The following is a 68,989-nucleotide window of genomic DNA, read 5'->3' on the forward strand; positions in this document are numbered from 1 at the left end:
CAATGGCCGAAAAGAAAAGAATCGTGAAGTCAACGAGAAATCAAACAAACCGAAGCATCATGCGCTATGCTTCGTTGCGGCGGGGTGATGTAATTAATGAACGACAACAACTCAACAAGAACGGATGTCTTAACCAAAATACATGTCCAATCAGATGTCGAGTAGTCTAAATACCAGTTGTTTATCAGTCGTGTCCTAGTCGCAATTATATGTCGTTATATACGTTTTTCCAGTGCATGTACATTCAGGTGTGGAAATTACAAGCTTGTTTACTATAACTGTGAGTGTGTAAGAGACTAGCCAGAGCAGCCAACCGTTTTATACAATTTATGCTACATTTATCTTCTCATGGCATGCATAAAAAATGGGAGAACGTAAATGTGATCACATTTCGTAACTTTACAAACTATAACTGGTTGAAATATTTTACCGGAACTTCGATTGGCGAAATTTAACTATATCAGGGAATGTGGATATGCTGATTTGTAACTGCTTTGGATATCTACTCCTGACCCGCCGGCAGATTGTTGGGCATAAATTCCTCCCGCTCTTTATGACATACGGATTATCATTGCATCTCTCCTGGATTTCTATCGTGAGTAGATACTTGTTTGCTGTCCTCAAGATATCTTGGAATTCGATGAGCAACATATACGTCCAGCTGCTTAACCTTGCAACGAGGCGCATTTATCCAATATAGCCTACGGTTTATCAATTCATAGGTGTTCCATGTTTTCGGCAACAATTTATCGATTAACGTTGCAATGATTGACAAATATTCGCAGGTTCCCAGCTACTAACCGTTTACTATTGTAATACTGTTATCGACTGGTGGCAGTGCTGATATCTAATTTTAAAAAATATGCCAGGTGCGAAGAAAATATTTTGATTACTGTTTATTATGCAAACTACATAAGTTATCGCCCATCCCTGGTCATTTCGTTATACTGGATATTCGCTACTGTGTGTCTGAGGGATTTTATCTACGCAGATAGTGTTACTTACAATATTTGTCACTAATGTTTATATTCAGCGCAAAAAGAATTTCCCTACTGCACTTTTATTAAATCCATCCGCTTTGGAACTTGTAGTTTTCGGACAGGACATTTTATGCAGTAAGTTTCGCAAAAAGTGGGGTAGAAAAATTTATAATAATTATAATTAAAAGAACGTGGTAGTAGAAGTAATAATTACTTATAAGTTACAAGTACGATTATACTTATAGAAGCATAAAGTATGACTGTATGACCAGCTATTATAAGCAAAGGAATGAGATGCGCTAAACCGACTGAAATTCAAAAGTTATTAGCAGTATGTCTAAATTACCACCCGCGATTAGCAGCTAGTTTCCGTCAAGGACAGCTGGTTTTAATTAAATTTAGATTATAAATATGGGGCCATTATGGGCATTAACCAGCGAGAAAATGCAGACGCACGACTGGACGATTCCATGTCTAGTGTCTACCTTGAAGGCTGACGGTTTAATGTTTTTTACTTGACACTGGACAACTGCTCATCTTGTGTCAAAATGCTTTCCTCTTAGCACGATTCTCCACTTGAGATGATTGTTTGGTTGTGTGACTTGTGTCCACTTGTTGTATGGACGTCTGCTGTTGTACGATACCAATTTGTCAACAGCACATAATTGTCACGATGAACACAAGCAACAATTACATACGGTGAGATCACACTGTCCAAGCTTGAGAACTTCGTTCTTTTTGTAGTCTACGTACTCCGCCGCAACAGTACAATCAGGAATGCGTACAGTGCGTAGTATTAGATACTGAATTTTTTCGATAACACGAAAAATTTGTTCCTTATTAAATTCTGAATGCAGTAAAATTACCTTACCACTTTGCTTAAGCCTTGGATTACCTCTTGCCGATCAATTATATCTACTGATAAAAATTTGGGACTAATTTTTTAGTAAGGTGAGTATCACAGACGCAAAGCTGATTCTGCTTAAAATCCCAATGTCTACTGAAGAATTACGAGTAGAATTTTTCGTAGTTATTTCTGCAGTCGGCTAACATTTGTTTGCAATTTTGTTAACTGATAAGCGCTGATGCTGCATTATCTTTACGGTTTCAATAGCCTATAATGGCTAATCACGTGTATTTAAATGCGTGCAGTTTCAGATATCGAACTGCGTACGAGGTCATCATAATTAAAGCAACAGTAATAACCTCGCTTTCAGCGATACCTCGTTGCAATTTTATTTTACAATTCATCTGCATGTTTTAGCTTCTTTCTGTGCAAGGTTTGGTAAACCATTTTCGTAATCCATTTTAATTAATATTTTATTAGTAAGGTTGATAATGCTAATTATTAATTAAATAGTAATAATATGAAATATTACGGTTGCGTACATGGTATGTTTCAGGCTAAATACATAACCTGGGAACTTGTATACTTGTAATGGTGTTGCAAGTCTTGATAACGCATGTGCGTGCAGAGGTGCAAAAGTGATAACAATTCGCCCGAAAAATTCTATTTCTGCTAACAATTCGTAAAAGCATCGCTATCGCGATACATTTTCGTGTGTTCGAGTTTTTTTCGGTTCATAAAACTACCCTAACACTCGTAATGTTGCGTTTCGTTCCGGTCAGTACAAATTTAAAGGCGAAAAGATTATTTGCACATCGTCGAGTTGTCTTCAAATATGACTGCATTGTAGTGCACAGTTTTTTATAACTTCTGTAAACAAATCACGAGATAGGAAATGCGTCTGTTGCGAAAAAGATTTGAAACGCATATGGGAGAGCACTTTGGTTGCTGTGCATACTGCATAGTAGCACAGTAGGCTTGCTATTGTCAAACTGCATGGCATATCATTTAGCGGGTTCTTGGGGTTTCCACAAAAGAATTCAGTTACTCTCATAGCAGTTTTAAATAATAACATTTTGGCATTTCCGTCTGTTAATATGCTCAACATATAATTGTCATCTCTTAATTATACACTGATTTGACGCGTTGCCACACTTTTCCAATATCTTCACATGAATGAATTCCAATGAAAAATGATAAGTGTCGATGTAACGTTAGCATAGAATAGCGTACGATGTGACTGTTTTATAAGATTCAGTATAGACATGATACTGTTGCTGTCGAGATCTAGTTTCTTGAACCCGGTATGCATTCTTTCTTTACGCAGAACACCACAGAAAAAACACACACTATGAGCAGTACATGCGTCTATGGAGCAGAATAACATCACCACAATGGAGAATATATTTTGATTAAACTTCGTGTATTGTCTTACTTACGCGGTTCTTTTCGCATGACTGGCGATAAATCAAAGCTACACATCAATCTTATGTGCCCACTCATCGCACCGAAAAAAAGACACGTTACGCACAGCAGACGCACCTTACTATAATGCCGCCGACGATTACCGCATCCGACCACAACAATACAACCACACACAAATGATGTAATCATATTACTATAAAAATGTTTCTTGCTGGTTACCTTTCATTGATCATGAGCTTTCACCTAAATTTAATTGTACGGAAATGATGTTGCGAAACAGCCCAGATTGTTATACTTTCGTACAGTTGTATAATTCGTTATTAATTTTCCTTTGGAAAGAATTGCTGTAACGCATATTACTAAACTGCGAGTGCCGAATTAAGATGCCGTCTAAAGCGACATCGGTGTAGCAAGAAGTGCCTATAGAACGTAGCATAGTAACCGCGTAGTCCTTATTTTTAGTATTTTTATTAAAGTCAAATATTCAAATATTTTAATTTTAAGATTGGGTTGAAATATGTGTAATACATGCTAGCTATAGGTGACACCCGCGTTTTTGTATTTGGTAGTCATGTACCATGCAGGTGTGAATATAAAATTAGCCATCCATAAATATTTCCTTTGCCGCTGCATTCGCTGACGCCTTAGTTTACTAAGTTAGCAGAACGTTTCTTAATCATAAAATATTTCCAAACAAACCGGTAAAAAACGATGACTGTGCCCGGAATCGTTGTAATGATTTATAACTCCATAACGCCTCAACGTCATGCATTGCTGACGACCGTCTGAATGTGCTGGTGTAGGTAATACGAAAGATTCTTCACCAACCGCTTCCAAAGGAATTTTGTTTCTTCCTATACGGCATTGTACGGCGGTTATTGTTTCTCCATTGATTGGCCAATCTGTCTATATTTCGGTGGAAGAAAAATGTCGTTAACCAGCACTTCATCCGCCATGTCAGCGGACGATGACGCTGTACAGCAGCCACCGGAAGTGTCAGCCGATAGTGTTGTCCGTGGCAGTCAAGGTAAACCACCTTTACCCTCGCCCCCGTCCAAAAGTGCCGATATTTTTGGAATTCAAATGGAGGTGAGTGAATATCTATTCACCGGGTGTAGTGCATGTCTGTGCCTCATGTGTTTGTGTTGATTTAAATTATTAATGCACAATACAACCATACTGGTGGATCACTAAGTCTATTCTCTCCTTGTTGAATTTGGCGCTAAGCTCCATCTGGACATATGAGATGTGTTGAACAGGTTACAACCAGCAGCAATCCAGTTGCGCACACTTTGTTATAGCGCTTTTGTAATAGCTTTTCTGTCTGCTATCAATAGAAAAATAAACTATTTTTAATAAATGGAGACATGGAGTGCCTAAAAACTTTATCCATGTTTTTATCGATGATGGAATTACTTAAAACAACAATTTTAAAAACCAAACTAGTGACGATAATTATTGTGAAGACCAACATTTGTGGTAAATTTTAAAAAATATGTGCTTATATCGATCTATGACACATTACACAGAATTATTGCATATGGCAGACTGCTAACGAAACGAGTATCGTTACATGAATTGCACGTGCTACAGAGTAGTCACTAGTCAGTATCAAGTGTTGGAGTAGTCACTATTGATTATCAAAATTATCGTCTAACACGTTCTTGATATGGTAAATACATATAAAGTAAAAATATATAATTTTTAATGGAGCTAGCGTGATCTGGTACTCTCATATACGTACGAGTATGTAGGCAGAAAAGAATTTACTAATTGGATACTATCGCACAGTGCACAACTGGATAATATCGCAGAGGAAATTCATTAACTGTGATGCACAACCAAGATCATAAAGACTGTTAAAGTGAACTGGATGGATTATTTGATACATTTTAGGTAACGAATCTGTTGCTGGAAGCGGAAAGGCGGCGGTTAAGAGCATTACAGCGGGATTTAACTGAACGCTATCCATTGCGAGACGACAACGGTTATGGTGTAAGTACCGGCACCTTCAGCTTCCGGTTCGGTTTTCACGACTTCCGACGTCTAAACAAACGTTTACAGCAAAATAAGGGAGCATCCATAAAATCTGATTTTACATTACATGATTAGGTTGTACGTATCCTATGTATGTAGAAGCCGACCGGAAGCACTTTCTTTGTCATTTTATGTGATTTTTTTATATTTTATTTCCTTTTATCAGAAGCGGGAACTCGACCGTCAGAAGTTATACATCGGGTATGTCCAACAAAATATCAGTACACAAGGCAGTTGAGAAACCATCACCAATATTTCAAAATTTATACCAGCCTTTTTTTATAGGCGGATTGAACAACAATATCAACAATTACTGCGAGAATACGAACAGGCTGCCGCGGGAATGCTTCGAAATGGTGGACAGCATCGAAAGGTAACTACTGATTATCAGTTATGTGATGTTATGTAGCATCATCTACGGTTCTTGTAAACACAAGATACATCTTCTGAATTTTGTATTCACGCTATGTCGTAGGTTTCGATTTTTTTATCGAAATGTTTAAAATTTACAGTAGTTTAAAGTGGTTTCAGCACAGCGTAGTTGAGGAAAGTCGAAGCGGACCTTGTATCAAAAGAGAAGAGGCGGCGATAATTACGTAGTTGATTACGTACTGTATTAGTACTTATTAGTACTTTGTAATACCAAAAGGCGAGATGTTCATCCAAAAAATAATTAGTTGTAAGCATTGACAAGCACTAAGAAATTTAATGTTACTATAACCTTCTGAGAAATGTTCTCAGTATGCTTACACTTTTTAATAAATAAAAAATTTTTGAGGATGAGCAATGATCAGTACCTTACTGGAAATCGTTGCAGGCAGTGCGTTATAGAGCAATGCCCCTTCGAAAATGTTTTCTATCGAGTATTGCGTACTCTTGTCAACTTCCTCCTACAGTGAACAAGTGTAATTTTTGTGGATGAATTAACTTTTACGACAAAAAAATTATCCAGTGCTTTTTAACATAAATCAAGGGCTGTGTACGAACTGCAGAAGATTCTATTCTAATCCATGTATGTATGCCGTAGTAGCCGTAGAAGTACATATTATTGTAACTTTTTTCTTTACCAATGCGCATTCGATTTGACAGTGCGAGTGCAATTTTGTCCAGATCTGCTGCACATGTTAATCGGTAGCGTCGTGGGCATGGTCCGCCGTGTACCGCCACATTAGCGTATGCATTGTTCCGAGGTAATTATTATTACTATCTAATTACCTGTTCCGCTCTTGTTGTACCTACTACATGGACCAAGGAAAATTAATACATGCAAGTAAACGGTCCACGAACGGCTTTCCAAGAAGCAGACAAATGTCTGACGGCACATAATAGGTTAGAAATGTCTGTGTGTAAACTGACCACAGATGACCGGTGCCAGTATAAGCTCAAGTACAGTATGCCAGCAGCTGCTAGAGTACCCAAAGGGGCTTTATGTTAGATCGCGCCGTTAAGAGACAAGAATATTATATATCGCGTCTAGATCGCGAGACAGATTATTATTGACTGTATCGCAGCATACACTCGGTAAACGGATATCTATAATTCCATCTTCTTGTGCGTTTTCTCTCGTTGGATGCAAGCGATCGCACGCGGTGTCTAGATCTGCACCGTCGGATGCTAAATTACAACCACTGCCTACGGGTTAAATGTTTTCTGTCCACTTTTAAAGATCCTGCGTTCGTTTCTTATTTGCAATTAGATTTTGCCTGGGAAGTGCAGCTGTCGTTTGATATCTGAAGTGTAACTTCCAATCTCAGTCCATAGTGTGAGATTTTAATCCTGCAGTTTCGAAAGCAGAGTTTTATTTCGTCCATCATGTTCTGCAGCTTCTTTATTTTTTACGGTTGTCTTCCCGCGCCGAAGATTTATTAATTTTGCAAGGCACTGTGGACATCAACAGTAGCAAGTAGGAGGTTAGTGATGTCTGTGATAATGTTGTATCGCTTGTCGGCATTTTTGCTGCTGTCTGCCGAGCTATCAATTTAATGATCCGTGCAATGTGGCAGACAGTGTCGGCGCAACGTGAGATGTTATTTTTGTAATAAGACTACTGAATTGCTTCCGAAGCAAAAATTAAGTATTTTTGTAGGTGATACAAAAGATTTTACGGTAGTGATAGCTGCGTTACAGATACCAGGGAAAATAGCAGCGGACAGTTTGAGTCCGAAGACGAGAAAAATAAAATATGTTAATAATTACATACTTTCGTGTTATTAGAATTTTATCGAATGTGAGAACGCTTGCTTGCACGTTTGCATCGTATCCGGAGATTGTAGGAGGCCACCGGTGTTACGGCGGTGTATCAAAAAGACCGAGAAATACGGAAAACTTCATATGGTAAAACAGTTCTGGCTTTGCAATGCAAAGTTTGCATTCTGATGCATTTACCGGTCGCGAATATTTGCATTTGTTACCCACATTCCTTCACTGAAAAGAATATTTGCAGCATAACTTACCGTGGGTAGCTGCTGTCTCTTAACCAAAATTACATAATTCACTTGTCAGTAAAATACAATTACTGACAAGAATACAATACCGTAGTATACTATTGAAACGGTTTCTTTAGTAGACCATGATTACATATTCGTAAATGTATAACGATATTATGAACTAATGAATACTTACTTTTAAAACCGTAATAACTGTAACTGCGCACATAGATACAACTGTATCTATATTAGAGTATCTGTATAAATTTCTTTTATTATTAGGAAAAATTTAAAGACCATTCTGCAGCCGCCTTTTTTATATCTTAATAATAAAGTTTTTCCGGGCCGAAAAATACCTTTATGCTGTGCTTTTGTTTGGCTTAACAGTTTAGCGAAATTTAATGTTGCGGTGGAAGATTTGGTCGCAGTTGTCAGTAATTCCTCGTCACGGACAATTGGAAAAGCCAAATAAACTTGCACTTTTAGAGTGCAGTACGTGGTGTCTGGAAGCAAACAGAGATGCATGCCGGTATGTCCACGATTGCATACTGCGTACAATTATGCTACAATCAGACGAATCTGTGTATTCATGAATTTTGATTTAAATTTTTCGCATTTTTTATTTTAGACATGAATGTAAATAGCTGTTGAAAACTTTTGCTTAATAAATTCTAAATATTTTATCCTTAAATTGTGATTCCTCATTGTCCTTTTTCAGTTTTTGGTTTTTCCCAGAGGTCGGCGATTTTCCATTCTGACAAGCCTTGGCATCATGTGTCAAAATTTATTGCGATAGCCACAGACTTTAAAGCTTTAATTCTCTCAATACAACTACTACAATATTAAAGTGTGAAAAGGAATGTCCAGTTCGCGAATACGAATGATGCTGACGATACTAGCGATCCGATCACATTCCAGAGATATCATAAACCGAAATACGTTTGAAATTTTTGTATTGTACTGACAAATAAAATTTATGACAGTATTAATAATGGGTATTGAGGTTGTGGTTGTACAAATTTATATTGAACCGTGTGTATACTGCGTAGTACGTTACCATGCGGCAGATAGCAATTATTATGCTTTCATTCCAATTGAACTGTGATATACGTTAATAATACGAGTACTTACAATTGTAAACCTGTACCTTGTTACCTTGCACCGCACATGCGGTTGCCGGCGGGCATTAAGGTGCAACTTGCAATTTGCCAGCTTGCATCTCTCCTGCTGCGTTTTGGTTTATGTCTGTCAGAAATCAAACATTTCTTTTGCGGCTTCCGGCTAATTAGATTTCTGTTAATAATGCTTCAAGTTCTTACCTGGTCAAAAGACTTGCACATTGGTTCGTTCTCGCTCCTGCCGGCCGCCGCTACCTTATGCGGTTATGCCGACAAAATTTTTAACAACACGCGGACTCCTATGTTGAATTACCTTTTCATAAGTGCGTTGTTGCACTCGTTTATGTTTGCAGACCACCACTGGTGTTTTCTTGTTCTGCATTGTAATTTTCACTAACAGAAGTAAAATAGAACGGCATAATTGTATGGTCCACGAGCGATTTTGCATGCTGGAATTCATCATTGGGGACTGTATTCGGTATATATCGGATATTGTTTTTTAAGTGAGTTATTTTGTTGTCGTTTGAATGCAAACGTGATTATATGCAGGCGCTTGCAATTTTGCAGCGGTGAGTTATAACGCGCAAACTTAAATATAATAATTTTGATATTGTTTGAAACCAAATTTTTATAATAAGTAACGATATAAGTATGCCATTCCAGAGTTTCTTGCGTTGATCCGAAATTTCCAAATTATCCGGCCAGTCCGTATTTTTTTTCGTGGTGACAGTCTTCGTAGCCATTACGGTTTTGGTTATTCTCAGTTTTTGTGCAGATTTATATTGTTGCGAGTTATTTCCAAGATTTTTCGCTTACACGTTAGGCCGTTCGTACGAAAAATGCCAGTTTTTAAGACGTGAATTTTTGTCAAACGCAGGCCGAACTCGGGCCGCGCAACCATTGTTGTGCAATATGCAGGCCTATTTCACTCATAACTGGTGTATTAATAGCAGCACCTGGACAGCCTTCTCTCAAAAGGTTCCTTGTTTTTTAAGCCACCATATATCTCAATTATTACGTATTAATTTCACAAGTTGTCAACTAGGATTTTTTCATAAGCGATTTGTCCAGCCCCTAACCGCATACGGTATCGATTGCACTCTATAGTATGCGATGTGAACTGTGAATCATTTGTTGCAATGTTTTCTAGAGCAATAGGAGTCAGCCGGCATTTGGTGTGAAGTACACAACGAAAACTCGGGTGAGTACATGTTTAACCAACATATTTATGCATGGTGTTTACATAGTTTATCTGGGCTTACATACTTCTCGAAGCCAACCTATCGTATATTGTATGCCTTTTCAGCCGACAATATTTGGAACGCTCGCTGTGGAAAGCATGGCACAGTTGGCCGATTTACGAAAGGTTTGTTTAAGAAGGTTGTTTTTGTTTAGAAAAACGCTTTTCAAGAAGCACGACTTGAGGGCTATTGCCATTCAAGTGGAACTAAAAATGTCGCTTTTATCAGTGTCGTATTAAACATCGCGTAATTCGTTTATCTTTTATGCTCCCATAGTGATTCGTCTCAGTCTAACTGGTAAGGCATTTCGTTTCGCAGCTAGATTGAAAAATTAATTTGTGAGACTTGATCCTTGCTCTTGGTACATTTATCAAACTTGGACCATGCTTGCCGATCCCTTTAAAACTCAGATTTTGCTGGAGAAAATGGGCAACCTAAATTGACTGGATTTAAGAAAGTTTATTTTGTATGGCCCAGTTTTTATCTTGCGATAAACGGATATTGTGATTAGGGATTAGCCAAATCTTCATGTTTAGTGGTGCATCATTTCCTCTGACTCAAAGGTCTTTGTGCCTTATAAATTATAATCTGCCGATTTCATCGCTATTTTGCAGGTAATTTTAAAGTAAAGTTTAAATCGTTTTGAAATATGCTGTGAAAAGTTATTAGCTGACTACGATCTTTGCGTACTTGTGGTAGTTGAAGTACACATGATTAATTAATTTATTTGATCACATATTTTTAACAACGAATTAAATAAAGTGCCTTCTTTTTGTTGCTCTGCTTTGTACGCTGTTCATAATGTTGTTAATCCATAAAGGATAAGATCAAGTATTTATAGAAGTATTGCAGAGTGTTTCACAGTTGCATATGCGGTAGATTTTATTGCACGTGTAAATTAAAACAAATTTGCTCAATTCGACATAATTTTAAATTAGTATAGCGCTCGTATTTCACAATTTCACACAGCGTATATCGAGCTTTGCGGTTATATTTAGTCAGTTAGTGATTTACCGGTGCGTGTCCCGCCGCCGAAATCGTCATTAATAGACTAATAACGCTTATATGAACTATGCCGCACATTAGGCTGCGGCGCGTTAATACTGTCATGAACTTGATCAAAGGTGGTGCAACATCTCTCTTGATGGTTTTTTTATTCACGGGGTCATCAGCGGTTAAGACAACAAACGGCTACCTAGTGAGATTAATGCTGGGAAAATATCAACTCGATCTCGCACCGTTTCTAAATCATTCTGCGACATTTTTAATAAATGAGTTATCTTTGCTGATGCATTTGCGCTAATCATGATCTCAAACGTTCTACAAAACGTTTTCAGTTGAGGCAGCAGCTATAGGGCGCATATGTTCGCGGTGACGATTGATATATTTCAAGTTACGTTATACGCAGAATCAGTGTTGCCAGTTATGCCGATGTTTGACGTGGTTGTGGTAGCCCGTTTTTTTATTTCTAAGTTGTATAATTGCGGTGTTTTTTATTTGAGTAGTATTATTTCTTTTAACAGAACCCTTCATCGCACAGTAGTCGCCGCTGGAACAGCATGTGTAGTTTAAGCAGTAGCAGCGGAACACAGGAAGAATCCTGTGGATCTTCCACCGACGCGGATTCTGCTATGTCCAGCCAACGATCATCCGACGTGAGTCTGTTTAATTTTTTTATATCAACCGTTGCAAAACACCGGTTTTTTGTGCTTGAGATTAAAACGCAATCAGCCTGACGGACTGAATTTGTTGTATATATTACAGCAAAGCCTGATATTCGAGCATTCCATATTATGTTCCGGAACGCTTGACGCACTAATTCATCATTTTATGCCCAGCGTGGATTATTATCCAGATGTAAGTGGAGATGTTTGCAATAAAACACAAACTGTGACTGACATATAGACATATGTTTTTTGTCACGATTTAACGCTTTGGTAACATTTGTAATTTTTTGTTTGGTTTCGCTCTTTGACCACACGGCACTGGGCTTTACGACTAAATATTTCTAACTGCAACTGCCATGAAAAATGCCGGGGTTGTTTGCGGTAGGGTACGTTAGTGATGTGAATGTTTTATTATGAAACTTCACGGGTATTTTATTCATGGTGAAAGGTATAACGAACAAGTCGTAATCGAAACCCAAACACACAGATTGTCCATTTTATCGTTTGTGTAATTTGGTCTTCATGGAAACTCGACGGCGCTACATAACTCGGATTGCGCGTCGGTGCGCAACCAACATACAAATACAGATGATACATTGCTCTATCTCTTAAAGGACAAACCCTTTAAAGCTGCACTTCCGTTGATGGATTACTGGTTCACATATTTATTTTCTTCGCCGTCAAATCTTGCGGTGAAAAATCGTTACCAGCCGCTGCTTAATGTGGCCACAATCACTCGGAAGTTCACATGTTCGAGCATTATAGTATCACATACACTACCCAACGTTCAACAATGAAAACGCCCCTAAAAGACATTTACGCAAAATAATAAATAATTCATTTCATCACAATAAAACATAGTGCCATTTCATCACAATAAAACCTCAAGCGCTGATAATTATCAGTTACCGCCCTAATGTAATGGTTATGTGAAATACGAGATTGCAAGCTGCTTTTGAATATCAGTGAGCATTTTTACATGGAAGTAAGTTAAAGTTTAATTTTTCGACCCTACTAATTGTAAAATGCACCACTCGAAAATTATCGCTTTACACTAAATGCTTAATTTTATTTAGACAATTTCTAAATCTGGAAAGGCTCATATAAACCCTTCTATTTTACTAGCGGCAATATTCCCTTGAGCATAATAGGAAACTAATAAGTCTTTTGAATGCAACGCTGCCAGTTGTGCACATCAAATTGTTAGAATGCTGGTGTTTAAAAACTGTTTGCTTTCATGATTTCTTTACTAAGCGCATCTAATTTACGAAGTTGTCTTTTTTGTGGAACTTGGTTTCCTCTTAACAAAAGGCTGATATTTGTTTTTTTTTGCAGCGCACATATGTGTTTGCATTTTTGCTCAGTTCCCGTTTGTTCGTCAAACCGTATCTCCTGCTGGAGCAAGTGGTCCACGCCTGTACCGTACATGAGAGTTTGTATCCATCGTCCATCAGCGCCGAAAGCATGCGAACATTTTGCCGGCATATTGTCCGATTATTGGGGTACGTACCACATTCTGCCCTTTAGGGCACGGCTCAGCACGTACGTTCGCAATGCACTAAGCAAATTAATTTCCAGTGAATGGACTGACACATTTTCCAACGATTTCCGTGATGAGCGGATGATGAAAAGTTTAAAGGATATCACGCATTTCTGCATTACATTTGATCCGGAAACGCGCCGTGATGTTGGACAGATCCTGCAGAATTTATTGGCCCGTCTGTCGGCATTAGAGAAATACGAGGAGCATTTAATGGAGATTAGCCAAGAAGTGGCCAACCGCATTGCTAGCAGTATTCCCACAACTGATATTTATGATTTATGTCCGAATCCGCAACATTTAGCGCATTACTTAACATCCATTGAGCTTGAAAGACTGCGCCATATCGGAGCGGAAGAATTTGTCCAAGCATTTGCCAAAGATACTTCAGTTGTAGAGGTATTTCTTATGTTAAGAATTCTTGTTAAGAAGCTCTTTCTTGCCTGATAACGGTATGCAATAATTGCGTACTAGTGTTTTGAACTGGCTTCCGCTGCAATTAAATAGTGCACTTTCAGCTAATTTCGAAGAAGATTGCTAGAAGTGTATGTGCAAACGCAACTCATTACAATTAAATGTAGCAAGAATTTTGTGATTCAAAGTATTGGCAAAGCTTTTTAAAAAATATAATTTATACGTGCAGTATTAATTGATTAATTATTATATCGCGCGCCGTATGGTTAATTACTTGTAATATTCATCTGCATAAGTTTGCTCTGGTGTTAAGAAAGGTAATGATAATTATTTGTTTCCGATGTTTAGACGCCTTTGCGGGATTTGAAGCGCACAAGAAATCTGGAAGCATATGTACAGTGGTTCAACAGGTTAAGCTACTTGGTAGCTACGGAGATCTGCATGCAGCTGAAGAAACGCCATCGAGTTCGCATAATGGATTACTTTATTGATGTGGCCAAAGAATGTTTTAATCTGGGAAACTTCAACTCTTTAATGGCGATCATTGCCGGTCTCAATATGAGTCCTGTCAGACGTCTGAAACGCACATGGGCAAAGGTCAACGTTCAGAAATTTGAAGTTCTCGAGCACCAGATGGATCCGAGCGGAAATTTTAATAGTTATCGTTCGACGCTGAAAGCTGCGATGTGGCGTTCAGAAGGAGCTTCGACTGAGCGCGAAAAGGTAAGTAAGCCGGAACACCAGGAAATTGGGGTGCTCCGAACATTCCTTTGCTTTTTTGGCTACAAAGTCCAAATAAAATGTATCAAGTTGTATTGTTTCATTCCAGATCATTGTCCCGTTTTTCTCTCTCCTCGTTAAAGATCTTTACTTCCTGAACGAAGGATGTGCCAATCGGCTGAAAAGCGGGCACGTAAATTTTGAGGTACCTATATGTACAGTATATACCGGTATCCAGGTTTTGTATTTCATCAGGTTATATTTGCTGTTTGAAAATTTTGTTATTTATATGCAGTTAGCATGCTTAATATTTTCTTATTTAACAGAAATTCTGGCAACTGGCAAAGCAGGTCACAGAGTTCCTAACCTGGAAGCAGGCTGTGGTATGTAAAGACTTTAGTTGTATTGCATAGGTGCAAGTATACGAGTACGTATACTAATACATTGTATGATTTTCGGGCGAAAAAATGAGAGCCTTGCGGCCCTTGCAGCCAAATATTATATTATATATGACAAATGGTTGTATGCAGTACCTACTCGTATGCCTTGCAAAAACACATTATACAGTAATTCACTTGGAGAAATGTAGTCGTATGGATTTCCTGCTTCACAGTAGAAATTTCTCGCTATCTTAATAAGCATGCTAAATGTTGCAGTTTTCCATGGACAAAAATAATCGAGTGGTCCGGTACCTGCTAACCAACCCGGTTTTTTCGGAATCGGCATTGAGTTTAGCGTCATTCGAGTGCGAACAACCAGAAAATAATTACGAAAGAGCAAGAAACAAGCAGCTAAAGTAAGTGCCATTACGAGTTTGTCCAGTACTAGAGTTTCGCAAAACTTTTCATAATGCAACGTCAGAAATCGGGTACAGCGGATGCTATTTTTGCAGGTCGGAATTGATGGGAACCAAATCAAGTCCCTGAACGCAATAATCCGAGACGCGCTTGCGATGCCTCTCCAGATGTTCTCAGAATGTTTTTGATGACTTCTCTCTGATCTGATTGTGATTTTCTACTATAAAGTGGAATAATATAACTGCAATGAGATGTTAGTGTCAATATTAGCGTTTTGTCGTATTGTGCACAAACTGTATTTGTGTGTATTGTAGTTGTACGCTGTTGCGTGTGAATCCTTTTTGTGTATTTTCCGTTCTGATTGGTTTGTTGCCTTTAGTAACTATGCGTTAATCTGACTTAAATACGCACAGAGTTGGCATTTTGGTACAAATCCGGTATATTAAAAGAATGTGAAAATATTCAAAAGTATTGGAATTTTTTTTGGCTATTTAACGATATACTCGTATATACATATACTGGTACCACACTACTAATGGTTCTTACGATTAATAGACGTACATAATCTGTATGCTAACAATAAGCAGAACAAAAAAATTCCAGGGGCGGCATAATTTTTCTAAACAAATCATACCGGCTAAAGAATTTCAAAAAACTGATAATAGCATCATGATTCAGGGCAAGTGATGCCACAGTCCACAGTACGATCGGATTTCATTAGGCAGTTTATTTAATCGCACACATCCGCTGACTTCCAAATATCCGGAAGGTCATGCACGATCCACATCAGCATAAATCAGACATGGCCGTGCCGTCAACGGTTTTTTGGAGATTCTTTGTGTGGATGCAGCAGAGTGACAGTAGTCCAACGGACGCTGAAGAGCGCCCGGATGGTATGCGTCACATGAATTCACTTTGGTGTTAATATACAGGCTGACGGCGAAGAACCACATATATATATTTTTAGCATCCCAAGCTTTTTGCAGCTTGTTGGCAGGAGAAAAATCTCGTTAACATTCAGTTGTCCGTTAATACATTTTGCATGACACAGCAATAAGGAGAAGGTTCTAGTTTTAGCGCTGAACACTTCCCAATCATCGTCGTCGCATATATCGGATGCTGGAGAGAGTGACACTGTCTCATTAATTTGCGTGTGTAGCTGTGGGCGCTATCTCCACATGTCAATGCCATTCTTCACTATCCGTCGCGATAGAGTGCAATCGTGAAAATACACATCGTATAAAGCCGTCGGATTCATCAGCCAGCGGCTCAAGCATCTTCCCTTCCGGTCCGTAACATCCCTGTGTACTCCGAACAATTCCGGCCGCGTCTCTCTTCGATCCAATCGCAATTGACATTGTATAGCGCGACAATGCACGGTAGCACCATGTGTTGAGTTTTTTCCCCTTGGTATCGGCCAGTATTGATCTTGCGTTTTATCACATTCATACGTCCAAGCATTAATCCGTTGCGGAACGCCTTATAAAATTTGGGAGTGTATATGTTTTCCATAATATTTTTGTCCGGATGACGAGTGTTTTATAATAATTGTCACGCTCTCAAATGCCGGTTTAATATCTCATTTGATTTTGAATAACCAACCGGTTAACAAACCGCGTTTTGTTTGAGAGTTAATTTCGAAATTAATCGTATCCGCCTGCGCACAGCGCTTACGTGCATCCCGGTGTGTGGAAGCTGCTGTGCACACCTGCAAAATGGGCAAAAACGCTCGCACTGATCCTGGAGCATCGTCACCATATAGTTTTCTGAGACGAGGTTTTCCCTGTTTGTTTCCCAAGACGGACGAAATGGCCTCCAATCCTCGATCGGTCTTGTTTGTGTGCTTAGGTAAGTCGGGGTGCCTCGGTACTACTTCCGGATATTTTAACGTTTATGGAACTGCATCCTTTTTGCATGCATGGCATTTTGGAATGCAACAGCGAAGATTTTTACCAATGTTGGATGTCGTCTGTAGAAATGAAGGATTCCGAGACCAGCTGCTGCTATTAGTGTAACTTAAGGATTTTGAAATTTCAACAAGATTGATTTACACACTGGCAGACTTTCGAAAAGCTTGTGCGTAGTTTACGATGTTTACCTTTTTGAAAAATAATCTGCGGAGATTTGGTAGTTTCAGTCATTGTTCTACACTGCTTTCGCCTAAGGATTTTGATATCTTCTGAATTTCTCGTTACAGTTGCATTGAAAGTAGAAATGTGGAAGATACGCTCTTCACATTCAATATTGCATACACCATTTTTAACGGGTTTACTGATAAACCTGAGAAGGAATCAGTGCAGTCATCCGTTTGTTCGCTTTCAAAGCATGCGAGTTAGATTGTCTGTGCGCTGGCCGATGTACGTAATCTTGCACGATGATTTGAATTCCGTGCACAATCATTTGTTTATTGGGTTTGACCGCTGTGACGTCAGTGCGAAGGAATACGTTCGCCTCGGCAGGTCCTGACATAACGTCGCAAAATCCTCATACTATTTTGATGGTCCTATATTTTTAAATTATCTTACCACAAGCCTACAATTAGTATTTCGACGTTTGCGGTACCAGAAAGTTTATTTCTGCTGCCAATAAATTAATTAAAGAGTGTGGTCCGTTCATGAAAATCTTACAGGCTTAATACTATTTTCGCTGTAGCAGTTAGAATATGGTTTATCAGATGGTAATGTGTAATTCAAACTTTTTTGTAGTTACTTAAAATTTCATACTTTTTTGACGCAACAGCAAAAACGCAGCAGCAGCGGGCATGAACATTTTGGATTGTGTGGATCACATTAATATATATTAGTTGTTTCCTAATTTCAGGAAACATTTGCCGGTCCCCTATTGCCGAAGCGGTGTTTCGACAGGTTGCCAAAGAGCGAGGAATATTGGACGATGTAATTTCTCGATAAATCCATTTATAAAATTAATAAACAGTTGAGTAACAAGATATTACGCTTGTGTTATTTTCTTTAGTGGGTAATCGACAGTGCCGCTACGGCTGATTACCACGTTGGTGAGCCGCCGGATAACAGAGCGGAAGCTTGTTTGAGGTAAATTACGCGCGTCAGATTGCATGCAGATCATTTTAGCTTGGCTGACTTGCATCAGTGGGAAAATACTTGAGTGATGTCTTGTTTGACATTGCTTATCTTTCGGCGATCTTTTTGCGACAATTTTCAAGTGGCGTTTTTTTTTCTATTTACAGACGGCATGGCCTATCGTCCACTCATATTGTCAGACAGGTGAGTCAGCGGAAATTGATGAACGTGTTAGGATCGTCACGCGACCTTTCTGACGCTGGCTAAATATGGCTAAGGAATTCGATACTGGCTAAAGGAATTATTTAAAAATAAACGTCCCACATAATAAATATTTTTGTATATAGTATTCCAAGTTGTGTTGCACTTGCGAATTTGTTTCCACCGCGTTTGCTCTTTATTGTTAATCGAATCAATCATGGCTTCTAAAAATTGAATTACTGTAAATATGCCATACATTAACTGTTTTGTTTAATTTTGTTTCACATAATAATTTAATGCGACTGTTAAAAGTAAAAGTAGTAATCGAATCTTTTCTATGCAGCGTAATGTTTTAAAATTTTTTCTAGCTCACCCCCGAAGATTTCCAAAATTTTGCCTACATAATGGGAATGGACCATACGAATCTCAAGTAAGCAGATTAATTATCTGTGCTTGATATGATACGGTTTGAAATGCCTTGCGTTTTCGCGCATCACATTGTCCGCATTCCGCAAAAACGTTGGAAACAGAAATACCTTGTGCTGCAACTGCAAGTAATTGACTTCGTATGAAACTTGCAGAAATATCAAGCGGTACGCTCCCAAAAATCTCCTTTCTCGATTGGACCTGCTGGGGCAATATGATCCACAACATGAACTGATTATTGAGGATCCATATTACGTAAGTAGTACTAAGTACCGTGAAATCTTGCTTAGCCATGCGTACTGTACAGTGCGATGATAAATGCCAGTGATCGCATGGCGACCTTTAAGTTAATAAAGGTGAACCGCAGAAAATCAGCAAAGCTACGAAATTAAAAGAGTTTATTCAGTAATCGACATCATTGTTTTTTTACAGGGTGGGGATGCCGAATTTGACATTGTTTACGAGCAATGTCTTCGGAGTTGTCGGGGTTTCCTTGATAATGTCGAGAAGGAGCTTCAGAAAAGCACGAGCAAACGGCACTGAATTCCTGTGATTGTAGTTTAGAAGTGGAAAATCAGAATAGCAGCAATAATTATCTATATCCTTTTGTAGCTGTGTGTCATGATAAGGTCATAATTGTCTGTCTGCCCCAGAAAAAATTGTCTTTTGATCTTATTCATTGCGGGCGTGGCTTTTTATAACTGCACCAAACTGAAACAATAAGAACGAAACAGACAATGTTGGAAGCCGTTTCGATCTGCACGATTTCGGTTTTCTTACAGTGCAGTACGAGTTTTGTTTATTTCTCGATTGTTTAGGGTGATCTTTATTGTCATATATTATGATATACAAAACCGTCCCTCGTATTAGTAACTCGAAGCCAGTACTGTAACTCCGAACACGTGTATTCATTTCATCTTCAGTTTATCTCTCTTTTTAACAGGCAGCCACTGTATTTTTACTTAACTATCTGCATCGAAGCATCCAAACAAAGGAAACAAATAAAACGGTAAAAGGGCACTGAAATAAGTGCGGCGACAGTCTTCTAAAGATTAATTGTAAATTAATTAAGAAGGACCCCGGATTCCATAAAGCAAGGTATCGATCAGATTCGCACTAAATGTGCAGCAAAACAAGTCGACGATTTTGGCTTTCTTTCCAATAATAATTGATGCATACAGTGCTTAGACGATAGTTATAAGCATTGCTCCATTTTTTTTGCGGTTGTGGCGCAACCAAAATAAATATGTTATAAAAAGATTCCTTTGGTCAAAGCGATCACGAATAACAAAATGAGAAACGTCCTGTCAGGGTTGGGGAAGGAAAGTCAGTGACTTTCTAAAAGCTGAGCAATATCCGGATGACCGGCAAGATTAGCATCCATCTGCGGGGTGTTGCCCGACGCGTCGCACGCTTTTGGATTGTAGCCGCATTCTTCCAACAAAAAACGAACTATGGTGCTGTGACCATGAAGAGCTGAAACGTAAAGAATACCCAGTTTAATTGAAGCGTATCACTAATTCGAAGTGCATCTCGCGCGCGTGTAGCGACGAAAACTGGACAACGTATTGTTACGCTACAACAAAAAGCTTTCTTCTTCATTATGTTGATATGGAGGCGTCTTCATAACGCAATTTGTCAACTTCTACTAACACTCGTACTGATTCTACATCTAGCTGGACAGGCGGTCTGAGTGCGTTTCGCTAACAGCAGATCCAAAAAAGTAAACAACAATAATCATAGAGAAGCAAACTAACGCCATTAGCAACGAAGTGATGTTAAAGTTGCACCTTCAAATTTGGACTGCACAAAATTTGATGACGTTGAATGAACAATAACAACAGAATAACATAACGTTCATGAAAACTCTGTCAAAATCATTTTAAACTTATTCAACCTGGCTGCACGTGTAGTGCACGAATGAAGCACGCCTGACATTGACACAACCTTCTGGCATAAAAACACATAGAATCACGCGCGGACTGTAACAGGCGCGAAACTATTGAAGGTTCAACCTCGTCGTCGATCACTATTAACGAAGAATGTGCACGCGCACAACACGCAAAACTCAACCTCATTTCCTAATGCAGGATGATATGCATAAATGGCCAGTCACTGGCAGAAAAAGTTGCAAACAAAATACAACTGGAGATCATGAGATAAATACATAATTACAATCACAAGGTAAAGACCATTCTAAAGATTACCATGACCATAAATTAATTCATTTTAAGGCCTTACCGGCAGTATGCAACGGACTTCGGCCATTGTTGCTGACGATAAGGGACGAGTCATTTCCGGCCTTATACAACATTTTCACGATCTCCAAGTTGCCTTCTCTGCAAGGCAATATAGCGTGCTTCACATGATGAGATGGCATAAAAGACAAGAAAAAAAACTTGTACCTGCACGCCAAGTGGAATGCGTTCCAACCATCTTTATTGCGGAAATTCACATCCGCATCGTGGTGGATCAGATAGCGCACCAAATCTGGATTGGCTTTCGAACACGCCAGCATGAGCGGTGTCCTGGATAAAACAAACATGCAGATACTGTTAGCAACACAGCCGAGTAGTATTCGTAGCTAGAATATATTGATGCGCAAATTATTATCGCGCTTCGGCAAATCAGCTGACAGACATTACAGTGTATAATACACGAGTGCGGCATAAACGCAATCCATCCAGCTATTACGCAACACTCCCGGGAAATACCGCAATAAATGGAAACACAAACATTGCTAGCGCCGTACATGTGGTGAATGTAGCACGGCACTTCGGCGAATATTCATGTACCACCACGATTACTCTGTAATTCTAAACATAACGTTTTCGAGTTATTTAGACCTGCATCTGCAGTTTTGCATAATGTCATTTGCTGCTTCCTTACGAGTAGAAATGAAAAGAAACTCCAAAAGGCCAAGTTATGCCGCAGGTTTTATCTACCGGCTGTGCGCATGAAGTTCTCTGATTAGCTCGAGAAAATGAAAACTCTAATGTTCAGAAAACATCACATCGCAATATTGGCAGTCAAAAGGGTAATTTTACCAGTCAACACCCCACTCTTATCTATACATAAACATAAGAAACAACGATCAAGTACTATTTCCCATCAAGCGGGCAAATGCAAGGTAGCAAGGGCACCACCGACAACTCGACTTTTTGATTTCTTGCATTTTATGGGTATGGTCATTTACTCATCGAACACGCTTACCAGTCAGCTCTCTTCAGTGAGTTCACGCAAACTCCGATAGTTTCAACCAGGAATTCCACACACTCGCTCTGTCCATTTTCCACAGCCTCATGCAACGGTCGCTTGCCATCCAGATTCCCGATTTCGTAATACAGCGACGGAGCGCCTTTCATCTGGAGCATTTTCAAAATTCCCACCTGTCCATAGCGGCTAGCGATGACTGCTAGAGATTCCTTCGATGGCTGATTAATGAGCTCCGGCCACGGGATTTGCTTGGTTTCGTTTAGTTCTTCGATTTCCGTCAGCTTTTCCCACACTTTCCCAACATTCCCGGTCACTACGAAACGAGCCAGCACGCGCATATACGTTTCGGACGCCATTCTTATCTAAGAACTGTAAAACACGCTTCAATCAAGAACGCAGATCTGAAAAATTTTGAACGCATGGAAGAGTTCCAATGTCGAATGGAAACGTTTCTGAAAAATGCGATCGCATTAAACTCGTAGACGGAACAAAACAACTCTGCACTGCAGGTTTAAGGTACGTACTGCAGATGCCCTATGAATGGTGTGATGATTTGTCGTGCAATATGGTGCGTGAGTCATGCGTTTTCCACGTGCGCAAGTTGTGATATGGCGGGTCGGAAGGATCAAAAGCGAATTCATTTGAACAGCATCAGTACGAGTAAGTAGTAAGTACTTCTACCGGAAGTCTTGTCTGCAAACGCTGCATGCAGCTTACTTACACTCGCAAAGCCGCTGATTTATAAAAGAAAATTTGGTAAATCTTGTACGCGCAGGTTTGTTATTCAGGTTTATAATTTTACTGAAACGATCTGCGTTCGTGTTAAGTTGTAAAGGTAAAACGTTGTCAAATGTCTCTTTCGACTTGCTTCCGAGGGCATCAAACGAAGTAGACTGGCAGACACACGCCGTGCACATGACGGAATACGGACAACGTATGATATTGTGTCGTTATTCACGGTCACCAGAATAAACCGATCCCAGACAGATACAGTATGCTCCACGTGCTCATTTCGTGATCTGGTCCACTACCCGGCAAACCTTTCACTGCAGGTTCGTTACTACGTGTAACATGCGCACTATTCGCTAGGAATATTTAACTACAGATACAGCATTTGCATATCGTAACCATTTTCGTCAAACGGAGTGCTGATTGCAATAATTTGTAAGTAAAAATTACTGTTTGCACAAGTGCGCGTAAACATTTTGCGTAGCAAACAGCGACTTGCCTCAGTTGCCTGCGTATACCGTCGGCCAGCAGTTTATGACGGTAACCTCAGAAGAACTAGGATTGTGCTACTTGGGACATCAGAAATGCTGCAAAGCGGTACAACAATCGTTTTGAGATACAATCGTTTTTAACACTATACGGTAGTAAACCGGATTTATTAACCTGTCACATGGGAATCAAGTATAAAGAAGTGCAGACTTCTCACAAGTCGGTTACAGAAAACTTAGCGAAATGTGCCGGGAAGTTGAACTGCCTGTACAAAGATCCATCCAAAAAAACCGGTAAGACAAACTTAAGATAACCTGGAACCATGGTAATTTAGAAAATGCAGAACAATGTTTATCACATAACATCTCACTGAACTATCCAACGTGTCTCATCAAATACTGATAAATATACGTACTGCCATACAAACATTATCACAGGTAAGTAGGAGGAAACGCAGTCAAAACGAATTTAATCCAAAAGTGGCATTATGACGTGTTGGTCTGCAGGCTCATGCGAAAGAATTCTCCGTCGATATTGTGGCGATCGCTCACAACTGGTTTCATCATTGCCCATTCATACCAAACAAAATAGTCATTTCGACATCGATAGAACTGGAGAATGATACAGTGCCCTTTCTTAACATAAACGGGTCGCTTGAGTGGGAAGAAGATATCCTGCCACGAAAGCAAACCAGGAGTCTTCCGAGCCGGCACTAAACTGTGTTCAATGTTTCCATACAGAACCGCTTCAAAAAATCCACTGAATCCGTGGAGCATTCCAGGATTATGAACTTCGAATTTCAACTCCACCGATCGAAAAAATGATTCCCCATCTAAAAAAATATATGTTAAAACCCTGAATCAAATAGCGAGTAAATCTTAAGTAAAAAGAAACATGTAACAAATAACATTTCATGCTGCAAATTTAGTACAGCAAGGAACTTGGATGAAATGCGCCTGCATTGAAAAGCAGTAATCTACCATATATTGCACCCATACCAACCTGGAAGCGCTGACGGGTGATGAAAATCGAAAACACGTTCAGCATCGGACAACAAGCGCGAAGAATCTACCGTGTAACCATAAACTGTCTGGCGCACACCTTCCGTCTCATCCTCATCTTCATCAGAAAGGTATTCATAAATTCTTGGTATACTGACTGGAGCCAGATATGACGTATAAGACGCTGGAATACAGACACCATCCGCCTTCAGGAACCTTTCTGCGCCTCGCAGCATCTCTGGGCACAGTTCGTTATCGCCAAAGGAACCCAACATTTCACTGAGAAGCATGTCACAAGATTCCGGAGCTTCCCATTCTCGCATGTCCGTCATAACAATGTTCACGTCCAATCCCTGCCAGATGCTAGTCACATTTTCCTTTAACGCCGCAATCGCGATGGGATTCTTCTCTAGTGCATATACGCGCACTTTAGCATAACAGTCTCGGGCGGCATTAAGTACAGCAGTAACCAGAGGACCCCGTCCGCAGCCGACAACAGCCGCAACAAACACTTCCGGAACATCCTCCGCCGATTGACGATACCGGATAAACTGCCGAACGGCATTCTCGTAATCCGAATACTTCCGGTGATCCACTTCAAAAGCTGAGTAGGATTCGTTCTGAAGGTTGACACTGACCGTATCCAGGGGAGGGAAAATGGACGGCTGAATGGGTATGCCGTACTGTGCTACACCTTTTTCGTAAATACTAATTAAATGTGCTTTGTATGAAGTGATATCCGGCATTTGCTCATTTTCAATTAATCCACCACCTCGCAGCAGAATCGTCATTTTATACAGCCGTAGAAACCGTCTAATGACTTCAGTATGAGCATCAGACAATACGGGAAGCCCATTTGAATCTGTGCAGAAAATGTGAAGAGGAATAATTAAACATCGGACTGGCTCCACAAGCCACCTCTCAAGCACGTGCGCCTCCGCTGGTAAATCTTCCGGAATTTCCAAACACAATCCCACAGTGCTGCTGGAATTGACGGAAGCTTTTAAAGAGTTCCACCTGCAAAATTACAAAATGACAGGATATATGGCGGACGCGCCTATCATGAACGATCATCTTTTGTAAAAAAGCACAAAACTCTTATTAATTACCATTCAAATGCTTGCTCGAAATTTCTGTCTTCCCCAACACCAACGCCAGTTAAAGGCATGTGGATCCAGAACTAAAATAACTGCATTAAAAACCTCACTCGCCAAACAGCAAACACCACAAATCACAACGAACAGCAACAGGGACAGTTTTAAAATGAATAAACATTTTTTTCTACAAACAAGACAGAATTATGGCATTCAATACCTCTTCACTGCTGTGACTTCCAAGAGTTATGATTTCATGTCCAGAATCCGGATGATTAGGTACAAAGGATACGATCTTCTCCGCATACCGAAAAATGTACTCCGACGGCGCATACGGGAGCATCACAGCTGGGCGCGTTTGGCTGAGACAAAATAGTTTGCAGTGCTCAACCTGGCCCGTCAGAGCATCCCCGAGACTCTGCAAACATGTCGCACTCAAAATCCAATTGGTTTGCCATTTGCTCAAATTAATGCTGAAAAATAAAAAGAAAACCACCAACATTCAGCGCGAATCCGATTTAAAATTTTATTATTTTAATCATTTTAACTTTTAATGTCTACAACTATTTGGTAAATACTGGCAAAACAATAAACACGAAGCAAAACAAGCAGAAACTATCGAACGGTAAGATATTAGCAGCTTAGCTTAGAAATAACCGAAACCTAAAAACATATATATTTTGAAAAATTTAGTACTGTACCGTCACTCGATCTGTCCGTAAACGAAGGAGATCATCGCTTAGGTACTTCGTATGCATGTCATAATGAGCGTCGGGGATTAAAACACGAAGAACCACCGAATTGCACAGCGTTTCCAACGGAAGAACTGAGTCTGATATGAAATTTGAAAGCTTCAGGCTTTTCATGTGCTCTTCAACTGGCGCTGCCCATGCAAAAACATCCACACTGATAAAGTCGCATCCAATTTTTGCTGCACTACTCCACAGAGATGAAAGTCTGTTCAGCGGTCGAAAACCCTCAACGTAAAGACCCACTGACAACGGTGCCACAGAGGTCTCACCCATTTTTTCTCCGCAAGCTTTTAAACAAAACTGTCCAAATCCAGATACCAAACCAAATCACAATAATGTTCAAAGTAAAAAAAGTATTATGATTTATTCGCAAACTTTCCTTCGCTCCAATGAAACTTCCGATCTTGTCGGACCGTTTGGTTTTACAGTATTTTCTTTCCAGAATGTCGAGAATGAATGCCGCAAATGAATACCGCTTCCTGCAGTTAGAGGCGTAACGTGCCCATGGCGCTGCCTTGTGGTTGTCCAACTCAATTGCCCATGGACCGCGGTGACCACAGGTCCACAACCTACACGTCCACTGTCTTTTATAATCCAAAACTCACTATGATCTATAGATATTATTAAAATATTCTACTATGAATAGGTATCATCACTGCTTAACCCAATAATGGGTTTGTCAACGTTTTGAAATTTAAACGATATTATTGTTATTCCACTTTGTCAGTGCGCTTTTCTGGAGGTTACGCTCACTACGCCACCTAAGGACAACAGCAGCTACAGCTGTGGCGGCAAATAAATGGCCAAACGGTGTGTGTCTTCCGGACAAGCTCTTTACGTACGGTGCACGGTCAGAAGTTACTGTTGGCGACAGATCATCGGATTTTTGGTTTGATCCTCAAACATTTCTGTTGATTTTAGAGTTAATTGTGATACTGCAGTTGTCAAATTTCCAGATTTCTACCGGAGGACACATCTCCGAAATCGAGATTGCTGACTGTTTGTCAATCTGTGTGCCCGCTAGTCAGCCTGTGCCTTGGAGATGTCTCATATTGGACGTCGAGCGTTCAGATTGTGACTGCTCTCAGTGATGATTTCCTTTCGATGATGTTCTCCAGCCTTTCAAATGAAAAAACAATCGTTTTCCGAATCGGAAGTTATTTGTTTATCGGATTCTGATGATTCTTCTGTCATCGTTTTATCCGAATCCCCATCGCCCAAGCCTGATGCAGTGGTTCCTGTGCTGGAGTCGTTAATAAATGGCGACAGTGATAAGACCGTTTTTGGAGATGAGAATATTCCTCCCCTCTACGTGACGCGTATGTTATGTGTTTACACTTGCACATAGATGATTTGCAATGAAGATTATACTCTCTTTTAATATTTTCCTTTTTTTGCAGCGCCCCCAAGTCCATCGTGGAGGGATGATTGCTGTGATGAGGACCACGAGAAATTAGCGCTGGGCTCCGTGTCGGATGATTTGGCCAAATTCATCGCCCATGACCATAGTTCTTTCTACGAAAGAGGTGAAGTGTTTGTTAAAATAGTGTAGTCGTTCATGGAGGCGTTTTCGTAAAAACTCAAATGACAAAGTTCCCTTATAAGTTAGGGGCATAGCGGCGTGCAGCTTTGGAACTTTGTTCGAGCGGTAAAGCGGTGCTATCTTTTGTTTTGCACTCTCGTATGGGCGCAACGAAAATACTCGTAAAGATAAAAAGTACTCGTACTGGAAAAATGATTATTCTTATTCTAGTTGAAACGTTTATTTTATTTTTATTCACATGGATACTGATTTATGCTGCATCGGTAGTGGCAAGTTAAACTGTTTTCGGTCAAAAGTACCAGTGCCACAAAATTATCGTCGCATTTTTTCAAGTATCATCCAGCGCTTTCGGCTTTAGCTAAAAAAAATGAATGAAAACCATTCAGTAAGCCGCATTTTCATTTGACGGAATTCTCTTCCGCATACATGCAGGAGGATCTTTCTTCTAAAAACTTTGATCATTACTTCTTTCCTCAGTATGTGGTATTTTATTTTGTGTTCATGCTTCGACAGAAAACGATGAAACTACTCGAGAAGGGATCCCCAAAGCAGGCCTTTCCGATTATATCGACGAGGATGTGTACGCTGCACTCGGCAGTGCCGGTTGGGAAGAGGCTGCCTGGTTGATTATCCAGTCGTTTTTTGACGACAAAGGCCTGGTCCAGCAGCAGTTGGATTCGTTCAATAAATTCGTTTCCACGGATCTTCCAGAAATTGTCACCAGTTCATTACCGATTGTTATAAGAAAAAACGATGAAAGTTTTGGGTTGAAAGAACCGGAGCCCGGAGACCCGGTAAGTGTTGAAAATACCGACGATTCGAGATGTACGAGTACAAATAATTTTAAGCATCATTTCTGCAGGTTCGATGATAATATCAGCAAAAAATGGTTTAAAAAGTTATTGATTAGCTGAACTGTTCATTTGCATACGGTGTTGTTCTGCTGATAGATATGTTATCGGTACACCTTCGAAGGGGTTGGCATCTCTTCCCCGTTTCGTGAAGGCCGAACGAGCGATTCTGGGGTTTCGGTGCTGCATCCTCTGGAAGTCAGACTTCGAGATCTCACATATGATTGTAACTTGTGGGTGGATATCAAAGAGACAATACAGCGGCATGAACGTGCGGATGAATCGGACATTATTAAGCAGGTTTACATGGGACGGTTGCCCATCATGGTGCGGTCTGACTACTGTCAAATGCATGGTCAAAGTGACCCGGTTGTGATTAGCGCGATGGGTGAATGCGTCCACGATCCCGGAGGATATTTCATTATCGATGGATCCGAAAAGGTAGAAAATATTCGTTAAAAGTTAGGTCAAACCGGTCGGACGTTTATGAATACATGGGAAGACAGTTGTTTTACTGTGCTTAATTTTTTGTTCGTAGGCAGTGATTGCCCAAGAGCGTATGGCTGAAAACCATTTAAACATCACTCGCGTAACGAATTCGAAGTATCAGTACAAAGCTGAAATCCGATCCGTTCCGGAAACCGGGAACAAGACAGCAAGTCCGTTGTGGGTTAACATGCTTTCGAAGCCGCTGCAGGTGAATTGAATTGTCTTTGTATTACCAATGCATAGAAGTATATAGATATTTGTACATTAGCGATAAACAACTTACTCGTAGTAAAAGAGCTTTTTACAAACGCGTTGCTCTGGTACGGCACCGATTATTTCGTTTGCTCTTATCGTGTACACTGTATTGTACATGTGCCGGTATGCGCTCTAGCGTTATGTGCACGCTAGTGTTGCAGTCCGTTTAGCTTACTACAGCTGTGGTTTAGTAACTGTAGTAGGTACGTACTTGATTGTATTTATTGTTGCAGTGTAATTCCATAACTGTGCTGTCAGTGGGATATCCGATTGTGGCCATCATACCCTTTGTCAAGCAGGAAATTCCTATTATGATCCTGTTTCGAGCTCTGGGTTTCGAAACCGATCAAGAAATTGTGCAGCTAATCTCCCTGAACCAGGAGGATAACGAAATTCACGAATGGCTGAAGCCGTCGCTGATGTATGCTCAAGCCATTCAGACGCAAGAACACGCTTTGAATTTCATTGGAAATCGGAGCGCAAAGCCAGCCGTCGTTAGGTCAGAAAGGATTAGATTCGCCAAGGACATACTCGAGAAGAATGTTTTACCACACGTTGGCACACATGCCGATTTTTCACGACGGAAAGCGTTCTTCTTGGGCTACATGGTCGACCGGCTGATCCGTACGGCCATGGGACGGTGTGATTGTGTCGACCGGGACCATTATGCGAACAAGCGCCTAGACCTCGTCGGTCCGCTATTTGCCACCCTCTTTCGTCAGCAGTTTCAAAAACTGCGGAAGGAAATGACGCTGACGCTTGAGAAAGAGTTGCAGAGAAAGCCTAATATTAAAACTGGCCTGAATGTCGCATTAGCCCTGAAGAGCCGGATCATCACGGATGGTATGCGCTACGCCCTGGCCACCGGCAACTGGGGGGAAGCCCGACGTTTCCAGACGAATCGGGTTGGCGTCAGCCAAGTGCTCAATCGGCTGTCGTACTGTGCTACTCTGTCCCATTTGAGGAGAATTCGAACACCGTTTCCCACAGCGTCCAAGATGGCGCGGCCCCGGCAGCTGCACAATACACAGTGGGGCATTGTCTGTCCCTCCGAGACACCGGAAGGTCAGCTGGTGGGATTGATCAAGAATTTGAGCCTCATGGCATGTGTGAGTGTCGGATCGGATGTTGTGGTTGTGCGCGACGTTCTGGAAGCCTGTAAAGTGGTACCGTTGTTAGAGATTGATCCGGCTACGGCAGCTAGTATATTGTACCCAGATGAATCGGCTCACCGGAAATGGTAGGGTTGCGCTGGGGCAGAATGAATGTTACTGTTAATTATCGCAAGCTTAAGTTAGTGATTTTTTATACAGCGGTGCGCGTATTTTTGTGAACGGAGATTTCTTTGGTTTCCATGAGGATCCGGAGGAAGTTGTACAGCTGATGCGAATAGCAAGGCAAAAAAATGACATTTCTTTCGAGGTGCGTATGCCGATAATTAGGTATGCTATGCATAGTTTTGGCGGCCTTTCGAGGCTTAAGTGCTTGGGCAGCTGGGGGCCGATAAACTGGATTTTTCAAAATTTCTGCAGAAGTCTTCTGAAATGAGTACAGTCTCTTCTAAAAATTACTTGAGAGCATGCGTGAGTTTAATTTCAGTATTTGTGAGATAAGCAATAGCTCAAGATGTTTTTGTAATTTTGCATGTACTGCATAGTTCTGCTATTATCTTTGCGAATATAGTAGCATTGTTTTCTGACTATTTCGTGAACCGCCTTCGTAATATGATAAGCAAATAAAATAACACCTTGTAAAGTAATACATATAGTACTGTAATATATTTTTGGCATGTTCCTTCTTTTCAGTTAATTTCCATTGGATTTGAGGGATAATTCTAGTTTCTTTTTCTTGTGCAGTTACGTACGCCTTTTGCAGTATTTCTGCATCTTAAGCGTAGCACATTAAATTAAATTAAGTGGCTGTTGCGATAGTATTCTGCACCACACTTTGACTACGTTTTTTTGTAGCTTGAGTTGTTCGCTTCTGTTTAGGTGTCCATCACGTGGGATATATCTGCGCGAAATATTTACATTCATACGGAACCTGGCAGGGTTTATAGGCCCTTCCTCGTCGTAAAATCCGGCAGCACAAAGCGTATCTTGGCTATAACAGCTGCTGATATCATTAAACTGCGACAAAAGGAAGAGCCGCGTTGCAAGTACGTTTTCCAATGCTGACGTTTACACTGCGTTTACACTGGGATACTCCAGTGAGCTTTCTTTTGTTTGCTAAATGATTTCCTTAAATATTAACTTGCTTGCAAATCAGTTTTAATGGACAGTGTAATCGGTTGCAAGCCAGCAGGGACCCAAGTAAAAACCCAAAACATAGAGTAGAGTGCATAAAACAGTGAATTTTTACTCCATATTAGCATCTGCTGTTTTAGGTTTGAGCATTTTGTTCGAGCCGGTGCCATAGAATACATCGATGTCAGCGAAGAGGAAACGATTCTCTGCGCGATGTATCCTAGTGATTTGAATTTCGCGTCGCGAAATTGCACGCACTGCGAGATCCATCCTTCGATGATTTTGGGGGTGTGTGCGTCGACCATACCATTTCCGGAGCACAACCAGTCTCCACGGAACACCTATCAAGCCGGCATGGCCAAGCAAGCCTTGGGTATCTACGCGACCAATTATGCCAGCCGTTACGACAATGATTGCCATGTTATGTATTATCCTCAGAAGCCTATCGTCAGCACGAAGTCCGAACGGCTGATTCTGAAAAACGACAAGCTGCCAGCCGGGGCGAACTGCATCGTGGCCATTGCATCGTACACCGGCTACAATCAAGAGGATTCGGTTATCTTGAATACGGCATCCTTGCAAAGAGGCCTTTTTCGGCACACATTTTATCGGACATACGAAGCCACTGAGGAAAAGAAAATCACCGGTAAACATGCAGAGTACATTCAGGTTCCGCCCACTCAGTGCGAAGGTATGCGGGATGCAATGTACAGCAAACTGGACCGTGATGGCATAATCCGACCGGGAACGAGAGTGTCTGGAACGGACTGCATTATTGGAAAGGTCATCGAAATGCGAAATACCGGAGACGTACGTAGACCGTAGACTTATGCTGACTTTCCTGGATGTATTTTTGGGGCAAACGTTTTCTTAAAAAATCGTATAATAATTATTAAATAGTAGAATACTTGATATATATTTTCGTTTTCTGGTTGACCGTTGACCGTAGCACTAGTCTGTCGTCTGATCAAAATTCGACATGTGTAGGTAGCAAAAGACGAAACCGGAATTGTACAGAAGGACGCCAGCATCTTTATTCGTACTCATGAAACGGGAATTGTGGATGCAGCTTTCCGAAGTACAAACGATGAAGGACGGCCGTTTTGTAAAGTACGCATACGATCTGTGCGTACACCGGTGATGGGTGATAAATTCACCAGCCGTCATGGACAAAAGGGCACTGTTGGATTTTGTTACCCAGTGGAGGTGAGCTATCAGAGCAGATGATTAAAATATCCATTAATTGTCTTTTTCACAGCTTGATGTTATTAATGTTTTGTTTGGGGACGGTAGGATTTGCCCTTTACTACGCAGGGCATAGTTCCGGATATCATAGTGAATCCTCATGCCATACCTTCGCGAATGACCATTGGTCACTTAATGGAAACTGTCTTTGGAAAGGTGCGGTAGAAAAGCGGTAACATTTTGCCAAATAAAAAATGTAAAAGATGGTTCGTAGGCGGCGTGCGCGTTGGGGCTACCTTTCGGAGATGCCACGCCCTTCACCAAAGTGGAAACCATGCGGGCATGCATCGCAGACCTAAAGGCTCACAAGTACCACCCACATGGGAACGAAGTCCTTTTCAACGGTTTTACGGGAGCCAAGTTAAATTCTCCTGTGTTTATTGGCTGCACATATTACATCCGGCTGAAACACCTGGTGGAAGACAAGATGTTTTCGAGAGCCAGGGGATCGATGGTTCTGCTGACCCGTCAACCGCACGAAGGACGTGCAAGGTCCGCAGAAATTCCGTGACTGATTTTTTTACCGCAGACTGTTTCTTTACATTTGATTCCCTAATTACGCTAAATTTCTTTCAAACAATCTTTTCTGTACACAGTGTTACGGGAAATATCTTATTTAACACATAAAAGAGAAATGTGTTTAGATTTCGGTACATCTGTTTTAGCGGGAAAACGGCTGCAAGTTCGCCCGTTCAGCACTTAACCATTAATACATAAGTGCGAATCGGAAATGGTAGTGAACCCTCGTCATCCAGAAACATCCATAAAAATCTGATCGCCGCGTAATTATTTTTTTTAATTTTAGGGGTGGAGGTTTACGTATAGGAGAAATGGAGAGGGACTGTTTGATAAGCCATGGAGCGGCATTAAATTTACGGGAACGGTTATTTGAAGTATCGGACGCGTATCGGGTGCACATTTGCAGCCAGTGTGGTTTTATGGCCATTGCCAAACTTCACACGCAACATTTCCATTGCAGCAAATGCGTGCGTGAAACAACGGTATGGCCAATTTAACAGTCCGCTAACTGTTGTGCGTGAGAAAATATTTGCTGAACACAGTTGTTTATTTTAGATATTTCAAGTGACGCTTCCTTACGCATGTAAACTATTGTTCCAGGAGCTGATGTCGATGGGTATTTTGCCTAGATTACTGTTTACCGATTCGCCGGGTGAAAATAGCAGCAATCTAAACGTGAACGTGCATAAAGTTTCGTGATCTCTGCTGTTGGCGTTTATATGAAGAACGTCGGTTTTTCATTGTTTTTGTGTCGATATCCGGTATTATCTCGGTTTTTGGTATCTGTCCTTTTCCTGAGATATATATTTTTATGTTGGATTAGATGACCACGGTGGCCCCAATTCGGTATGGTCATTGTTTTTATAAATGTTTTTCTTGGTACTCACTTCTGAATTTAGTTTTTTCAATCTTTTGTTGTACACCATTTGAAAATAAACGACTATATCCGTGATGCTGTACATGTTGGAGATTGAACTGTTAGAAAATTTTTACTTCCGTAATTTGCAATGCAAAGGAATGCAATTGTAGTCACCTAAGTGACGACGAATTTCCATTCATTATAAATGAGAGAACCCACGTTGATGGAGATCGAAATATCTGTGCAGCACCATATACTGTCCAGCACAATCTAAAATATCCGAGAATTTTGATTTAAAATTTATAACGTTTATAACGATTCTTACTTGTAAATACCAATTTTCGATTAAAGTTTACCGGGAATAAAGCCGTGCCGTGAGGCCTGCGATTGCGTGTTGATGATGACCAGTGGCCAGGCACTGGCAGCCCGCGCTACGCGGTCGGTATGGGTCGGCAGCTTTGTGTCAGTTAACTGGGCGCATTGACCGGTTTGAAGACTTTAAAACCGCTTAGTAGATTCGTTGCTTAGCCTTAAAATTTTTGAGTTCCACTTCTAATTGCTTTCGAGTTTCGACTAATAAATTTTTTTTAAATTTATTCGCACCTGCGTTGTTAAATATTCATTATGCGCAAGAAGGAAGGAAATTAAATTAAAACGGAATTGTGGTCGGTGGATCAGAAATCACAGAAAGGTGAATCATTTTGACTCTGCCTGACTTCATTGGTTAAAATGAGTCATGCAGAGTGTTGCACATAGTGACATAGGATCAGGAAAAGCGGACCATGAGCCGCTAGCGACTAGCCGTTGACTCCGTAGGACGTTTTACTCGCTTACCACGCACTGTCAAAGATATGGCGTGATTTGTTTTGCCATTCTACGAGTATCACCGTTGCGGCACAGGGGTTTCGTTTGAAAATCTATGCCGATCGTCGGCGGTTGTAGTTTCCATTTGTTTCAGTTGTCAGCATCTTTATAGTTTGTACTACGAGAACAATAAATGCCTTGAGGCAGAGTCTGCCACTGCTTACCTTACCCATCTTTCGATTACTGAGATTTTCTGAAGTTCTTGATCTTATCTCGGCTGTGCGGAGCGAGAACGATGTGTAGAACGTTGTAACCAGCCTGCACTGCTTTTTCGATACTTACCTGCTCCATATGCGATACATTATTGATCCGATCAACAATATATCCTATTCTTATTGAGAGCCCTTGATATCACAATGCCTGTTCCTAATGTGCCTAGTTACCGTAGCAGGACATACCAGACACCATCCTCACTAAATGGCTCCTCACTTAGCTCATCCAACAGTTCATCCCCATCCGCACCGTTTGTTAACTTTCGTAGTTTCAGTCACGCGGGATCCCCGGCACCTGTCAGCAGTCCCAGCCAGTACTCGACAATTGTCCATTCCACGATGGTAGCGCCCGTTAGTCTGCCCGCCAGTGTGGCCAGCAGCAGCAGCAGTCATAGTAGTGCCAGCAGCAGTTTGCATCCTGTGGTCGTCGCGCATCCCGGATTGTCAGCGGTCCCGGGGAAGTATAACGGCTACGCTGATCTGCCCAATCAAGTCAGCCGTCGGAGTGTGCGCAAGGGATTTGCGCTCAACGTTATTGTCGTGGGAGAAACTGGCACGGGCAAGTCGACATTCATCAATTCGCTCTTCTCCGCTGACATCTACGATGGCAAAGAATCTCCGGGTGAGTTATGGTGTGGCGAAGATGAGCTGCGGCTTGTTAATTTCTAAAGTGGGTTAAGCTACAAATGATGTTGTTACGAGTATCTGCTGAAAAATATTAGGTCATTTCTGCCGTTTAGGTGATACAAATTCGCATTAGTGAAAATGCATTAGGCAGGCTTAATTCTGAAGTATTTTCCATGTCTTCGTTTTTAATGTTTTTCGCTCTCAAATTAATGATACCGCAGTGTTTTAAAATTTTTTACTTCTGCGTAAAATTGCTTTCGAGATTTTGTTTGCGATTGTTAGCTGTATTTATAATTTTCAAATTTTTGTTGTAGGTTAATTGCAGCAAGCAGAGTTAGTTTGAAGACCCTTTTATAGCGCGTGCACGGACAGCGTTAACAAAGTGTGTATTGAAAAATATTAACTATGAACAGTAATTGACGAAATGTCGAAAAAACTTTCGTTGCAGACTTGCAGCTTTGTGAGCTAAATGAGCCGACCAGGCGCTTTCGATATGAATATTACATGTGCATGTTATTTTAAGGAATGCCATTGTAGCGCTGGAGGAATGTCTAGGCGCGAAAACATCTGTTTTTAGCACCAAGGATTAACTATAAACTGCATACATAAAGCATTTTTATTAGCAGAGGATTTATGGCATTCGTGCGTGATTGCTGACAGCCGGATTCGGTTGAACGAGTTAACACGAATTTAGGTAAAATGCACTCAAGTGGCTCAGGAAAGATACTTCCTAGTCAGCACGTTAACTGTTTGCATCTACGAGTAGTTGCACATTATGTAAACTTTCTCACGGAGATGTAAAACAAAGCGTTTATGCGATAGCGGATAAGTTGACTTGCTTGTTTATTGTCGACTCACGAGAAACATTCGTTTTTTTTAGTTAATAAAATGTTGAACATCGTAGTTAAACCGACTCTCACGAGTTGGCCTAACAAGAAGAAGCTTGCCTTTCTGGTCTCATGCTACCGTAATGTGATCCGTGTAGTCACAGATGTTTTGCTACTGTGTTGATCAGAAATTAGGTCAACAACTGCGTTGTGCCTGGATGGAGTATCGATTTTATGGACTATTGTTGATAAAAAATCTGAATCTGCTGTCAGCGCAAACTTCGCAATCGTAGTTGAGCTGCAAGTTGTTTAATTTGCTAATTTTGGTGCGATTTTCTGAAAGAATGAAATTGTGTGAGATGTATGCCGACATTTACTCGTATTCAGCGGTTTTTGCAGCGCGATAAAATTCAAGAACAAATCCTAAAAACAGAGTCTACTGTACCTAAATCCGGGAGAGTTTAACGGAATAATTATGAAGAAGTTCTGTCGCAAATGACTTAGTATTTTTAAATAATGGAAAATAATTATTTGGAGTGGGAAGATATCCGTCGAAGTTGAAATCGATCGAATGAGCTACTCTGTGATTACGCTAATAGGGAGTTAGATCAAAGTAGAAATTATTGATTGGCTATATACTCGTATATCTAACCCGCAATTTTGTAATTCCGATGTGGGCAGCATATTCGGAAATGTTTAGATTTGGCGTTGGTTTACTACAAAGTGCGGCCAAGGCCTTTTAAGTACTCGCGCATATGCATCAGCACTTATTGATACAAGGCGTGCTGCTTTTCCCTCGCAGCCATCACGATGTGGTCAATTTGGCATCTCTTTGCAAACCTAGATAATCGATACTCCAATCGTGATCCGAATTAATTTTCTATTGATGTCTGTGGGGTACCACATGACAAACGCCTCGGACATTACTCTATCGTTAGATATTTGTCTGTCCTGCTGTGTGCATTATGAGGCCGTTGTGTTATGTGTGAAAGATGTTTAAAAACACATTTGATAAATACCGATTATTATTAGGTGCTGGGCCCAAGTGCTCGACGGAATTTTATTTAACTCGTAATTTGAAACACGAATAGTTCGTGTTCTCGAAACCATTTGCCGTGATGTATGAGTAACCAACAACGGCAGACGAACCGTTATCTCTTATAGTCATTTGACTATTTTGTAAAAACAGTCGCATTCTCGCGGAAGCGCTTTTCTTTTGTATTGTTCGGGGCATGCTTAAGTGTTAACGCGTTGAAACGTCAATGGAAAAAGGAAATTCATAAGAGCCTCTTGACGCTATCATAACACTACACTTATGCAAAAATAGGTACGAGTGCAATTAATGGAAAATGGGTTCAATAAACCGTCCTGTTTGCTATATTGGGAACTTCGTTGGGTATTTGTGACATTAAAGAAAAATTGGGAACGGTATATATTCCCTTAAAACTTCATCTCACATCCCGATTACTTCGTTACAGTGGTGCTCTTTCTAGAAAGTAGTGAAGCTGTAGAATTGATTATCATTAGATAAACAATTTTTTAATCGATTTACGTATTCTAGGAATCTCATACCGTATTGGAAAAACGATCCAGGTGGAAAAGACTAGAGTGTCGTTAGTGGAAAAGGGCGTTAAAGTTCGTTTGACCATCGTGGATGTGCCGGGATTTGGCCATTTTGTGGATAACACTAACGCATGGGATTCGGTTGTGTCATACATTGACCGTCGCTATCACGAGTATCTGGAGCGGGAAATGTCAGTTAAACGCAATCTGGACGAACATCTGGATGATCGAGTGCATTGTTGTCTGTATTTCATCGCACCGAACGGCCACGGAATGCGTCCGCTGGATATTCTGGCCATGAAAGCATTGGGGACAAAAGTCAATGTCATTCCCGTCATCGGTCGTGCTGACACGTTAACTGTGGACGAGCGGAAAGAGTTCAAAGAGAAAATCCGACGTGAATTAAAAGAGCACGACATCAAACTGTACGATTTTCCGGAAAACAGTGATGGGGAAGGCGATGACGAGGACGATGGGAAACTGAACGGGAAAAAAGAGAATTTTCGCTCGATGTTGCCCTTCGCCGTCATTGGTAGTAACACCTATGTGGACACAAAAGATGGACGTAAGGTGCGTGGTCGGAAATATCCGTGGGGCACCGTGGAGATCGACAATCCAGAGCACAGTGATTTCACACTCTTGCGAAAACTGTTGCTACGAATTTACTTAAGCGATCTGATGGACGTGACGAATGATGTCCATTACGAGAACTATCGGTGTGAATACTTTAACCGCGCGAATTCGTCGAATGGTGACAGTGTCCTGGGGCCCAGTCGAGGAACATCGGTGGATGGGGGTATGTCGACACCTCTGCGCAGTTCCATCGGAAAAGGTTCTCATCGCAGTCCACTGACGCAGCTCGAACTGGAGCAGAAGGAGAACGATGCCAAGATTATGAAAATGAAGAGCGATATGCAGGCGATCTTTGATCAGAAAGTGAAGGAGAAGGAACTGAAGCTTGCCGATTCGGAGAAGGACTTGGAGAAAAAATTCCAGAACTGGGAACGCGATGTCGATGCGCAGCGGAAGCGTTTGGAGCAGGACAAAACGGATTATGAACTGCAGAAGAAACAGTTCGGTGACGCCTACCCACAACTGTATCCGATTCTGCAGGATGCGCTGATGCAGGCGGCGGCCAGTGACACTGCCAGTTCGGGAGGGAGTCCGGGAGGAAATGCTCCGGCCAGCACGATTCTGAAAAAGCCGGCGAAAACCAAGAAGAGTTTCCTCGATAAAGGCTTTTTGTAGTAAGGAGCAACGAACCGAGCGGGATTTGGAAATTTGTGACTATGAAATTTCTACAGGATTCCTTTTTTTTGTTTAATTTTTACATGTATGTGAATTATTATTTTTTCGTTCTTCATTTTTGTTGCTCATAGGTAGACACTAGGAAATATAGTGTAGCAATAACAGTGCATGGTATATTATATTAGCATATTTTTTTCTCTCTAGCACTTTGGCCAACAATCTGACCAAACTTAACAGAATCTATTATGGAACAAACACAAGAACGCTTTCGCCGGCTGGTTTTTGCAGTTTCTATTATGCAGAAGACTAATTTTTACGGATGGAATCTCTTTGCTACCGAAATAACAATCGTAATGAATGCCTATTTTCGTGCTCCCGTTTTCTCATAAGACACCACAGCGCTCTGTAACGTTTCCTCTCTGCGGCGCAGTGTCAGGATTTCTTCCATTATATCCTCGCAGTCCTTTTCCGTTTGCAGCGGCATCTCGTAGCCAAGGAGCTGCATCAGCTTTCTAAAATGCAGCAAAAAGTTGCAGCGCAGACGTTAAGAGAACACGAATACGATTTCATATCTTATAAAGTGTAACCGCCAAATAATTATGGCGACAGCGTAGGGAGTAAATCACTGCGAAGGTGTGAATTCACCGCAAATCTCGACTCTGAGAGTACGAACTATGAAGAAAAAAATTATTTGACTTTCCGTAATCTCCCGCTCGAGTACTACGAAATGCGAACCGCTAAACTCAAATTCCAAAATATAAAACAATATTCTAAAATCCAGTTTCTTCCGACAAGTTGTAGTTAATCATGATACTGCAGTAGTCCGCAAAAGTTAGAAATGATAACTCTTTATCGTTAATTTTAATTAACTCGTAAGTATCATGGAAGTGCCGACATGACGTCATACTTTACGTACATACCTGATCGCGTCCAGCGAACTCATCTCGTCCAGCGGCAGTGCTTGCAAATTTCTCAGTCCTACGGAAAGTCGAACTTGAATCATGAACAAATTCAATAACTGTCACTATAAGAGTTATCAAATTTGCGTAGGACTAGGAAATGATACATCCACATATCGGACGATATCTCGGAATAGCGGAAGCCATACTGGTCATAAAATTCAAGAATACATTAGAAATTTAAGAATTCTAATAATTCAAGAAGAAATTCACCTTTTGTGATCCAGTCGTTGACGCCATGCTCTTTCAGATATTGTCGAAACATCGCGTGCTTTCGATCTGTCTCCTGTAAAAAGCCGTTTCAAATTAAAACTACCACATGGTCACCTTATGTATAACAGTTAACACAGTAGGAGTATAAACAACAATAGCATCGAGTTATTCGGATTCTAAAGACGCAGTCTCTGAATTTTTTAAAGGCTTCACTCATTTTACTGTTTCACAGTTCCGCAAAAGTTGGAAAACGGCCTACCTTTAGTGTGCGACCAGTGGTGATTATGTCGCTTTCTTCCGTGGGCCTATCTGATACATCCCTATCCTCCATTTGCTCCATCTTCGAATAAATATAAATAAATATATAACCCCCAAGCAAACTACAGATCTAGAACACTTGTTCAGTCCAAAAAATTCGAAATAAAGTTAAGGAAATTCGATTAGGTCTGAATCTGAATTAATTACCACAGGTCTGAATTCCGATTAGGCTGACCATTCAGTCTTGTCATGTTTTGTAAGATCTTCGCTGCGTAGGTGTCAATGTAGACCGCTGCAGTGGTCGGGGTAGACAGATGGCGCTCGAAGACGACTATGCGAAGGTCGTACGTACCACTGACTGCACAGGTCGTACTTGCCCCGGCTCCTGTTCCTACATAATATGAAGGCGATCCAAGGATAATAATTATTTTTTCGTTCATTCAAAAATAAAAAATACGTACTCATGATTGTATTTTACGTGTGAATCATCGCGTTGTTATTGGTGAGCAATGCGTGTACAGCCTTTCGCTAGGTACATTAATATCTTTTGGGCTGTACATGTACGGACATTATGTTACCCACAGTCAGAATTCTGCATTACCTTCCCCTCACTGTCTGTACTACTATCTGTACTTCTATACTTCAAAGAAACTGTAATGCAGACTAATTATACAGCATTATTAATGTGGATTATGGAAGTGTATGAACAAGTGTCAGTGTCATGTGTCGATATAAAAAATTATAATTAACGAAATGGAGCGTTCTTTGCAGTGCCATTTGTTGCAGAGTGCAGAAATGGCCGGGAATGGCAAGAATGCAGCAACAACATTCTACGCATGAGGAAAACTCCGGAACGTGTGTGTGCCGGCTAGAACTTCCGTCTGAAAACCAAACTCACAAGTCAGGCTATGATGGCCATCAAATGCACGAAAAAAACCCGGCACAAACATCAACCAGAAGAGTAAAATCTGGTGTTCTTTTCGAAATCTTTCGTTCACCCAGTTGTGCCGAATTGAATATGGAGGGTGCATGTCCCGAAAAGATGGTAATAACTAACAAGTACACCATCACAATTCTGGACTGTCTGCACAAGTGTGTCGAAGACAAACATTAGTACCGCAATTGACTAGACGTTTTCACTTCCACACTGTTAATAGGTTTGTCTGAAGTTGGTAAAGGTCATTTCTGGTGTGAGCATAAACTGGTAACGAAATTCAACAATAATAAGTGGTAACAAAAAATTCGCATGGTCCTATCACCTAATAAGATCACAACAGTCGCATATTCTTTAATTCAGAAATTAGACATCTTTAAACGTTTAAAATATAAACAAAATTACAGCTTGCACCAAATTTCATGAAAGATACCACAACCACCATAAGGCCCAACATTCCCAACGCTGTGTGCTAAAAGATACAAAATTATTATAACAAAGCCCTTATTAAGTATTGCACATCGGCTGCATCAGCACGATTGTACGCTATCAAAACCACCCCAAAAGATAGCTTTACAAAATGAAGTTTTAAAAATCCCGCCACCATAGTCTGCATAAAAAACCGGGACATTGTATAGACAATCCATCAACAAAAAAAGCCACAGGCAAAAAAACGTAGGAATTATTGACACCGTGCTGAACTCGCTGTAATGCATAACAATATATCCGCATTCCCGTAAAGGCTTAAACAATCCATATAATGCACAGAAGGCCAATTGTTTTCTGCAGTTCTCCTATTCAAAGGCGCACGAGGTTGAACACAGTGACGGTCATAAACGTCTGATGTCGTAACCGGAAACGGCCGAATGTCCAGCTGACTCGAGTAGATTACATGCGTAATTCCACTTCGCACACGAGGGGCAAATGATCGGATGGCACTTGATGACACGGAAATCCGACCGGCTTGTTCTCATCTATCCACGTGTTCTCAATGGCGCCCAGTACGCTGAGCGTATGGAAGTCCTTACTGACGAACACATAGTCAATGACTCCATTAAATTCCGGCCTGTAGTTCAAAAAATGTAAAGGTCAATAACATTGGCCGTAAAAGAAACACAACGACATTTGAGAGGAAATCTGCTGACGCACGTGAAATTCGTGAAGGGCATTTCTTGGTTGTAAACGGATGTAAAGGCGAATGGATGGGTGAAATGTCCTTCAGGAGTCAAGCGTCCTTGGCTGCTCAGTTTCTGCAATCATTTTCATAAATAAATATTGCTGCGAATTCTGTTTACAATTACGTTTCCTTTGGGGATGCCGATTATCACTATCACAATAAGTGCTTACAGTTTATAATTAAAAACAATATGAAATGCTCATTCCGATATCCTTAATTATTCACTAAATTATTCAACTCGCTGCAAATATTTATTTACCTGTAAACAAGCGCGATACGGCAGATCTTTGAAGTCCTGATGGTCTACAGAAATTCGACCATTCTCCAAAAATTCAATTACTCCTGCAAATTGAAATTATTTTTATGACTATCAAAGAAGCGAAAAGACAAAACTTCACAATCACAAAATTCCCAATTTTCGGTATGTTTGTTGGCGGAATGCTTTGTTTTTACCTGAGTCAGGCAAAGAATTAAGATCTCCGCAAAAAGATCATTGGAATATTTTCCACATTAAAATCGCTTTTCATTTGACGCAACAACTTCTCCACTTCACACATGAGCAGCATAGTTTGTATCAGTTTGACGTCACAGCACTCCGGGTCCCAGTGAATATGGGCGTTGACCACGAGAATATAGCTGGGAACTGCTGCTTCGGTGACGCGTAACAGGGCACAAAGGGCAATGTTATCCTTCGTCATAACACGGTTGATCATATCATCTGATCCGTCGGCGTTCTTGGATAACTGAACATTTTTGATGGCCAGCTGATTGAATTCGACCAGGTGCTGCAAAACAGCAAAAACACCCATTTTATTGCAGACTATTTCTTATGTCGTCGCGTGAAAGTGTGTCGGCAACGGTAACCCATCAAAGAGCGAACGAACTTTCGACACGATAAAAGTTTATGAACGAAAATCAAATAAATGCAATTGTCCGGCTACAGTATTATGTCTATGCGCCTGTACCTGATGAACCAGTTCAAAGCGATCATTGCGAAAAATAACAGCACATCCATCAACACTCTGACGATTCTTTGTGTCCATGGTGTTGGCACGCGATTTAGGTGAAAAAATGCCATTGTAGCCTTGCATCCGTAGAGTGTCGAGAAAATATTGATAGAATTCTCCCATAGCCACTTCCTATCAATACAAACAACTTCAAACGTCTACCACAACATATTATGTTCAATGCGAGCGAAAAGCGGTATTTACATGGACATCTTCATATATAAGTAACTGTTGGAGGCAAATAAATAAATTTCACCATTCCCTTTCTTACTACTTTGCAAATTAAATCAGAAAATTAAAACTGCAGTTTTTTTTCAAAATACGACAGTGCGAGTATTACTTTTAACACACATATACAAGTGTTCCGTACGTTAACAATTTTGTCGCAAAGTAAGCATTAATATATATCTGACAAGGTTTGTACAGCTACTAATTCAGCATTCATTTGTAGTGCGCATGAGGATACGAGTATTAGGTTATGTTGTGGTACGCTGACCAACCGGGCCAGTACAACGCGGTGAATTGTACCTGAAGGCAAGCGACATCAGGTGCGTGCAGTTCAATGTCCTCTCGAATTTTTTCTTTCCGGTAACTCCATGCCAGGGCCCAGGCCGGGCAATATGAGTACATTTTTTTGGATGCGTACTGATCCGCCAGAATGTTGTAGCTCATGACCCGCAAGGTCACACCTGGATGTGAGAAAATCCCCTTGGTCAACATTTTGCTTTCACTTCCTGCGGCTAATTATTTGTGTATGATTAATTACACAGAGGCTCTTATTCACTTTCGTTTGTTTAGTAAACTTGCTCGACGTTACTGCAGAATGGCGGTACCGCAACAACAAACGATGTCGTACGTTGCAATATTATGTTTTCTGTGCCAAGTTATTAATACTACCATCACGAGGTAGCGCTAAGCTCATCGACCTCATTATCGCCATTAAACTAAATAACTTAAACGTGAGCAACCGCTGTCGGAACTGAAAATATGCACCATATGGATACGAGTGTTACTGCTAGCACATGATATGTGCTTGCTATAAATAATCCCAGAATATGAAGCGTCCTTGAAATATAAAAATAACTCTTACCAAGACTTATTTCCGGCACAATATTCTCTTGTGATTTGTATATCCATTCCCGTCGCGGACTATTCGTTTGAATATCTGAAAAATTACAGAATACTAATAAATACTTTGCCATGTCAGTGCTGTTGTAGTATTACAGTTATCCTACAAAGTAAGCTACGGACTACGATCGTCATGCTTGTTTGAATCCCGAACCTTGTGCGTTTTTCAGAAATATTTTACTTATGTTATTCTGTCATACAAATTAGTAATGCAGTTAACTCCTACCCTAGTTTTCGTGGCAGCTTTATAACTTACTTGTTAAGTGAAAATACCTTGCGGTACTATAGTTTCGTTCTAGTTTTTTTATCCGCTGCGCATCTCATACGATGGGTATTACGAAGTACAACACATTAGCACTAGTCAGTTACCAGTTGCATTTAATAGTTGTTACAGCAGCAAGTGACCTCTAGCGACCACTAATCGTAAAGTGTATCTTTGTCGGCGCGCTGCCGCTCATCGTGTAAAAATATTATTAGCTTGAATTCGGACACGCGCGTTTCTAAATTTAGTCTCACAGGAAAAGACAACAGTAAAAAACTCCGTTCATGTGATGTACATAATCGATACAAGCATGTTGAGCGTACCAGCACTTTGTGCTTTCAAGGCCACAGCGTCACCGATTTTCTATTTGTGCCAAGACCACGACATACATACTTACAAAGTGAAATAATACAAACACTTCAGAAAATGTAAAATCGCATTAGTTCTACGAAAGCAATTGCTTTAAAAATCTACGGACAAGTGTGATTGCAACAAAGTAAAGTAACTGTTTCAGGAATCACAGTTTTGATTCTGTCATCTGTCATCGTTTGCACGCCGGTAGTCGTCTACATTTTATGCACAGCCAAATCCATTATTTGCACAAAATCAAGGAATTACAATATGTCAACAACGATACTCGAGAGGTTATTAATCTAGTTGAAGGACCCGGAAGCAAGTTCAGTATTCTACTGTGCTATTTACCAGCACATGTACGTAAAATTTCTATCAGGATTCAGCTAATTCAGATCACCTGCGCATTTACGCCCGTGCGTGTTGCGATAAATAGCTTTTCTCGCAGCTTCTTAGTCGCCTGACCTAATGTTCTGGAAGCGATATTATTGTTGACAAACAAATATTCACGCTTGGGGCGGTGTTACTAATGCGAAATATCTCGTCCGATCTCCTACTAACGACATGGGATTTACGATCGCGGACTGACTCACTAAAAAGCCGGCACCGTCTGCCGGAACCGTTTTCAGATTGATTCAGCATATCCCCTAAAACTGTTTCAAGAATCAGACCAATTTCGTTACAGTTCAATAACACAACAATTCTATAGCGCACATTGCCGGTCGTTACACTTTAAAGACAAGATGTCCGAAAACCGAAACTACAGTTAACCGCTTTCGACCATTGGTCGCTGCGCTTCGGTAACTGATCACACCGCATGCATTTGTTTATTTTGTAATTATAAATACACTGCGCTATCACAATCACTGATTTCGCGCATACTGCAACCAAAACAACTTAACTGGCCTGGAAATGATACTTGTGCCCTTGGAACTTTGAATAAAACAGTTTTCGCCAAAACAAAAAAATAATACTGTAACGAACTCATTATTAAATCGTCGTGTACACGCAAATTACTCCACAAACATATTAATTTCAACGGCACAGGTTTAACCACCGTTACAGCTGTCAATTACAGTTGCATTTAAATGAGTTTCCCAAACCAAAATATTAGTACCAACAAAGAAATTAACTTTACTTGTGCGACGCACAAATACGGAAGCATTTTGTAATATAATTCAGACTTGCACCTCGGTGAACGATAAATTATACTTATAATGTTAATGACTCCCGTTCAACGTTCAGTTTGTACTCGTAGTCAAGAAAATTAACGCGCCAGCTTGACAACGGAGTGAATGGACTTGTTGAACCCAAACATTTGTCGTACAACGTTACCAACAAAGCCTACAAGCTAAAATCACCGGTCACCTCAGATAATCACTCCGAACGAACTCATGAAAACGTGCTGATAGTTCACAAAGTTGTTATGTATGCGCCGATCGAAACATCTTACGATTACAAGCTACCATAGAAATGACTTGTGTGCCAGAAATACCGACCGGCACTTTTCGCGATCACCATGGGATAAGGAAAACCCGCATTCGAAATAACAACAACCAAAAAATTATTTTTCGATGTACTTATTCCGTTATTCGTTGAAAACATTATCCAACCGTAAGTTTAGCTTCCGGTTGGAAAACACTAAATTTAACACGATAAAATTCTTTTAAGCGTGAATCATTTCGATACAGATACTCATAAAACCATGCGTACGAGCACTATAGTACAAAACAACCGCTGAAGAATCATCAGTTCTAGTGAAACACCTTATTTCCGCTAAGGCTTACGCAAGTGCACATGTGTCAGCTATCTTTGTATTTGACCTGTTTAGAATTTGTTGTCCGAAGCAAAGGCCGCCAAGCTCAAAGGAAACGAGGTTACAAGTGAGAAATGGCACTTGGATACACTACATGCCTATTTGTTGCCCAATTATTTACTTACTTTGATTTGATAAAATAAATATCTACAATAATGTCAAACCGCTTAATTATTAACAGATCTGACGGAAAACTGTTCCCACGAGTCAAAAAGCCGGCTTTCACTGGAATCAGGAATGTAACCCGCAAAATTCGAGTTTGTTTCGTAATAATTAAGCAATGTTTTGACATGCCGAATTATGACTGCGGCGCATGCAGAAAACTAAATGTGCGATAATTCGCTATATACATTAACAATAAGCAGTTACTTACTGGTGTCTTGCACAGCATTAGCAGAATCCCAGTAGGAGAAATGTACAGGTGAAGATGATCCACTGCTCGCCGTATCCGACGAGGAGGAGCAGCTGGAAAATGAGTCACGATGATGTGGCGGGTGTACTGGACCGGCGGGTTGATGCTGAGTAATTCCATGAAAATATTCACCGGGATAGTTCAGCACGGCCGGATATGACGCATACGCCGGTACAGCATAATAAAATCCATGCGGAATCCGTGCGCCGCCGCCGCTGGACTTCGGAATCAGCATAAGTGGTTCACCCACATATTCCAAACACCGATAATAGTCATCCCAGAGATTGGGATGTGCGTGTTTGTGTGAATGGGATCCCGACTTATGACCGGAACCACCGGTTGGTGGACGGCGTTTCTTCTTATGCACGGAATAGGATATCAAGGGGACACCATTGTAGCGCATATGATGGGGAGAGACGCCGCCCGATGGCTGGAAGCGTGACATACCCGGCTGCACTGGTCGACGGTCAGTCGGTATCTGTGTACTGTGCGCTGCAGGAGATGTGTGTTTTTTTCCGACTTCTGGCAGCATCATGCACTGAATAAAGATACAAGAAACCGTGCGACAGTTCAATCGTCATGAAACGGCGTCAGACGCTGATCACAACAGCATAGAAGCTTTACAGTTGGTTATCCATAAAATCGCGCTTGTACAGCGGCATAGAAAATAATGCATCAGGCTGATCAGGGTATTGTTGACACCATCCGAGTTCACTCACACACATCCATTGATAAACCTGAATTGGACGTAGTAAACGAGCTGGCAAAGTGCAAATTCTGAACGTTCAACCGTAGCCGTCACGATAAATATAGCCGATAGCAGTGAGTGCATATGATCATACCGTGCCGCGTTTAAGTAATATCGCACGTACACGATTATAACGCAAAGAACGCCGGCAAAATAATTATAATTTCCAAACAGTTTTCAAGGATGGCAAAAAATTGTAATGTCGACCGAAGGAAGTGATCCTGAAACACAGTTTCGCAGACAAATGCAGAAATAGCGGATTGCGGAACGTTAAGGAAGCGTCTATCAATACGTTTTTGGCTTACGCAAACTGAAGTGTATGTATGGCTGGTAGCCAACGTTTTACAGCATTCAGAGTGTTTCCGGACGTATTGTACAGTACGCGCCAAGTAGTACGTTCGACGGCGCGATATCGTGATTACGCGCAAGAATTAGTAGAAAATTTTGGCGAATTAGATTGCCCGTGCCGGTAGACGAACGATCAGTGGCGCACCAACAAAAACCCAACCCAGGTGCGTCATAGGAGGCTCGTTAAATTATTAGTCATTTCCCAACAAACTGAAATTTTAGTCATACGGTAGGTCAGGTGGGATCATCATAATCATTTTTGACAGAACGTATACGTACGGGCCTGGCTCAGCTAATCATTCGTGTACTGTATCGAGTTCAATGTACGCAATAACTGTTGATGAATGATAAGTCAAATGATTTTCTTTTGCAAATCTGGTGAAATTGTTGGTACTTTTACACCGTAGGCCGCACAAATAGGACAACCTACTATTTACTGTGAACAACATTTAATACGTGTAATCTACAGAGACATTTACTCTAATACGTATGCAATATTTAATACCGCCATGTGCCAAATCAAATCTGTTGCAGACGAGGACAAGAACACAGCAATTCTGCACTAATTCTAATATCATACGTAGTTTGTTTTCAGATTGCAAATTGCTACCAGAATTATACAAAATAAATAAATAAGTAATAATAACGGTTTTATGCTTCGCTCATTTTAAAAAAATTTGCGGAACAGCTTATTTTCCTGATTGACCAGAAATACAGACTTAAGGAACTGTAAGTGTAGGTGCTGCAATCAATAAAGCGATAATTAATGATTTCCTAAAAGAGGCTAATATTATAAACTGTGATCGTGTTAACTGGTGCTGCAGTTAAAAACTGCGAATGCTTTCACGGGGCGTGCATTACTGTATTACGCAGGCATCGTACCTACATAAATATATATACATAATTCATAAATTATAACGCTGTAGCTTTCCGTAGGTAGTAAAATAATACAACTGTAGTTCTGCAGTGGTTTTACACATGTGTATGAGCGTGTAGCATAATTACAGTATATGCAAGTTCATATCATCAACGCGCAGTTACAAAGCGCCGGAAGAATGGCCATTGGCCAGTTGTGAATAATCGATTTTAATAATGGATAACTGCATAAATGTAATTATTTCTGTAATTATTTCCGGCGTGAATGGTTTGTCAATTATGACCGAAAAAGCGCTAGCTTCCCTATATATGCAAATTTATGTTCACAGAAGAAATTAATCATAACATAACGCTATCGCGATACACAAACGTGAAAGGGAAAAAGTACATAAGTTTATAACTCAAAGTCGTAGTTGTAGCAAACCTACAAATACAAGAATCCGGAGTTTTAATTTATAAAGTCGATTCAGACTGCATGATCTGTAATACCTGGGACTCTCAGATATTTATAAGCGAGGCCCATCCGTACCTATTTAAAATCTAATTTATCAAAGAAAGAAATCTTTATGCTAATTGGATGTAACTATATCGAGAATTTTACCAACTACATTAGATAAGTCATGTAACTACATCCAGAATACTACTCTAGCATATGCTACGCGCGCTATAATAGTCTTACTTGTATAAGAATTACTCGCATAAGAATAATAGTCTTACTTTCATTACTCGTATAAGAATTGCTAAATTTTTCAGAGCACATGACAACGTTTTGTTAGCCAGAAATTACTATGAATACTCGAATATGCACAAAAACCACAGCAGGTTGTTCAGTAAATCGAGGGGACAACTTAAGTTGTGACCGTTGACCAGTTCAGCTATAATGCTATAGGAACTGGACCACTTTATTCAAAATTATCCTAAAATTTGGGTTTGCGCCATAATCTCTCGAAATTGCGCTCTTTAATCAAAGGTCAGTGAATCATAGATGGTTATTCAGCCAAGTGTGGACACTTTTTGGAAAATTTCTGCCTAGCCGTCGCAAGCAACTTTACTTTTTAACAGTTTTTGCAGACAGCCACAACATTCAATCATACAGTTCATACTTACTTTGAATTCGACGGAGTCAAGATTTCATCATCCTGAAGACAGGAAAAATTTAAGTTTATGCCACACTTGTTGGCAAAAAATGACCAGTTCAGCTACAGGAAAATTTGATGTTTATTTCATACAATGGGGTACATTACGGGTCAAAAACAATTATTATAACCATAAAAGTTTTAACGCTGCCGCTCCTTCCATTGTTCCGAGTACGGAAGCGGCGTTGCCTCGTTGGATTCTGACAATGAGGGAAATGCTTTAGGAACTGGATCCCCTTTATTCAAAATTATCCTAAAATTTGGGTTTTCGCCATAATCTCTCGAAAACATGTCAGTGGTTTCGGACAATCATTTTTCAGAAGGAATTACTGGGTTTTTCGATTGGGAAGCAGCTTCTTTGTTTGTTACAATTAGCAGTGCTCCCGGACCGGGAGCACCTTCCCCGTTCTGGACGACTTCTTCTTCCCTGCCTGGCTTGAGCCCTGGAGCATCTCGTGCAATGAACATTGAGAATGGTGAAGGAAGATTTGCATTACAACTTTAGTTTGTGGAGGAACAAAAAGGATAGCTATAGTTCCGTCACTAGTCGGCCACTGTTTGCTAGCATCCCGTGTAAAAGTTTCTGCCAAAACGGGCGGCACAGAACTCGAGTTACTGAGCTCGAGCTGCTTCTGTGGTGAGTACCACCTAGGATTGTAGGAGCTTTTTTAAATTAGATTACTTTTGCTCATCAGTTTTTCTTAAGTATTCAGTAACAATGATTCGTAATGGCAGCATAGAAGAAAATAGATGCCTTCATTCCCAACCATGGCACTACCCGAGTAGCTAAATATTCCAAGAGAGGAAACCGCATTAATTAAAACAAGTATTACACCGGTATTCCGCCGTTATACGTAATTACGAATCTAAATAATGATTCTGTGGAGTCTGGCGCAAAAAGTGTTCAGCTTTCAGTTTGTCATATCCACTGGCAGTGCTGACCTTTCTAGTTTTTTCAAAACCGTGGGTTCCACGTAAATACCAAAAGCCAAAGTTTAAGTATAACAATGTCATATGCTATGCGGCGGCGGCGTATGTGCATGTTTTTGTTTATAAGATATGAACCGGACGTTGCGTACTATGGAATCGGGACCCCGGAATGATACTTACTATAGTAACTAGCCAGGGGTCGATCGAATCAAGTAAACAATAGTAGCTAACAATTGTAAGGTCAATCGAATCAAGTTCATTGAAATACGGCCACGAATGACGGGTGACGTACCAGTGACCACTGAGGGTGAGTTGGCGGTGAATTTCACTGATCATGAAACTGATCATGAAATAAATTCTAACCACAAATGAGCTGAAGTACCTCACCTCGAACTCCTTTCACTGGTTAGTGTAAGTAACTTTCAGCTTATTTTTATGGCAGAATGCAGATAAATTATACTGGTTGCCCGGTTCGCACTGCAGCTAGCGGAAGCTGGTCAAGGCGTATTGTACAAGTACACACTTGTACTTATGCCAGCAAAATTAATGCTGCGGCAACACCGCGGTGAAACTTCCAAGACGTTTGAATTTTCTCTGGAAGGGTGAATGGGTGTGCTTAACAAATACTTACAAAAGAGATAGAAATTAGTATGTAGTAACTAGTTGAAGGTTCCACTTTTATTTTAAGCAGTACAAAGTATTTGTGTCTTTAATAATTTTTCTCGGTAATCACATAATTGTATCACAAACGGCTAAGGTGTAACAATAGCTATAAACTATAAAGGTTCAGAAATTTTCACGTCAGCAGTCCCAGCGCTACCAAGATTGCTGGAGGAGCAATTAAGAGCAACATTCATCGACACTATGGCAGACGATTCTGTCGTACGCTCTCCAACGTGAGAAACGTCACTAGTTTCCAACTCGCTGATAACAGGAATAATTTCTTTCTCTAACATGAAACAATTTCGCTCAAAATCCACTAACAACAGCGTCTGCGCCCGCGTGCCGTAACCTTTCTCATACGCCTGAACATTCAGGGAACTCAACGCCGCCAGGAACTCGTCCGGGAAGCCAACGGGAAAGCATGCGACTAGCGTTTCATCCGGAAAATGACGATCCGTGCAGGAAAGAAATTTCAACAGCGCATCAGTAAAACGGTCCCCGATGGGCTGGACAAGGGGCACCGTTGTGGCCGGCGTTGTGTTGACAATATTTATAAACTGACCAAGCCCGTTTTTCACCTTGAGATACGGATTATCGGGATGGGAATTCCCAAAGCCAGCAAAAACTTCGGACTGCTGCTCGTCCCAGGCGAATTTCTTCACGTAGGATTTATTGTTGGAAAAACAGTATCCGTCGTAGTTACCGTCTGTAACCGCTTCCAGCATAATAAGGATAAAAGGATCATAACAGTGTGCAGTCATTTTCAAGTTCTCGATGAAATCTTCAGTGCTTAATGATGATGTCAGATAACTAGGCACAAGGGTTCCCCGACTGGTTTTCTCGGTATTCTGAACAGACAGCATATCTCTGTCGCGAAGATTTAGTAGGACGCCTATCCGTCCGTTATCAGTGTTGATCGCTAGCCACGTCCCACCGTGCTGTCCATCTCTTCCGCCAATAATAGTTCCGTACGGTTCATCCCATCGGTGTATGCGCAGTGACGGTCTGGCGAAATATTCGTCGCGGTTCGAAGCCAAGCAAATGCGATACGGATTTTTAGCTGGATCTTTATTTATAGCGATAAAGATGACACACATTTCCACTACTGCGCTTCTGCCGCGATTTTTATAATAGTCAAAACATTACGCTTTCAACTTCAGCGTCGAACACCTTCGAAACAAAAAATCGCCTAAATGAAAAAGGTACATGCTGTACAGATATCTATATAGATATATCTGCAGACTGCAGATATATCTGCACAGCTGCAGCTGGCAGCAGTATTTAAAGTAATATTAAATTACTTATCTATGCTGCGTTATAGTGTAGCAAGGGTTAAGATACATAAGGTTACTTCCGGCTGCAGCTGCATCCTCAAAAATGGTTTCTGGTTGCGCCCACTGAACCTTTAATAATGGTTAATGGTTGCGCCCACGATTTCCTTTAAAAATTAAAATTGGTTTTGGTCACCCACTGGACCATTGCCGGTGAAACTATTTTAAGTCTCTCTGCCTACCCTGTCTTCAAGCAAAAAACCAAATTTTTCGGAGGGGGCAGCCGCTGACCGGCCACATATTGCCGCGGTATTTATTCCGCGCAATTTGCGCGGGGTATGGTTGATGTTAGGTCTAATATTGAATACGAGTTCTTACCTTAAAGTCCGCGCATAATATTGCTGTTTCTAGTATTAAAGTAGTCTAGTTCATATCAATAATTTTTTGTGTTTAGATATGGATTTGATATCGCAGATTATTATCTTACTGAGCACTGAGCAGCGACTGAACTAGGGAAATCAAAATAACTTTTGAATATTATCTGCAGGTGGCTCATCGGGAAACACTCTTGGCCTCGTATATGCCCGGCTGAGAATATCGAAAAAAACAGTTTTCACTTAACCTGTCTCCCATCCTATTATCACTATTATCACCCATCCCGAATGGGGATCACGGCTTTGGGACTGGACCATGACGCTCTTGTGAAGAGCTTGGAGAATATTTTGTACAAACTAAATCCATATGGGAGGAGGATCCAAGCCTGCTCGGCTGACCCTGACGCCCTGAAATCTCCACCTGAACTTTTCCTTGCACAATATGTACACCGGCAGTAATCTCAGAGTTGAGAAAGATTTTTTTAAAGATTTTTGAGATGTCAGCAGGGGCCGGCACCCATGCATGCCCGAACTGGTGCATTTTCCACTGCACATACCGCAGCTATTTTAAGAAATAAAAGCACTTAAAACAAAGCACAACGAAAAAGGTATCGGGAGTCTGCTGAGAAATGATACATAATCAATGCCTACTTGATATTATTATTATTATTATTACGGCACAAGAGCAGACAACCCCGAAGGGACTTCAAGTCTGGTCGAACAAAAACAATTTTCTGCTAACAAAAACATTTAGGAGAGTTTAACAGATCTGAGTAGAAATTTGAAAGAAGGTACAGAACTTGCTTCGAGAATTTTAGGATTAACAGCAAGAATTTTATCAAGAAGACGCTTTAGCCGCATTTCCATAGTCCACCCTCCGATAACTTTCTTTGCCCGCGTAACATTGATCCGGGCCGGCTTCCGCAAGTTGTAGCGCGTGGTGTTATCTTTTACTTGGATCATGTCCAGGAGGTAGGCCGGAAGCGGGAACTGATCTTTGTTCCAGAACTTGAACAGCCACACCGCATCGCTCTGACGCCATCGGTCGAATATGTGAGGAATACCCAACTTCTGATACAGTTCCGGAGTAACCGGCATCTTGTAATCAGTGATGGTTTTCAGAGCTTTACGTTGTAGTCCGGCTAGCTTGTCGCGCTCAGTCAAAGACGCTGCAGACCATACCGGCGACTGGTGTGCGATATGGCAACCGAAGCAGGCGTGATAAAGACCTTTGCGCTGTGACATGCTGAGCCCTTGTTGTGCCCGTTTAATCATGGCAATGCCAAAATTCCCTTTCCGTTGTACCTTTCTGAACTGCTCGTTCCACTTCAGGTGATTATCAATTTCAACACCAAGATACCGTACACATTTCGCAATGCCAATTACCGACCCGTTAATGACAACTTCCGGATCCGGTTCTGTATTTCGGTCAGAACATAAATACATCGCTTGGCATTTCTTTGGGTTTACCTGCAACAAATTTTCTTCCAGTGCTTGGCCGACGCGCACTAGTCCACTGTTCAGTTTCGCGGCCGCAATGCTTTTCGTTCGTCCATTTGCATGAACGATCGTGTCATCTGCAAAGCAGTCGACATCGCAATCGCCTGCTCCCAACGTCAGCACGTCATTAATGTATATAGTGAAAAGAATCGGTCCCAGCACAGTCCCTTGTGGTACACCAGATGTTAACGGTAGCCAGTCAGACACTCGTTTACCATCTCGCACCCGCTGTACTCTTCCGGTGAGGTAGCTGTGCAGCCACTTCACCACGATATCTCCAGCTCCAATTTGCTTCATCTTTTTTAGCAGTCGCGAATGGCTTACACTGTCGAAGGCTTTTTTAAGATCTAAAAAACACATTGCCGTCACACTTCTACTGTCCAATGCCTTTTTCCACTTTTCCGTAGTTTTTAGTAATAGCGTTTCGCAGGAATGGCCGTCTCGGAATCCAGACTGATTCGGGGAAAGGATGTCGCGCTCTTTCAGAAAGCGCACCAACTGCAGCTGCACACATTTCTCGAATACTTTCGAGAAATTGCAAAGCAACGATATCGGACGGAAATCATCAACACACTACTGGGGGGAATTACATTTCGGTAATGCGAAAACTTCTGCTTTTTTGAAGACAGAAGGGAACACTCCGTCGTTTAGCGACCGATTTACCATCTGCGTTAGCACTGGGGCGATTAATGGCGCGATCTTCTGCAGTAGTTTCGGTGGCATCCCATTTGGCCCGGGGCTTTTCTTTTTGGATGCCATTCGATGCAGTATTCCTGCCACCACTGCCGTTTCAACATGCGCGAACCTAGAAAACAAAGCGTTACTTTCGTCCCCCGGAGGCGGTTGCTCTGGGGGATCATGTGGAATTCCGTGTTGGCCCATCGTCACGAAATGGCGATTAATCCCATTCAAATCAACTGCAATTGCACTCGGACTCGGATCTTTTTTCAGTGTTCTGCCAATTTCTTTCCATATAACATCACTTCTGCGCTGATTTTCTTTGAAAAATTCTTCTTTAGCATTCAATATGGCCGCGGTAACTTGCAGCTTCACACGTTTATACTCCCGAGCCTGCTGATCATATGTCGGTGTCCCACGTGACTTGCATTTCTGGTCATACATTTCGTCCTTAATTTTTATCAAAGTTTTTATGTCGTCATTCATCCACGGTGGAGATGCACGTTTCATACGGCGGGTGCGCTCAGGGAAACATCTGTCAACCACTGCTGAGAGATCATTTACAAAATGCTCCACAACTGCATTTATATCACTCTCTTCATCACACTGCTCATATCTTTTCATATACTGTAGCGTGTTTAGATCATCGAGAAGTCACAGGTGCTTATGTAAAAAGGGACTTTACAGTTTCGAAATATCACAACTTTACATTTTTATCGTATTTTTCTTTTTCGATATGGATGGTTTTTGTCGGTCCCGCTATTATTTTTCCGTTCCTAACATTTAAGGGAATTAATAGTACGGGTGCTGTTCAATTTGCTACTCGATATTAATTCTCTGTATGCGTCATGTTAATACGGAAAAACTGTAAATGTGTTGATCATGTTAATACGCAAAAATTATAAAGAATAACACTGTTTTCGTTTAAGTATGTATTGCATCTATTTCCCTGAAGTTTGCAATGACTATAGTTGCCAGTATCGGCTACGAATTCGAAATATTGCTGTCGGTCATGAATGTTACGGTTGTGAAAAGTTGTGGCGAGAGCGTACAAGATGTCCCGGTTAATACTGATTATATCGGAACCAGAAACCAGAAAATAGTCAGTCTGGTCAAACACTATTAATTTACACTATTTTAATTTGTTAAGACGATGAACATGACATACCACATGAGTAACATGACATATAAACATGACATACTACACAACGGACAGGTGAAGCAATTCTTGATATTTTACAACAATTTCAATTTCGCACATCTACAGACTACAACCATGCCGACAACGAACAAACACAAGATTGTGGCTTCTCAATAGAAAAGAACATACCGACCAACATAAGATTGTGGCTTCTCAATAGAAAAGAACATACCGACCAACAGATTGCAACCTCAAAAAGCAGTCCCCTTGTGAACGCTAGGACAGTTTATTACGAATGCAGAAACTACATATGAAAATCGAACCATTAATCGGACCATTAACGAACGATGTTCGTAAAACATTTTTAGTGTCACTGTTGAGCACCTTAAAACGAAATAAAATTAACCTTCATTATGCCCGCTTGCTGCACACCTTAAAGTGTGTTTTGTTTTCAGTTTGTTAGTGTCGTGCAAAGTTATGGTTGCTCTGCATCTTAAGAAACCAAGAGAACTTAAAGAACTTTCTTCAACTTAAGGAACACTTTCAAATTCGAATCTGTTGGCTGGTTTGTTTAAACTAAAATCACACTTTAACGTGACAGTGCACTTTGAGGTGCAGCGAGTGGGCCTACCCATGTTATGGGTAATCATAAACCAGCAGTGGAGCACGGGGCGGAGGAGAGCAAGAAGTAAGGAAAACGGTAACGAAACAAGGTGGAAGGAAAACGAAAGGTTTCACGATCGAATTTGATAGTGTGGGACTGTGAGACTGTGTGTATCTAGAAAATGTGATCGACCATTACGAAGCGATATAAAAAGGGATCATCAAATACATCGTGGTTTCTGCGAACGTATTTGTAATATCCCCCAAAGGCTATGAGTAGCGTTCAAAATTTCACGTTCACTACTCGCGCGCATACTCAGTACACAATCAAGATAGATTATATCAACAAAGAAGATTCTAGCGCTGTCTGACCTAGCGGGTTTTTGTCAAACGAGACGTTTTCGAGCAGAAAGAATATGCATTAAAAATAATCGCAACAGCCAAAACGGTCCAGGGCGTGATAAGCAGACCAATGATTGGGTCGACATCCAATCTTGGCGCGGTCGGATATCCATTCAAATACTCCTTCCAGGTTAAAATACTCCATACCATGGCCAAAATCAACCCGATGCAATTCATCGCGACTATTCCCTCAAGCGACCGGTATTCTGCAGTCAGTGACACGATGATCTCGCGAAATTTCGCTTTTCCTGTTCCCGGACGCCATTGTTGGATCTTTATCAACACAACCACCTGGACTACAGAAATCAGCCAAATCATAGAAAGTGCCATCCACATAGTAGACCAAAAAAGCCAGATCTTCCAGTCGGAGCCAAGGGAATGCGTACCCGTAGTATCGTTTTTCTGCAACATCATAAAACGTCTGGTTAGTGTTATGCACGATAGACCTCCACCTTATATACAGCCAAATACAGGGTGCACACGCCAAGTTGTCACCATCACGAAAATTCATTTTTAAAAATTAGAAAAAGTTCACATACTCCAGTTAAATTGTTCGTTTCTAGTACAGAATTTAATTCTGCGTCTACTAAAGCTAGTTTCTGACCGATGGCTTTGAAACTGACGTCAAAAACTAGGTCCGAAGGAAGATGTCTGGTGGCGCGTTTTCGGTCAGTATAATCATCTTATCAGAAAAACAGGAAAACACTTCCTACTCATAAAATTAGTTTTTTCAAGCTGAAAATAAATTGAGTAAGCGCTGGAGAAGAGAACCAACGCAATAGAACCATTATTCCATTTATAAAGAATTTTTGTTGGAGATTGTCAGGCTTTTACAATGCTATACGGTACGAGCGGAAAACATTTTTTCGTAAATACCGGTAACCTTTAGGTGCTTGAATGATCGTTAAAAAATGTTCGGAGGGGATCATTCTAAACGATTTTAAAGTGAAAAGGGATACACATCACATTGCTGATTTACTGTGAACCACCGACGCACGGAAGAAAAAATCAACAAAGCGTTTGTCAACAAAAATGATGTGCCCAACGGGAATCCGCTGGAACGGAATGAGTCGCGTTCACCAGGTCGACAGCAAACGTTAAACTAATGCCACATGTGTCCGTAATCATATTCTGCCAAAGATGATTAGGGATGACATTCCTCGCTTGTGTGGGGATCGCTAGATGGGCGTCTTCCCCCATTTTGGCAGTGCTAATTTCTAAGTCGCAATTCTGACCTCCCAGGGGCTCGGTAAGAATCAGATGATATACATCCCAAGACAGTATTGGATGTTAAACAGTCTTGCCTTGTCACCGATTTCCTAAGGGATGACCTCGATTTTTAAACAAATTTTGGGCGAACGGAAGGGGACCACGGTAGACGGGTCGGGACGCATTCTGAAGCATGTGGCGTTCGAGTTTTCTGGTCTAACTAGTCAAAAAACGCTTACTTGTTGGCAATCTTGGATTCAAGTGATGCAGGAGAGAAATTCGGATCATGATAAAATTAAAAAACAGTTCTAGAAACTGTCGGAAATTTTTAATAAATCAATTAAATTTTGGTGACAACTTGGCGTGTGCACCCTGTATGTGGACAGTGGAGGAGGTAATAATTTAATAATACAGCAAGTACTGTACCTATTTGGAGTTTTTATTTAATACGCTACAACAGCAACTTAGCCAGAATGGAAACGTTTGGTTTGAAACACTATAATTCCCTCGTGCTGTACTTCAGAGTTCAGAGTAAGTACTTAGTTTCAACTTTCAACTAAACAGGGAAACATATCCTCGCGCATCCGCGCTCGACACATAGAAGTACAGTAAAGGAAAATGGCTCTTAACTACATACACTAAAACTTTCTCGCATTTTTTCGCTCCGAATCACTTTTTCGAAATACTTTATGTCATTCTAAAGCTGAATGATTTGTATACATTGTCCAGAAAACCGTTTGCGCGCGCAACATCCAATTGCCGAGATATGGCGTACTAAAATGGGCGAAAACTCCGCCAAAAAGTTTAAATTCAGTACGTATTGTGTAGTAATGTGTACCAAAAGTCTGGATATTACCCAATCTTCTTGAAACTTTGCTATAAAAGACACATGGCTAGGAAGTCGAAAGTGAACCAATTTTAGGTTCATAGCAATTTTCCATAATTTCCAAATGAATTTAAAATTTATTTTAAAATCGAAACAAAATGCTATTGTCAAAGTTTATAGGTAATATCTTTTTTTGCCCCTTGGTTCTTTGGTTTGACCGATACGAAATTTCTGGAGTTTTAGTCATAAAGCGTTTCAGGTGGTTTTAAGTACACAGAAATGCGTGTATTTATCGTGCTCCACGCATTATTATGTAAGCACTCAAAACCACCTGAAACGCTTGCTGACTAAAGCTCGACAAAAAAATCAAAATTCAAAGTATACCTATTGAAAATAAGGAATTTGTCAAGCCTAAGCTTGACAAATGCGCATGTCCATGAAGATCGTTTTTACACCGATCCAGACTTCCATGATTTTTTTCAAATTTTAAAATGAATTTTAAAATTTTTGAAATTCATTTTAAAATTTGAAAAACATGCTAGAACTGTGGATCGGTGTAAAAACGTTCTTCGTGGTTATGTGCATTTACGTGGAAAATTTGAGGGAGATCGGTCCATAATGAGACTTTTGGTACACCTGAACGCATTTAAACTTTTTGGAATTTTGTAACAGCCATAACTCCCGAACCGGATGTTGCGCGCACAAACGGTTTTCACGCCAGTGTATAAAAATCTTCTGGCTGCAAAACGTCATAAACCGAAACAAAAAAGTGTTTGGGAGTGCGCGAAAGTGTAAGTTTTCGTGCATGTACACGAATTCGGTACCATGTCCCGGCTCACTTCCCTTAAACTGATGGGCATCCATAAAAACCTAAACAAATTACGTCTTCGAAGCAAGATTGTATGAATGTTGAGAATATAAGACAAAAAATGATATTAGGAAGATGATAAAGATACAAAATATCAGGTACAAGTACCGGGTGGCCCAACAAAATGGCGGTCTCAGTTTTTTGTTTGCTGTTCGTGAACCAGTTGTCGTACAGCAAAGGTTTTAGATTCATTAAATTACAAATTTTGTTAGCTACTGAACGCAAAAAATTTTTTTGAAAAGTTTTGACACGCTGGCGAAAAACTGCCAACTGAAATTGCGCGGAAGCGAGCTTTTGAACTCTAAAATTGTGTCATTTATTATCCATATGAACCATTTTAATTTTTTAAACTGTTTCATGTAGAGAAGGACGTATTTTATCAGCATACAAAAAGTGGTTTCTATAGTGTTCGCAATGGAGGAGCAATGCGCTTGACTCACTTTTCGAAAAAATGCCGATTTTTTTATTAATTTTTGAGCATTTCTACTAATATTTTTTTGCTGCAGGACAGGCTGCAACAAAACAGACTAGTTAACTACATCCGTAACAACCGTGACAGAGTAAGGTTAAAAAACCTATGTTTGGGAGAACGGGTAGGCCGATTTCAACGCGGTCAAGTGCGCCAGAACCGCTGCAACGACGCGGTGGATGTTACGCTATTACCGAGACGGTGCGCCCCTAGGGGAAAAAAGGGGACCGGAAAGGAAAGTTGTTACCATGGGCCTCCATAGACATACATGGACAAGTTGTTCCCATGTGCGTAAATGACACGGCACGCCTCGGCCAGCGGCCTCGATGCGAACAAAAACAAAATTAATTAATCACCAAAAGCCGATAAATTGGTTACGGATGTAGTCCTCCGTAAACTGGTTATCTACATCCGTAACCACGTATACACGATTGATAATGTAGCCAATGTTTGGGCGAACGGCTGAACCGATTTCGACGCGGCCAAGTGCGTTAAATTCGTCTCAACGGCGCGAATGTTCTTGCGCTATTGCGCCATCGATACGCCCCAAAAGGGAAGGAGTAGCCCCAAAAAACAAATTGTTGCCATGGGCCCCCATAGACATACATGGTAAATGCATTGTCTGTTCGCGGACCGTTCGGAAAAACCGAGACAGACCGCGGCCTTCGACATCGGCACGTTACAAAGTATTGAAAATTAAAGAAACAAGTGCAAAGATTAATCGCAGTCAATCCCACCAGCGTAATCGGTATACCTCGTATTCTTTCATATACGATATTTCTTAGGTTGTTTCTTAGGTTTCTTAGGTTTCTTAGGTTTTCTTAGGTATTCTCAGGTTTCTTAGGTATTCATAGGTATTCTTAGGTTTCTCAGGTTTCTTAGGTTTCTGAGGTTTCTTAGGTTTCTTAGATTTCTTTGGTTTCTTAGTTGTCTTAGGTTTCTTAGGCTTTCTTAGGGTTTCTCAAGTTTTCGTAGATTTTCTCTTTCTTAGCTTTCGTAGTTTTCTTAGCGGCTGGGACCAATACGATCAACCGTTGCGAAGTGTGCATTGCGTAACAAACTTGCGCCGCAAAAGTTTGTGTACGGATGTAGATCCCGTAAGCTGGTTATCTACATCCGTAACCTCTTATACATGCTAAGCAGACGACCACGATGATCGGGCGAATGGATGGTCCGATTTTGACGCGGTAAAGTGCGCCGGAATCGTTGCAACGTTGCGTGTGACATAGGGACACTGCGAATATTGTGCGCCTCAAGAGGGCAAAACAGCCCCCAAAAAACGACTTGTTGCTATGGGCCTCCATAGACATACATGAGCTAACGCAGAGCGACAAAGACAAATCGCGCCTTTCGGCCTCGCTTCGCTAACAATTCATGCAACAATTGTAAATGCGCAACAAAATAACATTATGAGCCTGGCGTTTCAAAATACCTAATCATCTTAGATTCTGTTTACTAAGCTTTCTTAGATGTCTTCGGATTCCTTGATTTCTTAGGTTTCTTAGGTTTCTTAGGTTCTTTGGGTTTCTTAGGTTTCTTGGATTTCTTAAGTTTCTTTGGTTTCTTTGGTTTCTTAGGCTTCTTAGGTCTCCTAGGTTCCTTATGTTTCTGAGGATTCTTAGAGTTTCTTATGTTTCTTAGGTTTCCTCAGATTTATTATATTTTCAGTTTTCTTGAGCGGCCGGAATTAACCCGCTGACGCCCATTGGTGTTGGGGCGCAACAGGGCCTTCAAGATCTTTTTCGTAATGCACAACAGCAATTAATCGATATCTGATTGCATAGTCAGCTTTACGAGACCTTGCAGCAGCAATAAAAAAACAAACCGAACTGGAATCTTAAGTCCGTCAAGAACCCCGAGTTCGCAAAAGTCGCTAATTTTGAACTTTCTAACCTCCCAGAGTTCCTCGTAATTAACTAATTAGTCACTGAGCTAATTAAACTGAGATAATTCAGTAATGTACTATCAGTAATGCTTTATTAGGTAGTAACAAGCATCGGTTCTGAAAGTTAAACAGTGGATGGCCACAATCCATCGAAAACTCGTGTTGCGTGCAGACACCATTGGGCATGTGTGGTCCTGAAGTACGGGCGGGCGCAATTTCGACACTTTTATAGTTATGTAAATCGGATAAGGTCTTGTTGGCTCGGACTTCTAACATGCTCCACGTGGTTCTGCTTACCGGAACTCTTCCAAAAACGATTTAGTTGAGCAGCACCCTGGGCGGTCGGCTATGGCACTCATACGAACGAATCGATGGTCATTTTTGGACAACGAAACCTTCAAGATAACCGAGCGTGGCAGCCATGTTTCGTAATTTATAGTAGCGCATTGCCACTAATCGGCATGACCATCCTACAGTCGGATTTGCGCCTCGTGCAATCTACTGCAGTTTACGCCAACCGGATCTTACAACGGTGTAGGCGTGTAGGAATACGTCGGTCTCCTGCAGCCGTGGATGATAACAACTCCAATAAGCCCATGCCCGGTAGTGACCTTTGCGCCAGGTGTATTAGTAAAATTCGGCCGATGCTGTGTCTATGATGGCGGCTTTGCTTCCAGAACTGCTGATGTGAACTTCAGCGTATCACTACCGCGTGTGCTACTGGACCGTCACCGCTGATTTCCGATCCAAACGGTGCGGCTGCATCCATGAAAAATGCAAGCATGCGCCATGAATGCAAGTGTAAAGGCAGCTCGGCATGACACAAAGACTGTTACACGATGTTTTATACGAGGCGTAATGCTATTCTGAGAACTGGATCGTTAGAAATCGCTGTTTTTGTTGTGTCCAGTTGTTCACTAATTACTGCATCATGCAAAAACCGTTTATTTTATTTTTCGGTTTTTGCTGACCAGTGGTCACTTCACTGACCATTGCAATGCCCTTGTTTTGAAGCCCTCTTCATGGACTATACGATAAACGTTTTTGTTTCGGTCACACGTTGTTCGCAGAATTATTATAGAATTAATCATTTTCATGACTAGGACCGTTTGCGCCCAATGGTGTTGCTGAACACCCATGTCACCGCCGGTGACCTATGGTCAGTACAAGCACACAAAAAATTCCCTTTCTTAATTGGGTTTTTTTATCGGGAAATCCCAGTTTTCATGAAGAAACTCCCACCCGTTCGGGTAGTGAGCGTTGGAGGGTTAAGCTAGGGCGGAAGTTCGAAACTAATATGCGGCACGAAAGTCAAGTACGGATGTAGATCCCGTAAACTGGTTATATGAATACTATACATCTCTTGCAGGTTTTCGGCATCTCCTCTTTGTTCCCTATGATCTCAGCTCCCACTCATCCGATTTTCTCGCTTTAAAATGTTTTGGGAACTGCTCGATCTGGCGGGTGATCTAAAACTAATCCTTGTTTGCTATATGCAGAACCACAAGCCCAGTGGTCACTTGAAAGCTTGTTACTATGGATACCATAGGGCTAACATGTGCTAGTCTGTTACCACGGTCACAATACAGGTACACTGTATGTACTCAATTGGCTCAAACATGAAACAGCTTTGGCTTCGCCTCTGTGTTTCTTGTGCTCCCCAGGCTGAGTGAACACTTAATAAATCATTTCGCCCACTGATAAGCCACTAGAGTAGTTTCTCAGATTCAGTAGAATTCAGCAGAAACTTAGCAGCTGAGCCAGGAACCAAAAAACTTTAGGGGTAAAAGGTCAATACTCCACGATTCTCACCGCAGGCAACCATCCTGAACAAGTAGCTGTCTGGCTCTGCCATTCTGAATTTGCAACACAATCCAACACATGAAGATACGACGTAATTTTAAATAGTCGTAAGCCAATATTCATCCATGCTCAGCTTGTTAACTACATCCGTAACAACCGTGACGGGATAGGCTAATGTTCCCATGTTTGGCCGAACGGGAAGGCAGATTTTGACGCGGTCAAGTGCGCCAGAATCGTCGCAACCACGCGAGTAATCTTGCACTATTGCCAACCTGATGCGCCTCAAGGGGGAAACCGGAGCCTCAAAAGACAAATTGTTGCCATGGGCCTGCACGTCTCGGCTTCAGACCTCGCTCCAAACACAGTACTATTTAGTACAATAGTTATTGCAAATTGTTGTGAAAAATTTTAAGTAATCTTCTCAGTGACGTAAAGCACACTACCGGCCTCGGCACGGACAGAAACGAAAATGAATCGGCGAAATACGAAAGCAAAAGCCGTGACGGCCTTTGCTAAAAAATTATGTTTGGACGAACGGGTAGGCCGATTTTGACGCGGTGAAGTGCGCCAGAATCGTCGCAACGAAGCGGGTGATGTTGCGCTGTTGCCGACCCGATGCGCCACAAAAGGAAAGGAATAGCCCAATAACAAATTATTGCCATGGGCCCCCATACACAAACATGGGTAAATGCTTTTTCTGTTCGCGGACCGTTCGGAAAAACCGAGACAGACCGCGGCCTTCGGCATCGGCACGTTACAAAGTATTGAAAATTTAAGAAACATGTGCAAAAATTAATCGCAGCCAATCCCACCGGCGTGATCGATATACCTCGTATTCTTTCATATACGATATTTCTTAGATTTCTTAGGTTTCTCAGGTTTTGTTAGGGTTTCTCCGGTTTTCTTAGATTTCGTAATTTTCTTAACGACAGGGACCGTGCGATCAACCGTTGCGAAGTGGGCACTGCGTAACAAACTTGCGCCGCAAAAGGTTGTGTACGGATGTAGTCCTCCGTAAACTGGTTATCTACATCCGTAACCACGTATACACGATTGATAATGTAGCCAATGTTTGGGCGAACGGCTGAACCGATGTCGACGCGGCCAAGTGCGTTAAATTCGTCTCAACGGCGCGACTGTTCTTACGCTATTGCGCCATCGATACGCCCCAAAAAGCCCCAAAAAACAAATTGTTGCCAAACGGAGAAACCGAGACAGACCGCGGCCTTCGGCATCGGCACGTTACAAAGTATTGAAAATTTAACATGTGCAAAAATTAATCGCAGTCAATCCCACCAGCGTGATCGGTATATCTCGTATTCTTTCATATACGATATTTCTTAGATTTCTTTGGTTTCTTAGGTTTCTTAGGTATTCTCAGGTTTCTTAGGTATTCTTAGGTTTCTCAGGTTTCTTAGGTTTCTTAGGTTTCTTAGGTTTTTTAGGTTTCTTAGATTTCTTAGGTTTCTCAGGTTTCTTAGGTTTCTCAAGTTTCTTATGTTTTAAAAGATTTCTTTGAATGATTTTTTCTTAGGTTTTTCTACGCTTAACGTTTTTCAGGTTTCTTAGGTTTCTTAGGTTTCTTAGGTTTCTTAGATTTCTTAGGTTTCTTAGATTTCTTCGGTTTCTTAGTTTTCTTAGCGGCTGGAACCAATGCGATCAACCGTTGCGAAGTGTGCATTGCGTAACAAACTTGCGCCGCAAAAGTTTGTGTGCGGCTGTAGATCCCGTAAACTGGTTATATGAATACTGATTATCTGTGCCAGGACTTCTGCACCTGTCCTTTGAGGCAAAAGATCTCGGCTTCTACTTCACTAATTTTGTTGCTTTAAAGTACATCAAAATTCTCTAGGTTTAGCGGTGGATCCAAGATTGTTGACTTTTTGCCAAAATCATTTGTCTAGGTCCAGTGGTCAATCATAAGCTTGTTACCATGGACGCGATAAGAAATGCACACTGTTCTAACACAACGTGACCGAAAACAGCAGAAATATCTGAGCTGCTACTTAACAATAAGTACGAGTACAATGCAAAGTAAAAATTCAGGTAACTTAATACGTAAGTCATCACCACGTTAGCGATCATTGCAAGTTATGTACTGAATGTACAAGTAGACAGTCCGTGTTTCGATTACAGTGAGTTATGCAAAGACAGCAAAGTGTATTGTAACAGTGGCCTATCTGGCTACTGTTCTAGTGGGGTGGCGATCAGCCTTTACCACGATTAAACGGCTGTTGGTGTGAAAGGTGGCACGACCGGCAACTATGCGGTCGTGGACGCTCTTAACGGATGTTACACAATTACACAGGTGGCTCCGATTGGGATGACACAGGTTCATCCCAAGCGGTCAAACACGACAACGTAACTCAAGGCATGTTTAATGACAAGGCGTTCAAGAAACGGAGCAAGGTTGTAAGCAAGGGTTTCAGCAAGAGGAACAATCAAGTAGATGCAAGCTGTAGCAAGCGAGTGTCAAGACTGAATTCTAGAAATTCATGAGAAGGGAAACTAGCCGGTAAAGTGAACAAATTCATAACGCGATGGAATGATTCATCATAACTAGGCGGTCTTATCGTTCGTACAAATACTATCGCTACAGTATCATACATAATATTACTAAACATTCGAACGGGTTTAGTAATATTATGTCGGTAAGCGACCGCAAAGCAACACATCCTTGGAATTACTTGGTTTTTAATAGTCATCGGCCAATATTCATCCGTGCTGGGCTTGTTTAGCTGTTATGTATAGGCAGTTTCTGGAATCTGGACCGAAGGCGGTGAGATTTTATTCCATCAAGCTGAATAATAACAATTTTTAATTTGCTAAGAAGGAAATTCAAACAAATTTTCGATTCTGGAACACCGTCCAGTTCTACCTATTTTAATAAAATAATTCATAAAAAAGTTAAAGCTTTGTTTACTGTAATGTCAAGTTAATCGGACGTTGGGCGGGCCAGTGCACTATGAAAACCTAGACCGCCATTTTGTTATGCCACCCGGTACTCGGGTACTGCTTTCTCCGTGGCTACAGACACAGTCATTAAATTTTTAAGTATTTATATTACTGTGCCGTGAACACTTCTTCGAGTGCTTTATACTTAAGACCTGGTGAAATATCATGTGACCACTGGCTCTTGAAAAAAAAATAAGCTGGCAAACCTACAGAAAATGTGGAATTTTTCAAGACCGACCTTTACTAAAACTGACCAGTGACCACGCATTGACGAGTTTGTA

At 41.0% G+C, this 68,989-nt stretch overlaps 9 protein-coding genes across 15 annotated transcripts; 4 read left to right on the forward strand and 5 right to left on the reverse strand.

The window, feature by feature from the left end:
* Positions 1–250: 250 nt before the first annotated feature.
* LOC129591584 (ras-GEF domain-containing family member 1B-like) lies at positions 251–15,645 on the forward strand. Of its 3 annotated transcripts, none has more exons than XM_055487278.1 (16): positions 251–595; positions 4,056–4,341; positions 5,149–5,247; positions 5,456–5,490; positions 5,575–5,662; positions 9,984–10,034; positions 10,140–10,199; positions 11,598–11,729; positions 11,839–11,931; positions 13,077–13,243; positions 13,320–13,680; positions 14,044–14,418; positions 14,525–14,620; positions 14,742–14,798; positions 15,072–15,211; positions 15,308–15,645. In XM_055487278.1, exons 2-16 carry the CDS (start codon positions 4,180–4,182, stop codon positions 15,339–15,341), a joined length of 1,950 nt encoding a protein of 649 aa, XP_055343253.1. In that variant the 5' UTR covers positions 251–595; positions 4,056–4,179; the 3' UTR covers positions 15,342–15,645. The 3 variants fall into 3 exon arrangements, with proteins under 3 accessions (XP_055343253.1, XP_055343255.1, XP_055343254.1); XM_055487279.1 differs by lacking the exon at positions 251–595 and adding an exon at positions 838–1,115; XM_055487280.1 differs by lacking the exon at positions 15,308–15,645 and having other exon boundaries at positions 15,072–15,215.
* A 515-nt stretch (positions 15,646–16,160) lies between these two features.
* LOC129591616 (low molecular weight phosphotyrosine protein phosphatase-like) lies at positions 16,161–19,754 on the forward strand. The gene is made up of 7 exons (XM_055487338.1): positions 16,161–17,060; positions 18,033–18,106; positions 18,186–18,262; positions 18,418–18,454; positions 18,820–18,881; positions 19,033–19,132; positions 19,310–19,754. Exons 1-7 carry the CDS (start codon positions 16,928–16,930, stop codon positions 19,418–19,420), a joined length of 594 nt encoding a protein of 197 aa, XP_055343313.1. The 5' UTR covers positions 16,161–16,927; the 3' UTR covers positions 19,421–19,754.
* A 30-nt stretch (positions 19,755–19,784) lies between these two features.
* LOC129591615 (ankyrin repeat domain-containing protein 16-like) lies at positions 19,785–22,907 on the reverse strand. The gene is made up of 5 exons (XM_055487337.1): positions 22,618–22,907; positions 22,091–22,545; positions 21,283–21,405; positions 21,119–21,216; positions 19,785–20,353 (listed from the first exon to the last, which is right to left on the reverse strand). The coding sequence occupies exons 2-5, from the start codon at positions 22,447–22,449 to the stop codon at positions 20,205–20,207; spliced, it is 729 nt and encodes a 242-aa protein (XP_055343312.1). The 5' UTR covers positions 22,450–22,545; positions 22,618–22,907; the 3' UTR covers positions 19,785–20,204.
* Positions 22,750–34,005, forward strand: LOC129591611 (DNA-directed RNA polymerase II subunit RPB2-like). Of its 3 annotated transcripts, XM_055487329.1 has the most exons (18): positions 22,750–24,443; positions 24,508–24,985; positions 26,601–26,804; positions 26,886–27,047; positions 27,115–27,477; positions 27,559–27,684; positions 28,215–28,495; positions 28,652–28,993; positions 29,091–29,249; positions 29,530–30,536; positions 30,610–30,718; positions 31,288–31,454; positions 31,683–32,352; positions 32,530–32,748; positions 32,836–32,943; positions 33,002–33,279; positions 33,593–33,788; positions 33,862–34,005. In XM_055487329.1, exons 5-18 carry the CDS (start codon positions 27,285–27,287, stop codon positions 34,003–34,005), a joined length of 3,999 nt encoding a protein of 1,332 aa, XP_055343304.1. In that variant the 5' UTR covers positions 22,750–24,443; positions 24,508–24,985; positions 26,601–26,804; positions 26,886–27,047; positions 27,115–27,284. The 3 variants fall into 3 exon arrangements, with proteins under 3 accessions (XP_055343304.1, XP_055343305.1, XP_055343307.1); XM_055487330.1 differs by lacking the exon at positions 24,508–24,985 and having other exon boundaries at positions 22,750–23,604; positions 26,886–27,477; XM_055487332.1 differs by lacking the exons at positions 24,508–24,985; positions 26,601–26,804 and having other exon boundaries at positions 22,750–23,145; positions 26,886–27,477.
* On the reverse strand, positions 23,273–27,067 carry LOC129591612 (protein arginine N-methyltransferase 5-like). 2 transcript variants are annotated; one of them, XM_055487333.1, is made up of 5 exons: positions 26,108–26,710; positions 25,627–25,824; positions 25,422–25,492; positions 24,314–25,329; positions 23,273–24,143 (listed from the first exon to the last, which is right to left on the reverse strand). In XM_055487333.1, the coding sequence occupies exons 1-5, from the start codon at positions 26,429–26,431 to the stop codon at positions 23,797–23,799; spliced, it is 1,956 nt and encodes a 651-aa protein (XP_055343308.1). In that variant the 5' UTR covers positions 26,432–26,710; the 3' UTR covers positions 23,273–23,796. The 2 variants fall into 2 exon arrangements, with proteins under 2 accessions (XP_055343308.1, XP_055343309.1); XM_055487334.1 differs by adding an exon at positions 27,001–27,067 and having other exon boundaries at positions 24,007–25,329; positions 26,108–26,727.
* Positions 33,988–39,860, forward strand: LOC129591613 (septin-7-like). 2 transcript variants are annotated; one of them, XM_055487336.1, is made up of 3 exons: positions 33,988–34,152; positions 35,517–35,863; positions 38,257–39,860. In XM_055487336.1, the coding sequence occupies exons 1-3, from the start codon at positions 34,130–34,132 to the stop codon at positions 39,504–39,506; spliced, it is 1,620 nt and encodes a 539-aa protein (XP_055343311.1). In that variant the 5' UTR covers positions 33,988–34,129; the 3' UTR covers positions 39,507–39,860. The 2 variants fall into 2 exon arrangements, with proteins under 2 accessions (XP_055343311.1, XP_055343310.1); XM_055487335.1 differs by lacking the exon at positions 33,988–34,152 and having other exon boundaries at positions 34,990–35,863; positions 38,257–39,859.
* On the reverse strand, positions 39,531–41,154 carry LOC129591617 (uncharacterized). The gene is made up of 4 exons (XM_055487340.1): positions 40,938–41,154; positions 40,679–40,751; positions 40,427–40,484; positions 39,531–40,018 (listed from the first exon to the last, which is right to left on the reverse strand). Exons 1-4 carry the CDS (start codon positions 41,016–41,018, stop codon positions 39,868–39,870), a joined length of 363 nt encoding a protein of 120 aa, XP_055343315.1. The 5' UTR covers positions 41,019–41,154; the 3' UTR covers positions 39,531–39,867.
* Positions 41,155–42,211: 1,057 nt separating this feature from the next.
* On the reverse strand, positions 42,212–49,124 carry LOC129591566 (CCR4-NOT transcription complex subunit 6-like). Its single transcript, XM_055487247.1, is given in 9 exon segments — positions 42,212–42,936; positions 43,020–43,120; positions 43,307–43,389; positions 43,501–43,534; positions 43,536–43,832; positions 44,013–44,186; positions 44,583–44,743; positions 45,145–45,219; positions 47,985–49,124. Coding segments are annotated over 9 exon segments (1,677 nt in total). The 5' UTR covers positions 48,559–49,124; the 3' UTR covers positions 42,212–42,758.
* Positions 49,125–52,752: 3,628 nt separating this feature from the next.
* Positions 52,753–54,031, reverse strand: LOC129591630 (transport and Golgi organization protein 2-like). The gene has a single exon (XM_055487361.1). It carries the CDS (start codon positions 53,819–53,821, stop codon positions 52,838–52,840), a length of 984 nt encoding a protein of 327 aa, XP_055343336.1. The 5' UTR covers positions 53,822–54,031; the 3' UTR covers positions 52,753–52,837.
* Positions 54,032–68,989: the final 14,958 nt, after the last annotated feature.

Source organism: Paramacrobiotus metropolitanus, unplaced genomic scaffold (assembly GCF_019649055.1).
Source record: "Paramacrobiotus metropolitanus isolate TYO unplaced genomic scaffold, Prichtersi_v1.0 Parri_scaffold0000047, whole genome shotgun sequence".
NCBI classification, from domain to species: Eukaryota; Metazoa; Tardigrada; class Eutardigrada; order Parachela; family Macrobiotidae; genus Paramacrobiotus; species Paramacrobiotus metropolitanus.

Coding starts and splice junctions, on each gene's coding strand:
- LOC129591584 (XM_055487278.1), top strand. CDS start 4,180: ATGTCGTTAACCAGCACTTCATCCGCCATGTCAGCGGACGATGACGCT. Junction 11,730..11,838: donor CCAGCCAACGATCATCCGAC/GTGAGTCTGTTT, acceptor TATATATTACAG/CAAAGCCTGATATTCGAGCA. Junction 15,212..15,307: donor GCAAGAAACAAGCAGCTAAA/GTAAGTGCCATT, acceptor CTATTTTTGCAG/GTCGGAATTGATGGGAACCA.
- LOC129591616 (XM_055487338.1), top strand. CDS start 16,928: ATGGGCAAAAACGCTCGCACTGATCCTGGAGCATCGTCACCATATAGT. Junction 17,061..18,032: donor GGTCTTGTTTGTGTGCTTAG/GTAAGTCGGGGT, acceptor TCCTAATTTCAG/GAAACATTTGCCGGTCCCCT. Junction 18,107..18,185: donor AGCGAGGAATATTGGACGAT/GTAATTTCTCGA, acceptor TATTTTCTTTAG/TGGGTAATCGACAGTGCCGC.
- LOC129591615 (XM_055487337.1), bottom strand. CDS start 22,449: ATGGCGTCCGAAACGTATATGCGCGTGCTGGCTCGTTTCGTAGTGACC. Junction 21,406..22,090: donor TCACTGAAGAGAGCTGACTG/GTAAGCGTGTTC, acceptor TGTTTTATCCAG/GACACCGCTCATGCTGGCGT. Junction 20,354..21,118: donor AAGTCCGTTGCATACTGCCG/GTAAGGCCTTAA, acceptor TTTACGTTTCAG/CTCTTCATGGTCACAGCACC.
- LOC129591612 (XM_055487333.1), bottom strand. CDS start 26,431: ATGGGTGAGACCTCTGTGGCACCGTTGTCAGTGGGTCTTTACGTTGAG. Junction 25,825..26,107: donor TACGGACAGATCGAGTGACG/GTACAGTACTAA, acceptor ACATGTTTGCAG/AGTCTCGGGGATGCTCTGAC. Junction 25,493..25,626: donor GAAGTCACAGCAGTGAAGAG/GTATTGAATGCC, acceptor CAGTTATTTTAG/TTCTGGATCCACATGCCTTT.
- LOC129591611 (XM_055487329.1), top strand. CDS start 27,285: ATGAAAAAACAATCGTTTTCCGAATCGGAAGTTATTTGTTTATCGGAT. Junction 32,353..32,529: donor AAATGCGAAATACCGGAGAC/GTACGTAGACCG, acceptor CGACATGTGTAG/GTAGCAAAAGACGAAACCGG. Junction 32,749..32,835: donor GATTTTGTTACCCAGTGGAG/GTGAGCTATCAG, acceptor TGGGGACGGTAG/GATTTGCCCTTTACTACGCA.
- LOC129591613 (XM_055487335.1), top strand. CDS start 35,386: ATGCCTGTTCCTAATGTGCCTAGTTACCGTAGCAGGACATACCAGACA. Junction 35,864..38,256: donor CGATGGCAAAGAATCTCCGG/GTGAGTTATGGT, acceptor TACGTATTCTAG/GAATCTCATACCGTATTGGA.
- LOC129591617 (XM_055487340.1), bottom strand. CDS start 41,018: ATGGAGCAAATGGAGGATAGGGATGTATCAGATAGGCCCACGGAAGAA. Junction 40,752..40,937: donor CCACTGGTCGCACACTAAAG/GTAGGCCGTTTT, acceptor GGCTTTTTACAG/GAGACAGATCGAAAGCACGC. Junction 40,485..40,678: donor CAACGACTGGATCACAAAAG/GTGAATTTCTTC, acceptor GACTTTCCGTAG/GACTGAGAAATTTGCAAGCA.
- LOC129591630 (XM_055487361.1), bottom strand. CDS start 53,821: ATGTGTGTCATCTTTATCGCTATAAATAAAGATCCAGCTAAAAATCCG.